Source organism: Vanacampus margaritifer, chromosome 6 (genome assembly GCF_051991255.1).
Source record: "Vanacampus margaritifer isolate UIUO_Vmar chromosome 6, RoL_Vmar_1.0, whole genome shotgun sequence".
Classification (NCBI taxonomy): Eukaryota; Metazoa; Chordata; class Actinopteri; order Syngnathiformes; family Syngnathidae; genus Vanacampus; species Vanacampus margaritifer.
The window spans coordinates 8,733,863-8,798,525 of record NC_135437.1 but is presented as its reverse complement, the minus strand read 5'-3'; the positions used below and the strand labels follow the sequence as shown (position 1 = coordinate 8,798,525).

Here is a 64,663-nt window from a genome sequence, read left to right as displayed (position 1 = left end):
TGTACTGCTCCACACTGCCCCTAAGAGGCCAAAGCATGCACAGCAGGAACAACCAGTATGTATTTTTTGTTATTGTTTTTCAATTGCTATTATTTTAATACATTCTTATTTTACTTTGCTACCGTTTAAATTTCTGGTTGCTCTTTCAAGTTATTTAAAGTTAAACTTTCAAGTATTCGAAGAATTGCAACACATAAAAAAAACATTTCCACATGATATGGCACAAAATACGATTTTCGAGGTCCCAGGTTAGACCATTAAATCCAAAGACTTGACAAAATAAAAGTAGAACAACAAAATAAGATACAAATAAATATAAAGACAAGGGAGATTCTTATTTACGTTTGAATATGTGCAAAGATGCAAGGCAGAAAAAGGTGTGGATGGAGCAGAATGAAAAAGCAAGTGGCTTGAATTTCACATGATAGTCACAAGGTAATTTTGTAATTGCAAACAAATATATCAAATAGCCTTTATTAGCCTATCAGTCAAAATAATCATGATTGTTATGGTTTCCATAATCGCCCAGCCCTAGTCTGCCATTCACATCCGCATACTGTATAGTATTCATTATTTATGCACAGTTGCCAGATAGTATATACTGCTGCTCTATTTCTGCTCGCTCTCATTGCTTCATGTTTTATGTTCGAAGTTATGTATAGCACTTTGTATGTTGTGTGTTTTTTAAAAAAGTGTTGTATAAATAGAGTTGAGCTGAATTGAGATATTGTAAACATGTGCATACATTTTTTTTTTCATCCTATTCTTGTATGGTCCTACTATGCACTTAGCAGCCGCACAAAAGGAATTTCCCCATAGCGAGACTAAAAAGGGTCTATTAAGTATGTAGCTAAAACTGTGAGTCAAACACGTATCTAAATCTCACCAGTTCATCAGGTCGATCATCCAAGATACCGTACAAAATATATATGTATTTTTTTGTACTTACAGTATACTGTAGGTACATGAAACATTAATTATTGCATTGTGTTTTTGTTTCCAAGGTTGATGCAAAAAACACCCTGGAGTATAAACCCAGTCACAAGAAGTTCTGCTTACATCTCTCAGGGACTACCTTAAAAACATTGCGAAATTTTCTGCAATCCATCACCTTTGGCCTTCAAGAAACTCATCTAAGTTGCCGCCCCTGCCAGCAGAGTGTCCTTCGACATAAGAGTGAGCCGAACAACAAAGCTGCTAGACAAGCTGTCCTGAAACCTCTCTCTGTGGCCCCTCATATAACCAAACTACGGTATAACTTCCCAGAAAAGAGTGTTCATCCACCAAGGACAACTAAACAGAAGAGTAGTGGACGGGAGCATAGGGTACATCAACAAAGTACCCGCCCATCAATACATTGGGGTCCCAAGCGCACTAAGCAAACTACCATCACACTACCAATGGCCATCGGCCCTCAAATCACCAAACTGGATGTTAAATCCAAGCAGCAGAATGCCCCCCCACCAATCCACAAAAATGCTAGAAGCTCTCAGCAAGTTCCATTTCAAACCATCACATTAGACTTTGACAAATCCAAACAGAATCAACCCAGCACTTGCCCGCCAAGGACACATACTCAGAAAACCAACCGCCAATGTAGTTCATATGAGCCGACTATCAATCTACCAATCCTCACTCCTGACGCAAGACAAATTGGTGAAGATATCCCACAACCCATTCCCTTGGTCTCTATAACACAAATTCAAACCAGGACCCACCAGAAGAAAACCAACCTCGAATCCAGGCACAATCAACGCCGTGCCCGTCCACCAATACGCAAGGAAAGTAAACACAATCATCAAGAAATCTCAAAGGGCCTTCATATAACCCAACTGGAATGTCCGAATAGGCAGATCATGCACCCAATCCACAGGCATGACAGAGATGTCCAAACAATTGTTGTGCAACCCATCCCCGTGGTCCCTGATATATCCCAATTGCGGTGTAGCTCTAATCAGCCTCTTTTCCGCCGACCATTTGACAAGCCCGCTAAAGTCACTCATCAAGATGTTCCTGAACCCATCTCCATGGGCCTTCAGATAACTGAAGTCAAGCACAGCGCAGACCATTCATTTGTCCACACATCCGTCCCAAAGAATACTTGTGACTCTTGCTCTCACTTCACCCGGGTGGATTTTTGTCCTAATCCGAAGAATGGTAATAAAGTCCACACACGGCCAACTGACCAACAACCCATTTCCACGTGCCTTCAGATAACCCCACTCTAGTGTGGTCTGCAAAGTGTCCACACAGCAATTCACAAGGATGCTCGACTCATTAAACGGTACAATTCGGGGCAGAGCATTGGGAATACCCAGATAAATTGGTGCACCCACCACTGCCAGTAGCAAAGTCATCAATATTCTGTGCAAAGGTTCACGCTGGTTCTCAACATCCTTGGACTTGCAGTTTTTCATGAAGGTTTTGGACCCCTCTTGACTATCAGAGTTCTGCCAGCTGCACTTCAAATGGCATTGTTGTTGTTTGTACAATCAAGGACCATAGAGGTTTTCAAATCTGTCTCAAGATGGGAAGAGGAGTACAAGAGAAAATCTCTAAATAGCACTCTGTCCGAAATTCGTCTACAATAGTGTGTCTTCAAACGACATGCTTGAAGTAGCGAGGTTAAAAGATCCATTAAGCCAAAATCACTTTGCAGAGACGACGCACAGACTACTAACGCAACACTGTTAGCAAAACTTTTTAGTTTTTACATTTTACTCATTTGTGATTGTTTGTTGATAATTATTTTTGGCACGGATAATCTGTTCTGCAGCTGCATGAGCTGTACATGATAAGAGAATAAGTGAAGTGAAATAAAAAAAAAATGGAGTGTCTTCAGAAACGTCCAAAGTGGTTTTATTCTTCTAAATTCTACGTGTCATAAGGTGGAAGTATAGTTTAATTGATGCATGGTTTTGTGTAATGCTTTACTTTTTATTGCTTGTATGTTTTCTTATTTTTGCATAATGTTACTTTTATGTGCGTTTTTTGTTTTGGTTGTAGTGTGTTATATGGTTGTGGTGCATTGGTTGTGTTTTCTTACTGACTTCCAACCTAATTAACTCCTGGCTGACCACTAATTGACTACCTGTGGAGCTCTGGCCCTTCCAACAGGAATCCAAACTGCCCAATTGGGGATAAGGACTACATCGCTTCAGCCAATCGGAGCCAGAGAGAGTTTGGACAATGGACCCACCCAACAGTTTAAAGACACAGGTACAAAACAGGGGGCATGGGAAGAGGACAGAGAAAGGGGATGGACATGGACATTAACATGGACAGGAGAGAGGACCAAACAACAGAACACACGAAGGCAGGTAGGTGATGCCCCTGAAAAGGAGGTCCTCGTCCTTCGCTTTCATAAAGACTGGTCACAACCATGTCCTTTCTAGTGATCTTTTTAAAAAACGTTTTGTTTTGTTTTTTCTTTTAAAGCTATTTATTTTTACTTTAGTCTCTTATTCACAACAATTTGGCACAAATTGTTAATCATAATAACTGATGTAACTTGTGATCCCGCCTCCTGTATCTCATGGGTCAGTCAGTGTTGCTTTCCACCAGCTAAAACGTAACCTACCTTAAGAACATTCCCTAAAATTTAAGAGCATTTTTCCATTCCCATAATTAGCTACTCCCTTCCCATGTGACATATGCATCAGGATTATAAGAATTAAGATTATGAGTTGTTCATATAATCTACCACCATGCAGATCTACTACCCATAAGGGAAAACGTAAGGGGCCATTGTGGGCCTCGTGGCAGACTACCACTGGCAGTTAAGGGCGGTGGGCACCCCTTCCACTACATGATTACTAGGAAAAGTGTTACCTTTGCTAATGGCAAAGCATTATAGCACATTTTGTTCATTTTGCTTTCAACTCAGGCACTTGCAACCCACTGACAACTAAAGTGGCCGAGAGGTGCAAAACACTTTTACAAAGCTGGAGACAAATTGACATTTTAGAAAACATTTTTACAAATCAATCATCAATCATGAACTCCTTATCACTTCCGGTTCTACTGGGCCGCCCTTTCCGGTTGAAAAAGTTACTTGTAAATTTGTTTCAGCCGCTTGTAAAAGTGGTTCGTCATTTGTATATTTGTGTCGGCATTTTTAAAAGTGTTTCACGTCTTGTAAATGTGTTTTCTCCAATGTAAATTTGTTTCTGGACTTGTAAATTTGTTATGTCAATGTAATTTTGTTTGTTTTTTATTTGTAAAAATGTTTTCTAAAATGTCAATTTGTCTCCAGATTTGTAAAGGTGTTTCTCGTATTGTAAAAGTGTTTTGCACCTCCCGGCCACCGTAGAAAAAAGCTCAACCGAGGTCTTACATTACATTATATCACAGTATCAATTATGTTTCTGTGGTAAGATATACTTGACATGACTGACAGGGGGACTAGAAAATAATTTTAATTCACAGCACTGACACTTGACTCTCTTGCAATGCCCTTGCATGAGACACACTGCAGACTTACCAGAACCATGCAGTGAGACTTAAATCACTCCTTTTTCATTGACCACGAATACGTTAGAAATACATTTGTATTGCCATTTACCCTACAAGGTATTCTAGTTACATGCGGCTTTAATAACTTCTGCCCACCTCCTCTCCTACCCTTTCTTCAAGCCTGCTATAATGTATCCTTTGACATAGTGCCCTCAAGTGGTACATAATTCTATCACACCATAATATGTACAGCAGAAACATTCAAACAAAACCTCATTTTTTTGTTGGTTCATATTTTGTGTAATATAGGTAGCATAAAAATAGCAATATTTCAAGTAATATATTTAGCAATTATCCTCTGAGCAAAACATCAAATTTTATCATTGCTATACTGCATTTTTTCCAGTTTTCCAGTTACTCATTCCTATTAAGAGGTCGTGTTAGGACATAGAACAGTCCATGTATAATAGGTCAGGGTAACACACAATGGTGGTTATTATAGTTATATTTATATATTTGTCTTTTTTTTAACACCTATCTAGCAGGGCCTCAGGTGTTGAAAAAACGTGTGTCCCCTGTAACTGTAAGGAAGAGGTTTCAATAAAGCACATAAATATGTCTCCAGTCCAGACCTTCTAATTGTGCTAATTCTGGTGTCAGTCTTAATTTGTGCTCACTCTGAAGGGACTTGAAGTTGTTGCTCTGTCCAGGATCTTTGACAATTCACTTTTGTTGCCAGGCTGTACACATCCATCTCCAAGCTGAAAGAGAAAATATTGCCATTAATGTGAGTTTGCAGGCAGTCGTTTTCACAGGACTGCAATGTGTGAGTATATAGTATACAGTATACTATATACAGTATATATTTCTATGTAGTTATACAGAGAGAGAGAGAGAGAGAGAGATTTGTTTTTAATGGAATTCAAGAATATTTTACCAGGAATCCTTGTGCCGTCCTCCCAGGCTACTGAATTTATATGCACGGGTAGTGCTTAAAGGCAATGGCGGACAAAGCTTATTTATGCTTGTCAACTGCTGCTTGAAAGACAGGTTTGCCTGTGGAGTGCTTGTAGCCTTCACAACTTTGTGCCCGTTGCTGCAGGAATGATGCTTGCGTTCTGAATTGCCCGGGTTGATTCGAATCCTATGTGCACGGATTCCTATGGGCTTCTTCCTACCAGAGGCTGATTTGGAACTTAGAGGAGGACATGGCGAATGTGTGTTGTCACAAACAAGGGAATCCACATCTGGTGACGTGGATTTAAGTTCGTCTGAAAATTATATGTAAGAAAACAGGCAAAATTAGGCACTGAGTAAGTCACCTTTTACAACTTGCCATCACATAATGTTGAGCCTCCCCCTCTGAAATAACGTTTTTACTATAATTATTATTATTTATAAGTTAAAACCAATATGTTCATTCAGAGTGCTTTTACCTGTACACATAGACTTGAAAGATGAATTAGATGAATGTGTGTCTAGGATATCCTCACAATGTTCTTCATCACAATCATCACTGCTCATACCATCAAATCTTTCCCCTTCTTCATCATCATCATCATCAGCCTCTTCATCGTCGTTGCGATGTCGAATAACCAGTACCTGTGGTAGTCTATCTCTTTGTATTTCATCAAGATGCCTGGAAGACATGTGTGAGTCGTGTATATGTGGAAGAAGTCACTTAAAATTGATTGATTCAAAATAATATATGACATTTAAAGTATAAAGTCATTAATTAATAAGCACAAAGTTGGATAACAGCATATTGATGAAAGTGTAGGAACACCTAGAGAAAGTGCAAATAGTTGGATAAAAGGGCCTGGAACAAAGTCTCTGTTCCAGTTCATCTTAAAGGTATTGAATGAGTCAAGTTCTTCCGCACCACCCTCTTCCAATCAGGCCTTCTTGGACCTTGCTCTGTGCACAGTCAAGTCAGAATATAAAACGGCCTTCATTAAATTGTACATTTGGAAGCATACAACTGTCAAAAATGGTAAGAATTAAGATTCTGGCAGTTTCCACGGTGTCTACCCGGAGAAAACTAGTATGGGGACAACATGCAAACTCACACCAGGGCCAAGGGTCAGACCCAGAACTTCTGAACTGTGAGGCAAACGGGCCAACAATTTTCTATAAGGCTTGTCTTCATTAGGGTTATTGTGGATAATTAACTGGGGCCACTTCCAGTTGACAATGGGTGAGAGGCGGGGTACGTGTATGGACAAACAATCATTTAAATTCTCATTTATACTCATAGAGACTTCAGCGTTTTCAATTACAGTTATCTCAAATGCACGTTTTCAGAATGTGGGAAGAAGTCTAAGTATTCAGAGAAAACCTACTCAAGCAGCAGGAAAATATGGAAACACACAGAAGCCTTAATTATTAATTCACTGATTGAAATTGTACCTTACAATTGAATATATTCATTAGGCATGGGACCTTAACACATTAATTCTGATTACTTAATTACAAATAAATTACCACATAAAACCACTAATGCATTTTAATCGCAGTTTGTGTTTCAAACAATGTGGAACATTTGTTCCAAACAATACGGAACGTTTGCCAGCAGTACACCTACTACACGTCAAAACTCATCCAATGGCTGTCCACAGACGTATATAAGAGCCTGGACTGCGAATGTAATGTCATCTACTGTCCGTGACGAGAAGTGAAACCACTAGCTTTTTCACATTATTTTCTGTCTCCTTGGCGAAAATGTCACAGTGTGTGGCGTACGGTTGTGCCAATAAATCATGTTACATGTACATTTCATTGCTAAGAAAAAGACTTACAGTAATTTTCTCTTTCAAGGTATATCTCCGGATGCTACCCAAAAATTGGTCTGCATCATGCTGTCAGAACTATAAACAATGAAATGAAAGCAAAGCCTATGGAGTAAGCCATTATTCACAATAAATTGTAAAACCTAATATACTCTGAATGGTTAATGCAAAAAGTGAAGTTCGTTCTTTGAGAGGCTCTCATTACTCCATACATGGATCTTAGCGTAAAATGTGCACTGATAACAGTGTTTTTAGCTAAAACCGAACAAATGTTTTCACAAACAGCAGCAACGCAAGATGGCTGTACTCTGGCTTCAGCCACAAAAGGCCATTGTGAGTCAAGGGTTCTAATGTCTGTGAATCGACTGCGCTGAGGTCAATTTTATTTACAAAAAAATCTAACTAACAAACTATGTGGCGGAAGTCTTTTTAAATGTGTAGTATTATGCAAATTATGGCGAAAAACTGGCATTTGCATCCCATCAAAGCGCTTCAGCCGTCCGGTTCCATAGATAGGAGAGGCCGATACCACATGCCTGTTTGAGCTGCGGGCACGACCCTCAGTGGGGGCGAAGTGTCAGCACATTTCATGCTTGTGGATGTCATGAAAACCAAAACAACAAGGATGCCTGCACGTTGTGTTGAATACTCTGGCACACAACACTGTAGAGTCACAATGAGAGATCTGGGAAAAGCCTTATTTTCAAATGTTCAGTAATAACCTCATGAAAATCGGTTGACAGTTAAACAAGTTGTGACTTATTTTCAATGTCCATGTATTGCTTTTGATGGGAACATTGCCCCACCAACATAGCCATTATGTAAGAACGTCAAATAGGTGGGCCATTTAAACGCAAAGCATGTCTCAGGAAGCACAGAAACCACCGGAACTTTTAGCACTACTAGTCTAAGTCTAAGTTTGAAGCAAACTAAATTTGATCAAATTATTTGATCTGATTCAATTATTTATTTGTTCAAAAGGGGAGAGTGTATATTAATGAACACTTCAACAATAGTAAAAAACATTTTTTTGCATGCACTACTACTATTACAGTGGCAAGGAGGGAAAAGTTAAAATTTGCAAAATGACTCTGTAGTGTCAACACTAGTACCGCAACATTGGATAAACTCACAAATTCAATCACAGAGTGGATTGCTCTGGACTGTAAACCACTAGTGGTAGAAGATAAAGAATTAGAAGATGTGCTACAGTACCTGTGACCTATCTTTTTGACTGTCATCAATAGACCATTTTAAGGCAATACTGTCCTGAAAAAAAAACCTCTCCTAAAATAGCACTTTAACTTTTTGTTTGTTCAATTCTGGCCAGGGGCATTTCTCTTTGTTTCTCTATTGTTTTGCATTGGCATTTTTTCAAGAGTTAAAAATGTTCATGTCTGTGTCTTTAATTATTTAATTCAGTCAACTAAAATCCATTTAAATTAAAATGTTCTATAATTAAAATAAGATTAATTAATTACAAGGCCTGTAGTTAATTACACACAATCACATTTTCATTCACCTCCACAGTCAGGTGTTAAAATGAGTAATTGTTTCCATCTAATGAAAAATGAGCCATATACCTGCTGTGTTTCTCCCTCCAAGCGCTCAGTTCAGCAAGCACATCACCGTTCACTTTCCCGTCAGTGTCATGAGGGTCATGCATGTGCTCTGGTACAAAGATGGGAAGGTCAAGTGGTGTAAAAGTTGACATGCAGGGTGCTGTCTGTGAAGAAAAACAAATACATATACAGTTGTCATTATTTTAAGATAGCTGGGTAAGCGGAGACAAATATGAAAAATCAGAATAGAGTGTAACAAGCAGTACAAATACAATACCTTAATGAAAATGAATACAAGAAAAGTCTAAAAATGTCTCGCTTTACAAATGGCGCAGAACCAAAATATGTTAGAACAAAATGTATGTTCACAACAACTGGTAAGTGAAATAAACCTTGATTTCTATGATAACATGTCACCTACTCTCAATTTTTCACGTCTTGCTCGTATAGCCTTGACAGGATTTCCACAGAACAGAATCTTGCCAGCTCCTGTATACAGTATATAAACAGAACACAATTATTTCAATATCTAAGTCCTGTTTTTTTTTTTTTTACTATGCTTTTTGTTAAGAGTTTGTCATCATGAGGCAATGCTTAAAAAATGACACATAAGCAAGTACAAAGTAATTCTATAACAGATCGACTATATTAGTAAACATTCGTGTGAACCATCACAATATATAACCATGCGTCAGGACGCTGCTGTCTTCTTCGACTTCAGTTAAGTCTGAATCCACAGAACCAGGTGTGGACACTGGAGAGGAAAGAAACCCAGATGAACTTGCTGATATAGGTCTGGATATAATTGTGCTTGCTGATGAGAGTGGCCGGTAGCTGGTGGCAGGCTGCCTGGCTGAGCTGGGCCAACTATATGAACCATTTACTTCCGCTTCTAGAAAATGACAAAAATGTCAATAAAAAAAAAAACTTTAAACAACAGCAGAGTCCACAACATAACCAGATGCATACGGTCTTCAGTTGATGCCGGCGAGGGATCTCTTAGGCAGTTTCGGAGAATTGCCCAGTCTTCCCACATGGTGCTGCTCGAGATCAACCTGCCATCCTCCACTCGTGCATTGTCAAGGTAACGCAGCTGTGGAACCAACTCCCTCACCGCATCCCAATAATTGTAGTCAATCTGTTGGGGTGAGCAAATCAAAGAAGGAAAAATATATGAATGTGACTACTGTACAACACAGCTTATTTGAATGACAATATCAAACCACATCAAGTTTGAAATAAACATTTCTCATCTTCCCCCAATCTACAGAAATGCCCTGCAGAGAAAGAGAATAACTACTAACTAGTAGGGGGAAATCAAAGTGACGAGAGAGGAGAGTGTGAGGCTTAGGGGAGAGGAAATGAGCAGTTGTTTGTGTTTGTGCATTGGAAAGAGAGTTTGGCAAACTCAAGTTGCCAAGTCAAACCCTCAGCTGCTACAAAGCGCAAGCCTAATATATATTCAGCTCAGCCTTTCCCTTCATTGCCCTACTTTCCTGATTAATTCTCTGCTGGTGAGCATAAATAAAACTCTCATACAGTGGCTCCCATTTGCAAAAGGCAGAAACCATGTTACTGCTGTATGGGAAATGTGCCCATACCCATTGAAGACATCCATGAGCCAACTTAGATAACCCCAATTCCATTGAAGTTGGAACGTTGTGAACCACGTAAATCAAAAACGAATACGTTTTCCAAATTCTTTTCAACCTATATTCAATGGCATATGCTACAAAGAGAAGGGGCAGGGCTACATGGTGGCCTGTGGTGGCGGCGTCCATCATTGGCTGCTCTCTGGCCAACGTAATGGCCATGCAGAGAATCAGGAGAAATCTCTGCATGTAAGCGGCAAGGCTGAAAACCAGCATTGAACGCCCCTGACCTTTGATCCCTCAGGCATCAGTGTGGAAAGGATATACTGTAGCCACGTGGGGTCAGGAGTACTTCAGAAAACCTTTGTCAATAAACACAGTCCATCAATACATCGAACAAATGTAAGTTAAAACTTCACCTTGCAAAGTGAATGCCCTGTTATCAACAACACCAAGTCGGCTTCTCTGGTATTTTGCTAGTATTAATTTTCTGTAATTATTTTGTGAAAGGTGGTATGCATATCACATTTTGAGAATCCCTGAGCTATAGTGTAACAACACATTGACATACTTGTGTGGTAGTGGGGTTTGGCTGCAGGCACACGGGGTTTCCCTCCAAGGTGAGGGTCTGCAGTTTGCTACACAACCCGAGATATTGCACTTGGACAAGGTCATTCACATCATTTCCTTCCAGATCTAACACTTGTAGCTTTTCCAGCATGCCAACCTGACTCAAATCTGACACTTGGTTAAAAGCCAAGTACAGTTCCTGAAAAAGAGAAGATAATTGTCTTAAAACAACCGCTTGTACATTTCGAAATTAATAGTCACGTTTTTAACTGAACAAGTATCTGACAATAAACTGCAACTTATGAAATGTACCCTGAGAGAGGAAAGTGTGGAAATGCCATCCAAGTCTTTTAGGCAGCAACAAGACATCCATAGAACCTGCAGGTGAGATAAGGTGGTTCCCAAGTCCCTGCAACAAACAAAACAGAACAAATAAAACTATTAAACCTACAGGTAAGATAGGGTGTTTCCCAAAACACAAAACAAATAAAGCTATTTTTACATCTTAGTGTATCCATACCGTACAGAGACGGGTTTTTTTCTTGTTGTAAACATTTGCAGTTGTTAGCCACCAGAACAAGGTTCTATGTTTTTAGACTTAACTTTCTACCGCATATGCTTTTCAACATATCACTCATATAAACATCTGTGAAATGCTATGCTTTACCTACCAAGTTAAACACCCTTTGTCTAAATGCCCCTCCTGGAGGGCACCATTCTTTTTGTCAAACATATTTTTAATTTATTTTTTTAAACATGCACCGTGTGCAATGGGGAGTAAAGGATGCCCCATCTTACTTTATCACTGTCCAACTCCAAAAAAAAAAGACACTGACAAGGCTAAGTTTACTTACAAAGAATGCTCTTGGAGTATACAATAACACAAATATACAATAACACCAATCCCAATGAAGAATGGGAAAATTTGTAAAATTAAATTAAAAATAGAATACAATGATTTGCAAATCATTTTCAACTAATAATCAATTGAAAATACACTACAAAATACAATATATTTAATGTTGAACTGATAAAGTTTGTATTTCATTTTTATTTTATTAGTTTATTTTACAAGGATAATGCAATCAGACACTAAGCATTATGAATTTGAGGCCAATAACATTGTCTAAAGAACGTGAACAGGGGTATGTTTACCATTATACTACCAATCCTTTTAACAACACTCAAAACATTTGGGAAGTTGGAACTGACAACACTAATACTTCACTGCATGCGCCTTTTGCATTTGTAATACATTTCCCATTTTTTTATATGCTTTATTACACTTTTCAGTGTCAGAGTATCACATTTATTACTTCAAGTACAGTATATGTATTGAGCACAAGTGTTATGGAATATGGATGGATGGGCTAAACACATGTTATATTGCGGAAGCTGACATCAACAGATATGCATGGGGTTTCCTAACCACGTTGCAAACATAAAGACTTAAGTTAATGTCATTATTGTCATTTTTACTCACCGTACAGACATGAGCACACTGTTGTTCATTTTCAGCAGCACCAGCCTGGGCAAGTAGAAACCTACAGAATGACATCAGCTATTTAAATGACAAATAAGAAGACCTTTTTAATGAGTCGAACCATGACTCTCAGTTAAATTCCATAAGGCTAGGTGTACGGATACACCGATTATCGGCCCGGCCTATTATCAGTGCCGATATTTGGCATCGTGACATATATCGGCGTCTGCCTTTTATTTAAAAAAATCTGCCGGGCGATAAGAGATGATCTTAAAATTGGGTAAACCTGAGGGAATTATTTAGCTATTTAAAAATAATATTAATAATAATACTGTAATCACGTAACATTCTAAGAGATGCTCCTGAGCCTGGGAACTCACTGCACTTTTTGTGTTTGTTTGAACTTAAACCAATTCTGAGTGAAACGTTAATATTTCAGTTATACTGAAATGTACTGAAATTTACTGTAGAAAACTTCAGGGAGCTATTTTTTTGTTGAACTTTTCATTGAACTTTGTAAGACATGCTGCAGAGCCTGGGAGCACTTTGAAAACAAAGATGTCGATTGTCTAAGACAAAAAAAGCCCAAAACACTTAACATATTGAAGTTTGTATTTTTTAAAGCTTTTAAATAAATATATTTCCTTTTTGCCACAAACAAGTATCTGCTCCAAATTTGGCCTATTGCTATCGGCCCTATCTGTAGCCAGGTGCTCCATTTTTTGCTTCTCACAGATTTTATGAAATGTCAATATTGTCCTTCATGTTATTATTCACATACAGTATATGAAAACAGTATGACTTTTACAGTTGAATATTAACTTTACATATACATATTGATCACACAAGAAAGACTATTCCAAACAAAACAACCCGACATATGGCTGCTAGTGTACTTTTTCCTGAGAGAACCCTACAGTATAGTTAAAGACTGCAGATGCCTCAATGTGCTGTGTAGCTCACCAAAGTTACCGAGGCTGTTTCCTTGAGTGTCCACGCAGATTTCCAGAGAGGTCACCTGAGAAAGATCTTTTGTTCCACACAGTAATTCCTGAGAAGGAAAGTCTTAACTCAGCACAGTGGCCCACAATGTACTGTGGATATTAAACAGGATCTATTATACAGCTAGCATATACACTATAATATACAAATGATGGGAATTGCAAAGGTAAAAAAAATATATAATGGAAATTCACACTTTTGATCTAGATATAACATATGTATGGCAGCCAGTGGCGGCTCGCCAAGAAAGCCGAGTCACCTTAAAAGGGACAAAAATTTAATAATGACAATGAAATATTATAATAAAAATACTTCTAAATACTTTGTATATGTGCATCTAGATGAGCAGGAATAATAGCATACTGGTTTTTTTTGACAAATAAAATTGATTTGTTTATCTCTCTGTCTCATACAATAGGACATTGATTCTGATAGCTTCTCTTAAAAAGTTTAACGTGCACATGGTCCTTGAGCAATACAAACATTTTGGGCACTGAATTACATCGCCCACAGACAATAACGTTTAAGCAGAGCTACCATTAAAGCCAACGTCATCTTCCAGTCCTGCATCGGTCAATCACATAGCTCCTACCTTAGATAGGAAACAATGTAGCCGTATGTGGCAGCCATATTGAATGAGGCTCAGCCAGCCTTCCACAGAATACTAGTTTTGTCTTCATATTAATTTCAATGGCAAGGTGATAAGTGTTGTGGTTCTCTCGGGGAAGGGTGATGATTTTTCATGCATGAATCCAATCCCTAGTTGCAGTAACTTTTTGTTTAATTTAGAATTTTCCTCCCAAATTTTTATTGCGTTTCTTAATTCGAATGTCACGCAACAATTTAGTTTAAACAAACTAAATGTGATTCAGTTGGGAGACGTTGGACCTTCCAACAGGACAACAATTCCAAGCATACCTCCAAATCTACCAGGGTTTGTTTGCAGACAAAGTTCTGGAAGATTCTGAAGTGGCTACCGCCATGGCTTGACTTAAATAGAATAGAGAATCTCTGAGGGAACGTGAAGAAGACAGTTGCAGAACACAAGCCCAATATTGTCAAAGAACTGGAGGCCTTTTCCAATAATGAATGGGCAAAGATGTCTGTAGATGGCTGCAAGGACCAAACATGCATGTTTTGGGAATGTGGGAAGAAGCCCAAATACCCAATCAGAACCCACTGAAGAGAAAACTCTACAAAGGCCAGAGGATTCAAACCGAGAACCTCTCCACTGTGACACTGATGTGCTAACCACTATCGAGTAAGCTACCTACTGAATTATTTAATTCAATGTGATAATTTAGATGCTTAAAACCCATTACATAGACATATGTTTGGATCAACTGTTTTTTTTTGTTTTTTACAAAATGCACTGAGTGTGGATACCAGAGTTTGATCTATCCTTGTGTCTTATCTTTTTTGTGACCTTACCAGTCTCTCCTGGGACAGATAGAGCTCCAATGTTGCTTCAGCCTCCTCACCGCCTTTCATGGCAGGAGCTGGGTTGAAGGGGCCTGATTCATCCATCACAGTCACCTGCACCCGGCCAGAAACAGGCCGAACTTCCCGTTTTCTACTCGCGCGATCCATTCTTCTCTGCTAACAATAACTACGTTGTACATATGGTGTTGAAAAAAAAGTGCCTCGCGTTACTTTTCTCTAGGTCTTGTGGGGGGAAAAAATCTGCCATTTTTTCCCTTCAACAAACGCAACTCGATCAGTTGGTGCGGTCAAATGTTTGCTTGACAACTAACTCTCGTCTTCCTGGATACGGTAAGGATGTATTGACTTCATGGGAAATGTAGTTTGCTAACTCCGAAATAGTCATAGATGAAAGTGTGAGGTTAATTTGATCTTAAAAATAGTATTTGCGTGATTTATAGTGTTCAAAGTAGCATTTTCTTTTTATACCAAAAAGTATATATCATAAACAAAGACTCATCGCTGACTAAAAACTACGCGTAGCTTTAATTTGGAAGCAAAGACACCATTTTTTCCCCTAAAGTTTAATTGCCCATTTGCTGCAAACAATCTGTACTGTACTAGCTGTCCTTTGAGGTGTGCGCGCTACCGCGAAGTGCACGCGACCGGCGAGCACTGCTCGTGCACATCGGGGCGGTTCTGCGTGGGTCTGCGCTGGGCGTGGGCTTCACGCACTCCTATGTCCCCACTCCCCATCCTCTCGCCTGCTCACACACTAGAGCCACATTGTTCGACGAGGGCACATTTCGGTCCAACCAATGAGTGCCTCCGAGTCACTCGGTGCTATTTAGCGGAGGAAAAGTGTACAGCTCGTGGTAGATAATAACAAATCGGTTATTTGAAGACGACCGGAAACGGGGCGAAGACTGTTTGGATATACTGTATTCAATTGAAGAGGGAACTTGAGTTGGACAACATCTTTTTATTTTTATTTGTGTTATCCCTCTCCTCTGGCAGACGAAATATCGCTAATTTGATCCCCGCTTGTTGTAAGTATGTGGTAAACCCGTTCCAGTCTTGTGCCAGATGTTAATAATGTGTCCGCCTTTGTACCGCGTGTTGTTGTGTCTTGCTGCCCAGTTACGTGTTCGCTAGCAATGGTGAGGTTTTAATTGACAACCAGCCATCTTTTCCATGTACACGCGTGGATTTAGTTCGAGCTACGTGTGTGTTCCTAATAAATAATACATGTGCAATTCGCGCAATTATCATTCTGGACGACGATCCTTTAGTAGAGCGTTCAACTTGGGTGGAGGTTCCTGGATGTTTCCATTGCCCCTAAAGCAGAACACGAAGTCATTCAAATCCACTTGTAATACAGTACATGCATTGTGAAAATAATACAAATAAATGCGACTGCTGTTGCCGCTAACGGTGACCACGCATACCAAAGGGAGACACCCTGTCGGAAAACTGCAAATGTGTCACTGCGGAAGTCGGATTCTTTTACCAGGCTTGAAGACTGTTATGATGCTGCCTCCCTAAAATGTTGCATGAGGAGGGGCTGACTGGCAGTGTAATTGTCAAGGTAAAGTGCTCGAGGAACTTGTAGGCGCACCTGCACAATTAAACGTTATGCAGTAAGAGCTGCATCATAAACGTCCGTCTTGATATACTGTGCATAATAATATCTATCGATCTATCTATCACTGAATATGACAAGTATAGATGGGCATTGGGCACAACATTCAATTGATTATTTGGTTAAGAGTTCTGTTACCTATGTGGAATTGATTGTGTCTTAAAGCAAGTGACCTTTCGCAAACCATGCCCCCAAACGGCCAAGGTCTGTCAAGCTCGTCTCCGCTCCAACGAAATCCGTTGTAAAATCGATCCACAAACTTTTGTCCGCGTCAATAAAACCATAGCATACAAAGTTCCAACAAGCCGTGGACCTCCAACAAGCAAAATAGTGAAGCGATGTGCCAATAGATTGTGTAAATCGAACATGAGGAATCCACATAGTGGAGCAATGGCTTCAATGAATTCCACAATTTGGATGGCCTCACCCCAGCTAAATGTCTCCAAGATAAACAAGCTACGTCGTTTGCTCCAAGGTAAGAGCCTATAAGTAGCTATGATGGGCTAGGCTAAAGCTATATCGCTAAACTAGCAACCGAATGAGCTAAAAGCTCTGTAGTCAAATTCACTTTAGCTCTAGAGGCAAGATCATCCACAAAACTGGACATCAAAGTTATATAATCACCCATTCATCCCAAAAATTGGCGAGTGCTTCCCAATTTTCAGCCAGTTCTTTATAACGCCTCCCAAAATACATGGTTTATCTTGTTCCTTGTTAATAATGGTAACTGGGTAATTTGACATCCTAGTACGTAGTTTACGCTGGGTCTCATACAGGGAGTTATGTGATGTTTTTTCAATTTACACAAAGTGAACATAGCATCGTAACAGGCACTTTGAACTTTTGTTTTCATCTTTCACGTATCTCAGAGGAAACAACCGTTCTGTTACGTACAACCAAATATTTCCTCCACTCTTCGTGTAGAAAAAACTATCTGTAATATTGCCCATTAGTATTGTGCTAAATTCATTCATAATCCTCCGTATTCTGTTTAGCCACGCTGCTGTCAGCATGTTGTGGGGCGGGGCAGTGGGTAACTGTACGCAATCGACGATGGTGCTCCAAAATTAGAAACAGCGTCGCGGAACCTCCGTTGAATGAGCTGCTCTTGACGCTCGCTTTTGCGAAAGGTAATTTATGGCACAACGAGAGTGCAGTATACTTGATGTAGGGCTGCCACAAACAACACTTTTGCTACTCCACTAGTCACCGATAATAGTCGCGATTAGTCGACTAATTGGATCATAAGAAAATCGCGGCATATCGCACCAGCAAGCTGCTGCTCTTATATAACCATCATTCTCTTACAGCTTTAATTATTTAAGTATCTGCACATTTCAAATAGACATACCTTTACTGTATAAAATATAATAGTACATTCGATTCAACTTTAGTTAAACTTTACAGCTTGTACTAGCATTCCTAAAACGTTTATAAATGACGATGCATCTTACATTGAAGGCAGTTCTGTGGCCTTAACATTTTTAGCTGTTTTTTTTTTTTCAATGGAACCAAAAACTAGACACTACTTAGTGTTTTACAGTAACTGTGTTTTGGTTGTTAATAAACAGGCATATACTGATTAATGCTTCCGTAATGCATAGTAGACACTACAAAAAGTTAGCGTAGCCAAACATGACATTCTTCTTACAATGTTACAGCAAATACACACAGCAACCTGCGTGTGCTAAGCTTCCAGACACGACTGTCCATATGTCAGAAATTGATTCAGGCATCCCCCGCAATTTTCTTTCACCACCGTGCTACCATGACAGGCAGGTTTGCATTGCATAAAGTAAAATGCGCTGTAACTTTTGGACTCTGTTGCTTTACACCGGTTAGCCTTGACACTGCCACAGTGCTTCTGTTTACATCACGAATGACTCGGATTACCACTACTGCGCATGTGTGTCACGGACAGGCAAATGGCCAGCAGAAACACCAAGGCACTTTTTAGAGGAAATTAAGACTGCAAAAAAGAATAATGATGATGTCATCAAGACGTCAACTATTACGTTAGCCGTCAACGGATTTGGTTGACGATGTAGTCGTGATGAGTCGACTAATCTTAGCAGCCTTATACAGCTGAGTCATTCCCAACTGTTTGCAGTCTGAAGAAGGGTACACTTCAAGATTTTCAAATCACAAAATGATCATAAAAAATTGTGTTGTTCTTGTAGTGTATTTCAGGAAGCTCAAAACAGCACCTCACATAATCGGCTGTCAGCCAACAATCACTGTTTTAACACTACCTTCACTGCAAACTGGATTAAGGTTAGCAAGACTTGTCATCTCTCTGGTTTTGTACATGAAACATTCACCACCCCCATCCCACCCCCTTTTTGTTAGTGGAATAGGCAACAAACTGTATCAGCAATATGTGCAAGATCACGTGACCAACCACAGAAAACAGGTTAGCAGCTTTCAGTAACAAGGACATGATTGTTTGAAACTGAAATTGCTAAAAACAGATTTGCTATGGCTAGTGTATTTGGGCAAAAGCTAAAAATATTTGTATATACGCATATATCATCTATTCATACAAATCAGGGTTCCCCCCCCAGAAAACTTCCTTAGCCCAGCGGTCAGGACAAAATTTGGCCTAGTGGGAAGTGGGGGGAGAGTAGGTCAGTGGGCGGGGCGAGTTGTTGTAGGGGGCGGGGCCTCTTTGCGTATCAATGACTTTATTTAAGGAGCAAATTTATAATTTTGTGGAGCAATTTATTTTTTTGTTTTTGTTGCTGTTTAATTAATTAATATTTATTAACTAACGTAAAGCAAGGGTTTTATTAAACAATACACCAAAAAAAAGACAATATAGCGAATGAACAATTGTGTTTTCTTTTTTACATAATCAACAGTTTCGATTACTTTCAAAAAGTCTTGCTCTTCTGCTGGTCATTTCATGCAAACCATTCTGCAAACCATTATTTGAGCTTGTTATGACTAATGTGTTATTAACAAAAAGTTATATATTTTCCTTAATTTGGGATAAATTTTCTAAATGCAAGAAATGTTCAAGATTATTTTTCTTGTTGGGCAAAAAATGAGAAAGAAAATCCCAGAAACCTTTTTTTTTTTTTTTACTTTCTTAAAAATTCAAATTGGTCAAGCAGACAAATTAACCAGACAATATAAAGATTAAATAAACACCTTTTTAAAAGTATAATGTGCCCAGAAAGGCTGGGCATACCACAATGTACAATTTTAATATCAGTTGCAGTCTATTAATAATTACAGTTTTTTTTTTTTTACCTTTGTAAAATAAGAAAAACAAACACATTGATTAAAGAAAAACATAAAACCAATTAAATTGATTAAAATTACATAATAAAAATAAATAAATAAAATCAAATACAACTATTGTAATGTAGTGTACTGTGCATTGTTGTTTACATTCATGCCCCTCCAGCAGTGCACCATAAATGCTTATTTGCGGAAGAAGACACAACCTCACAGCAGTATCACTGTTCCAGTTAAATTAACATTCATTCGTTGTTGTAAGTGTAGCGAACTAATATACTCTTGGAGCACATGCATTACAGAAGATGACCAACAGTCTAAGGACTACTTTATCTTTTTAGCCGGCTCATTATTGTCATAGGAAATGAATTATTTTACTTGCCTGTGAAGTGTGATGCTAAGGGACTGAGATGGATAACACTGAAGCAAACACGACCTTTACTTCTACATCGCATATTCATCCGAAGATGTTTGATCGTGTTTTAGTCTGCATAATGAAATCTTATTGCAAGAGATACACTGAGGCAACTGGTTATTTATTTCCACCTTCATTCAGCGTACGAATGTCACCCGCTCGTGCGTGCATGTCTTCTTGGCTGCCTACAGCACAAAGAATGCCGGGGTCGGGGTTTGCTTCCTGATTTTTTTTCTATTCAACATTTTATTGATTGTATTTTGCATTGATGCTGGTCACGTGTCTATTGTGATACAAATTGATACTGAATAATCGCCCAGCTCTAGACTGTAGCTGTACAGTCCCACCTTGAGAGTACACAAATACCGATAATCAGGCAGTAGTTGAGCATTCTAACCTCATCTGTTCCAGTCAATGTCAGCAAAGGCCTCAAACATTTCTTAACAATAATATGTTATATGTAACCTCACTAGTCTAAACATGACATTCTGATTAATATTACATTTGTAGAATAAGAGTTATGAAGCAAAATCCATCCATTTTTATCCATCTCAGGGGGCGGACATTTTACCACTTCCTGCTGACTTAAGATGACATCAATTTTGCTCAGGGCTCAGACAGCAACCAATCACAGCTCACCTGTTTTCTGAAGCTGAGCTGTGATTGGTTGTTATGTGAGACCTGAGCAACATTGATGTCATCTTTAGTCAACCGCAAGTGGCAAAATGGCCGCCCCTTTAGATGGATAAACACGGCTGGATTTTTCTACTTAACTCGTATTCCACTAATGCAATATTAAACAGAATACCATATTTAGGCCAGTGGGGGCTGCATAGAACATATTATTGTCCAAAAAAACTTGGGGGTTGACTTCCTCTTTAACAGTTTTAACAGTTTTCATCATAAATATTGTATTTTAGAAAAAGGTTATTTTAATTAAAAAAGAAAGAAAGAAAGAAAGAAGAAGATAAGAACTGGGTAGTTGAGTTTTAATGTTTCCACTAGTTGTCAATCAGTGTGACTTAGTCAAATGCCACTCCCTAATGGAAGAAGCATCAAATGAATTGATGAGGTTTTCAATGAGTCATACATGAATTGAGGCTGCAGTGAATGAGCTGGATCGAGTCCAGCTAGTGCTAGACGTGATGTGTATCTGCCATCTTTTTTCTGTGAACAGCTGGTTCTGACAACTAGTAGCCTATGCCAAGTATGAGAGTGACTCTTTACACACTGTATACTGTAAAGATGATGCCCTTCCTAACGCCGATGTGATTTTTTTATTCATTTCTGCTCAGAATTGAGTTTGGCGCTTTTGTTTACATGGTAAGTACAATTTTTGGAGACAGTTTTTGCCCCACCCCTGCTTGCAAGAAAGACCAACCAGTGAGTTTGGCAGCATTCTATGTCTGATAAGGCGCTTGGCTCCTATAACCAATTGTCCTTTGTGGAGGTCAGCTGGCCTTTTCATCTCTGCTACTGCCTCCATAGTCTCACTCTGCTCCAGCTGCCCATTGAATGACCCCATAGGGAAAAGGTCACCTGCACACAAAATCTGCAGGAGAGAAAATGTTGAGAGGGCAACTTCTTTCAAAATGGAAGTGCATAATGGAGGGTTTGCTTTGTGCTTTGCATTTTTTGTCAAGATTCCACTTTGCTGACAAATGGATATTTAAGCATTTTGTCATCTTCTACACGTGCAATTTTTAAAAATGTGCATGACCTCAAAATGGATACTCTTTCTGGAATGTTCAAACTTGTTTCATGGCTTCGGAGAGCAGAACGGGAGAAGTTGACTGGCTCATCTGCCAGTCAACACTTGTTTGGATGCTGTTTAGGAGAATGATGTCATCGTAGTGCAGGAGGAGGGTGTGGCGAGCTGTCGTGGAGCCTAGTATTGGATTGATACCTCCCCAGAGAGGGTCTCCTTACCATCAACGCTCCATTAAATATCTATTATCTAGGCAGTAGACTTGTGACTCTGCCAGTATAGATTATTTAACCAATTACGCACTTAAATTGAGAGCAGAAATCATACTAGGAAATATGACTGTTCTTTTGCAAAAAAATTTATTCGATGACATGTGTAATAGTACTGAAATACTGTCTGTATTAATGGGATCTTGGGAAAAGCTAAGCAGAAAGTTGGTTTGAAAGCTGAATGATTTTTTTTTCTATTATAGTGTCCGTTTTGTTTTGCAATAATATTGACTTCATTTGTAAATAGTATCTCTATTCATCCATTGCCCATCAGCTCCCTTCACTAGCGCCCACCTTAAACTGTCATGTAAGATTATCCTCTTGGTTTAGGCAGGGGGTATAGGGTTTCAAAACCAACTGTTAATTTCCCAGGCTGGATGTGGCAAGTTATAAATATCTCCAAACACCGACGTACTGTTAGTGATCCTTGCTCAAGGCATAGCCATGCATAGATTTTGGAAGCTGCTCACAAACAAACAAACAAACACACTACCTGCACTTTATACATGACATTTCACTGAAGTTACTTGGTCTGCAATTGAGAAGTGAAAACAGGCAGAATATAGAATCCGAAAATAATAATTACAGTATATAATACAATTTTTTTTTTTTAATAATAATAATAAAGTGTGTGTCTGTGTGCACGTGTGTGTATACATACTTACTAGTACTACATATACTATGTATAATTGTTTATTTATATACTAACTTATTTACCTACTATATATACTTATTTACATACTATATATACTTGTTTTTACTTTTTAAATAGTATATTTTGACCAGAGCAAGTATGGTAGGCCCATACATACATACATACATACATACAGACGCTCCCCAACTTACGAACGAGTTACGTTCCGAGCGATCGTTCGTAAGGTGAATTTATTCGTAAGTTGCTTCAGTGCTATATTTTGTATTATAATTTATGTTTAAAGAGAATACGTACAGTACTGTACTACGTATGTTAGAGAGAGAGAGCGAGAGACACACACAGTATGTACATGTACGTAATAAGATAAATAAAATGAAGTTTAACTTACTTTTGGAAGATGTACTCGATGCTTAAGGATTTGATGGAGGAAGAGGAGGATTTTATATCATGAGAGGTTCTTCGTCGTCGCTGGAATGGGCTTCAAAAGTTACTTCCTCCTCCGTAACTTCAATGTAGTAAGAAGTTGAGGGTCGCGGAGAAGAAGATGAGGATTGATGAGTATCTTCCTTGGAGGATTTACTAGAAACTGGCCGAAAGAAGCGATCTAACTACGATTGCACAGTTTTCTTCTTTTTTCATCATAAATGATGCGGTAGCACTGTATGGCATCATTCAATTGATTTGCAACCTTTGTGCAACGTTCAATATTTGGGTCTTGCTGCTCGAAGAGTGCGATGGCTTTATCTATGAGCGACAGGCGTTTCTTCTTCTTCTTCCTCCTCCTCAACACGTTGCTGAGCCTCCAATGCTGGGTGAGCTCTCACAGCGCCAAGCGTCGGTATTAGCGGCGGAAAGAAGCACTACAGTACTCGGAAAAAGGTGCGCAATACAAAATCTAACTTACAGCATCTCTTTCCGAACATTGTTTGACATGCGCGCATGCGCGCAGACATGTTCGTATGTACCGTTGTTCGTAACTCGAATGTTCGTAAGTAGGGGAGCGTCTGTACTTACATACAAAAATCTTCACTTTTCAGGAGACCTCAAAAACAGAACGTTTGTTCAACCATTTACATTGCATCGTCTAAGAGAGCAAGACATTTCAGATTGGTCAATCATTTGTAAAAGTAACACCCACACATGTGGAGTTGTGGACTGAACAATAATATAGATTTGTGAGAAAATAGGCACTTTACCAAATTGTGACAAATTGTAATTGTCAGGTTTCAGCCCGATGGCAGCGATATATGATATAATAAATAAAAGTTAGAATTTCTAGGGCTGATCATTGTTAAGAAACCCATGATTCCATGATTTTCTTTCTAGAAAAAAAGAAAATCCGTTACTGTATTTGCAAATTATTATTTGTTATGGGATAGCTCCTGTTTGCATGCACATACTGTATTGAGCAGCATAATGTGGCCTTGATCATTTTTACTACAAAGTGGCGGGCTTTGAATAGGCCTATGTTGTAGTTTATGTAACCATAGCCAATGTCATGTTGTAGTTTACTTCAGACATCAGACGAGTCGAGACCAAATCAACAGTGCCTCTACAGGTTGCAGCCAAGTAATCCATATCATTTTTTTTAATCACAAAGACTGAAATGTTGTAATCACTGTACTGATTAATAGACAGGGCAATCTTTTATCATTTATCCAATTCCACCTTGATGGGAGTAAACTACTGTCAAAGCAAACGTTGTAAAAGTCAAGACAGCACACTTTCATTCAAAATTCTTCACTGATCATGTGATATTTACTTATTTGTTTAAATCACAAAGTTTCTAACTTTTTGTTACAGTACTCAATTTAAGAGAAAAAAAGAAGGATATCCAGACCTGGAGCAATCAAGGGTACAACCATGATTTTGCCAGAGAGATTATGATACGGAAAAAATCGCAATGTGTTTTATACCCGTGGGATGAAATATCTTTCATAAATGATGTGTTGATCATTATCCTATTGATACATCAGACCAGGAAGCAGCTTAGTGTAAAGACCATACTGACAAGTGTCTCGAAGAAAGCAACAGCATCCCTAAACATGAAGTTTTCTATTCATCTCCTTGTGTGGATTATTTATCATCCGCTGACATGGCCTAGTTTGAGAGGAGATATCAAGGCTGTCTGGTTTCCTGCCTCCAATCTTCCAGCAGCAGGCATGGCTCTTCAGAATTTTCCATTTTAACTGTCAGTTATATCCATTAGGCAGGTGTGCGCTTTCGATCCTGTGTGCTGGGTATGCATCACCATCGGTGTCAATTCTGTTTGTGGTGGTATTACTGTTGCAACCTCTCCACAGTTAGGTAGTTACCTACTCACACTGAATTCTGAGAATATTTTTTTTCTTTTCTAGCTTTGTAGCTCATTTAAAGCGCAAATAAAGCTAAAGTACTGTTTTATTGCTGTATAAGTGAAACATGCTAACATTTATTGGTACATTCATTATAAAGTAGTCTGTTGGTCCTGTTAAAATAAACTACACAAATTAAAGGTAGAGGCCAAAGCACTTCCGTTGCAGTTTGTAAACACAACATTCCAAGATGATCCTCCCCCCCATTGGGCTCAACAGTTCACACCCCCAGCCTCTCGCAGCAAGTCAGCCCAGTACCGGTAGCTTGCTGTAGAAGGTCGCTAAATTTACAGGCTAACATTCTGATGGCACTTAACTGTCCAACAGCAAGCAGACCAACTCCACGTCCCTTATCAGCTCAAGGATCTCCTTCAGGGCTCGGAAGCTCTCGACAGGCTGTTGCATCGAGTTAGGCTGTGTTTCTTAAAGGTCTCATATTATTCAACTTTTCAACATACTAAAATAGTTCTCAAATGTGTAAGAGACATCTCTGTGACATGCATTCGTCAAAATTGACTTTGGATCTAATATTTTTGCTGTCCCTAAATCAGCCAAAAAAAAAACCCTGTGTTCAAAACAGCTTGTTTTAGGGGTGTGTCACTTTTATGTAAATAGCTGCACCAAGCCACACCTAGGCCATATCCTTTTCTCTCGAAGGGGCAGTGATTTCGGTCATGGTAGCCATGTGCTAATGTTGTGAATGGAAACGATTGGTCATGGGAGCAGATGAAAAGAAAAATACAGACATGTCTTTTACACATTTGAGAACTATTGTAATATGTGGAAAAGTGGCATAACGTTACTACAGAGACTATGTTGTAGAGTTAGTTTGGCAATGGTTATTTTGCCGTCACCGGCAAATCTCCCGCGAACGTTATTTTGTCGTGAATTAGCATATCTGCATTTTAACACATCTTCATGTACATACCTGAGCCTAAAGGTGTTCCAGGATATACATTTCTGTACACAATCGCCATGACACAACTCCTGCTTCTATCAGTAGACAATCATCAATAAACATTGACGACCCAGTTCCATTGGCAAGCAGACATTTCTATGCCATAACGGTGCCTCCAGCACATTTGGCACGTGATCGCCTTGGTTGCTGGCATTTTTCTTTCTCACCCTTCTGGTCCATGTTTGCTCTCATCTCATTTGCACATGACTGTACACTTTCAAAATGACAGGTTGTCTTCCTTTGGCAATATTGTAGTAGATGATGGTGTTTTAATAACCATTGAAAAAATATTTACTGGTATGTTGTTTTATGTGGTCTTTCCATTAGAAGGCCTCCGTGGACATTGGTTACGGTGTTCAGAGCCACCTGTTCCTGCAAGCAGTTTAGTGATGTGAGAATCTACTGCTGCAGCTTAATGGCTATGTCCTTAGTTATGGAGTCCACCTTTCAGTCAATCATTAACATCAGTGAGCAAGGCAAGGCTAATCTTAGCACCTTTGACGCAGAGTTTATGAAAGACGAACCACTTAAAGTAATATATACGGCACACAATGCATGTGTGTGTTTATCTACATGCCCTCTTACTGTAAATTCTTGGAAATCAAGGTGATGCTTGAACATAGCATTATCAAGATTATGAATGAATTTTCATGTACAGTTTAATGCACACATAAAATCATGTAATCATTTATTTGTAGTGAAGTCAAGAAATACACACAGTCCAACCTGAGCCCCTTTGGTCACAGCCGCAATCTTAGCCTACCATAGCTGCCCCCATGTAATAGATATACAGTAGTCATATTATACTTTGGGATTCACAGGGATTTTCCTCTTTTAAATTCTAGTGAGACATTATTCCCATGACGATATTGCCTTGTCACTCATTATCATCCTTTCATACAGAGTACGTATGTCAAATTGTACTGTAACCACAGAGTTGCTAGGGGCCTCTGGCAGAATGAGCATGCGGTTGGCTATGGATTACTAGCCCTAACTTGCATCTGATATAATCTTGCTAAACCTCCATGGAAGTTTCTCCTCTTCGTTACACTGACTCATCATGTACCATCATGACTGCCATTGGTCTGTTTTCAGGTCATTTTCAGGTCATAGACTTGGTACATTTTGGGGTAAATTTACAGTAGACTGACTCCCTGTATATCAGCTACACCCTTATGACTGCTTTGTCTTCCAACTGATTTCATAACAACAGCAAGAAATGTTAAGAAATGCCTTGCTTGTCCGCATTGGTAAATTAGGAAAAAGCCAGCCAAATGGCAGCGTATTTCTCCACTACAGAAATACAGTATAACCACTAAAGTCACAATCTCACACAATTTATTCATTGATACTGCACTTCAACAACCAATTTTGTATCTTCTTTAATATATTAATAGTTAAAACAGTCATGTATTTTTTTTTTACATTTGCATAAAAGGAGATACTAAACCCCACCAGTTTCCTATGCACATTCACTGAACCCTTCTTTAGTGAAAAATTAAATGTGATTTGTTTTTTTTCCAAATTCAAAACAGGGATAGGCAAGTTCGGTCCTAGAGAGACGCAGTCCTGCATGTTTTTGATGTCTCCCTCCTCCAACACAGCTGAAAGGCTCCTGCAGAACGTAATGATGAGCTGATGATTTGAAACACCTGGGTTTGGAGGCAAGAGACACCGAAAACATGCACACATCAGTGAGCAAGACACAAGATGCTGCAGCCAAAGTCCTATATTAGCGTTGGAAATAACGGTATCGGCATGTTACTTGAGAGTAAATGCCGATGCCAATACCACTGTTTTAATATCGGGGCATCTCTCGATACGGTATCTCTTTAGCACATACATACCAAGCAATGTAGCGTGATCACCTGCAGCAAATGATGGCCAAGTGGGGCGTGTCATCACGAATCATTTGAGCCTGGTGTGTGTCTTGACCTTCACCGAACCCGAGACTGACTCTGGTTAAAGACTACCGTGTAAATATTTTCTGATTTATATTTCATTTGATATGCTTTTGTCATATATTAATCTGTTATTAGGAGAGAAGTTTGCATTTTTGCTTCTACAGAGACAAATGTGTTTTTCTTTAATGATAATGACTTCATTGTCACCATTTAAAATTACTCCGGTCTTCAAGAAGTCAACTTGAAACTAAATCACCAAAACAGCACAGATGTGATCCTGTGTAGGAAAAGTTGCCCCTCAGGAATATGAATCCTTGGGATCCTCCCAATGTCATGTTCCTTTTTACGTCATCTCAAACTGAGCGGCAGAGTACCTTTCGCACATTTTTAAGATTCCCCTGTGAGGATCCTAACCCAGCCCCTTCCTATTCTTTCTCTCATCATTGACTTCTAATAGTAAAAATATCTGCCTTCGTTGTGTCACTGATCACAAAAAAATAACTAAAAGTGCATTTAAACATTTTGAATGTCCCCCCTTGATAATGGTTATTGAGTTTGTCAGTGTACTAAATTGCAGCCTGACTGTTTGCTTTTCTTCTCTACAGCTGCAGCAGCAGTGTCTGTGTATGTGTGTGTGAGCCACAGCGGCAAAGATGACAGAGTACAAGTTGGTGGTGGTGGGTGCTGGAGGCGTGGGCAAGAGTGCACTCACCATCCAACTCATCCAGAACCACTTTGTGGATGAATATGACCCCACCATAGAGGTACAGCACTCTTTCTTTTCTTTCCTACACATTCTACATATTCTCACTTCAGTCCCGCTAGAATTCCAGGTAGGAAGTTAGTGAGAGAGATACGTGGTGCACATTGCTGCTGTTTTATAGCTTTTACTTTCCTTATGAATGGTGCACAGAAAAAAAAAAGTTTAATCATGCAGCATAGCGGATTATTCCTGAAATTATTGACTGGCTGATATTTAGGTGAGAGCAACTCTCATACAGAGTTATCAGACATGTTTTAAAAGTAATACATGTTTGCTTGCGAGATTTTGTCCCCCCTCCATTTTCTTTCTCTTTTTCTCACCACGCCTGCCTCTGGGCAGACAATGTCCTTTTTGTGTATTTGCATTCCTGGCTCCTATGCTCTAATAAACAAAGGGAAGGCACTCCCATCCCATGTTTTTGTGGCTGCACACTGGAGGGCTTAATACAGACTTGGTTCCTCGATTGTGGTGTTAGTATGACCTGAAAGTGGAAAGGGAATTCATCAGTAGTTGTTAAGTCCAATGAGAAACTATGGAGCTGTTTACATGGCTACATACATTTAAAAAGTTCTATACTTTGTCTAACACGGAAATAGCCTTACAATACTATACTTTTTTTGTGCGCTCTTTGTGAGGAAGTTCAGTTTGTCAAAATAACTTCTTTTACCACCAAGTAGGGGAAAGTGATTATGGAAAAATATATTTTTTTTATTTCATTGATATTGAAATCATGATGAATAAAAACATTGCTTTCAAAACTATATGTATAAAACTACAATGGGGGGACACAAAAAAAAACAACTGCCAACATGTAAACTCAGAGGTGCCAAACCACGAGTATGGAGGTGGGGGCAGTTGTACTGTACCAAAACTCAGCTACATAGCCTCATGCTTATTCATCACTGCACGCTGAACACTTTATTATTAAACACTCTCGTATTTTTTTCAAGTACAGAATAACTTCATAATTTTCATGTGAAATTCAAGCCTTTTGCGTTTTCATTCTGCTGCCGCCACACATTTGCTGAATTGCATCTTTGCACACATTCAAACCACAAATAAGCATCTACCATAACTCATTGTCGTATTTATTTGATCATATTTGATTGTTCCATTTTTATTTTCACAAATCTTTGGACTTTACAGGGTAACCTGGGACCTCGGATATCGTATTAGGTGCCATATCATGCGGAAATGTGTGTTGGATTACGACAAAAACAATTCCTTGAATCTTCAAAAAGTCAACTTTAAATGTAACTTCAGAGGACAATGAGAAAATAAATTAGTAACAAAGTACAATAAGAATATATTTTAAAAAATATTGCTGCGCGCGCTTGTTGGCCTCGTGCATGCATGGAGTGTACACTTAAAATGAGACAAGACGAAAGTTGCCATGGAGCTCTATTATTGAAGCTCGTGTTTCACAGATAGGGAATAATATGTTCTTTTGAGTATTGTTACTTTGTATATTACTTGTGTGTATCTATTTCTAAGGCCTTTTTGTGTGAATATAAGTGAATTTTATAATAATAATAATTTTATAATTTCTCGTCATCATGGGATTTTACATGGACCTTAGCATTAGTACTAGTGATGTTTTTCAAATGAAGTTTCTTTCATTTAAATATAGCCTACAATGTGTGTATTATTGTGTAATTATTTTTGTTGTGTGTTATTTTTATAATTAACTACAACTGCGGTGTCATCAAACAGGTTAAAGAACGCTCAGTGAGTACATGTTCACATAACGTCACAAGCCCGCTGCGCAAATAACTTGGTGCATTCAGGGTACTTTCATAATGTTGGGAACTTGCATGCACACACAATTGTTTTTCTTCAATCGTAATGTGGCTCAATAGTTGAACATTATCTAGGTTAATTACAATTAATTAAATAAGAATACATTGAGCTTGCTTATTTTGTCACATGAAAAGTAATTATTTCATTAGAATAGAGATAAAAATAGGATATTAAAAATTGTATTTCTTTAGGTACATGATAAATATCGTAATAATATTGATTTTCAATCATATATATTCAACAACTGTATCCCATATCGCATGTTTTCCCAATATCGTGCAGCCCTATTGAAAGAAGCCTATATGTTGTATGGGCTCTTTGCACAAATCCACTACTTCCTGAACTCAATACCACTCCTTCATTTCTTGTCTTTCATGATTGGACAAGATGATTAATCCAGGTGTGTCTGGCCATTGTCGTCGTGGTTACTTAGGTCAGGCACACCTGGATTAATCAGTTTGTCTAATCATGAAAAACAGGAAATGAAGGAGTGGATTTGTGCAAATAGCCCATTGGGATCCTCAAAACACAGTACAGGGTTGCAGTTTTTTCATTGCAACGTGTTGGTCCATGTTTGGATCATCAATCACTTTCTATGCTTTGAAGAGCCACAGAACTTTTTTTGTGGTGGTGTTGGTATGCATCAGGTCTTTGAATAATTAGACGTGTGGCAATGTCGTCAGAGCAGCGACAGTGGTTTTCGACAGAAAGTGCCAAGGATATTGAGTCTTGGGCGGTAAACTTCACACCCTGGTCGGCCCGGCCGGTGGCATTGTGACTTTTATGTCTCTGATTTTAAATGGCGGCCAATAAATTCTTGGGTCGACTTCAAAGCCCCATCCTGCATCAGTGCCTTATATAGCGAGCCGGGGAAAATCTAGGAAAATGTCATTTTAGGTGGCCACTGTGAAGAGGCTTATGATAAGTGATGACCTATTATCACATTCTTCTTCTATAAACACTTAAGAGACTGGCCCATATTTTGGAATACCTGTTGCAAAAAAACACAATTTACACAGGTGTTCCATGTGACCTTTTGTGCAACTTCAGAGATCAGGTCTGTTAATTAAAAGGGGCCAGAGAAAGCCTTGCTGTATTTTATGAAATTGTGTCTATTCCGTTTGCTTTGCAGGACTCATACAGGAAACAGGTTGTGATTGACGGAGAGACCTGCCTGCTGGACATCCTAGATACTGCAGGTCAGGAAGAATACAGCGCAATGAGGGACCAGTACATGAGGACAGGGGAGGGGTTCCTCTGCGTGTTCGCAATCAACAACACCAAATCCTTTGAGGACATTCATCAATACAGGTGTGGCAAAATGACAAGAGTGGGCTAATTATGACTTAGATTTTGTCACAATGCACATTTCTATGCGGGCTTTGTTAGAGAGTCCAAAGGAAGAGGCATGTGTCGTGTTTCCACTAAGTGTGTGCCAGCTCTCTGCAGTGGTCGGGTGGTGTCAGGCTGTAGCATTTAACAACACAGCTAAAGAAAGCTTAGCCCCAACTGGAGGATTACAGCGCCATGCCAATGACATCGATCCTGACTCAATTAGGGGAGATGGAGATGGGACTCCCAAGGACAGAGAAGGAGAAAGGGAGGAGTTCCCCTATACCTTCTTTAAATTTGCGACAAATTAACAAGACAATTTATCTTCTATAGCTCTCCCTTCATTCAACTCGTCAAAGTACAATAAAATATTGAACAGTAAATGGCTAATATTTTTCACGGGTTTGAATAATTCCCTGATTGTTGCAGCACAATACTGGTCAGAATTGCAGATTTTACTGTTTAATGTTGTATATGAAATAGTTTCTTGTATGAAACATCTAGCACATTTGAATTATAACAAGGCCATAAACTGAGGCGGGTAAACACCATTAGTGGTGTTGATGACAGATGGTTTCGCTTTGACTAATGTGGATGTGTCCTGCTGCACTGTAACTGAGGGGGAAGGAGCTAATAGATTGATCGGACCCCCTCCTCTCCCTCTCGATTTGCTGGCTGCCGTAGCGATGAGGTAATGCTCTTTGCCGCCTGCCTGTCGTCCATCTCCATCCCTCCCTCCCTACCTCCCTCCCTCGCTTCCCTCCCTCCCTAGCACCATCCTTCCTTCAGTAGTTCAGTAGTCCCCTGCACCACCAGGGACTGGATCCTCCTCAGGGTCCTAGTGCTCCCTGGGTACTTCGGTTTCCAGTGATGAATCAGCTGCTGTTTACAGTAAAAGTCAGGGAACTCTCTGACAAGATTTAAAGGGGAAGTCAACCTTAAACATTTCTTGACAATACTATGTTGTATGTGACTTTGAGTTATGAAGCAAAATCCAGCCGTGGGGGCCATTTTGCCACTTGCTGTCGACAGAAGATGACGTCACAATTTTGCTTGATTAAAATGGTATGGTCAACCTTGAACATTTCTTGACAATAATATGTTATATGTGACCTCACTAGTCTAAACATGACATTCTGATTACATTTTTGGAATATGAGTTAAGCAGCAAAATCCAGCTGTTTTTATCCATCTCAGGGGGCGGCCATTTTGCTACTTGCTGTTGACTGAAGATGACAACACAGTTGCTCAGGGCTCAGGCAACGACCAATCACAGCTCAACTGTTTTCTGAAGCTGAGCTGTGATTGGTTGTTACCTGAGACCTTTTCACAAGACAGCAAGTGGCAAAATGGCCGCCTTATGCTATTGATCAAAACTGCTGGATTTCTCTGCGTAACTCATATTCCACCAACGCAATATTAACCAGAATACCGTATTCAGACTAGTGGGACTGCATAGAACATATCATTGTCAAGAATTTTGTTGACTTGCCCTTTAATTTAACATTGTGTTGCTGGGGCAAGTTGAAAGACAATTTAGGACTGCTAATGTTTTTTTTTTTGTTGTTTGTTTTTTTTTTCTCTCAGGAGAGCTCAGTATTGTTCATTCGATTTGACATCATCATTGCTGTCCTTTAAAAAAATTAATGAATGTTTTTTTTTTTAAATATATATACATATATATATACATATACACACATATATATATATATATATTTTTTTTTGTATGTGTGTGTGTGTGTGTGTGTGTGTGTGTGTGTGTGCGTGCGTGCGTGCGTGCGTGCGTGCGTGCGAGCGTGTGTGTATTCATCAGTTCACCTAAAGCCCATTAAAAAAAATCCCATACTAATAATATAATATAATAATAAATTGCCAAATGCAGAAACATCAATGTAAGTTATCACGATGTAGTGGCTCTCGCTAACAGACAGAATTAAGTAACCAGAATTAGGTTAAAAAATTCTATATAGGTAGACCATGTTTCTATAAATTTTGATATTTGGTTTTTATTTGAGGCAGATATTTTTTCCATTAAAATGTGATTTATGAGGAGGTTAGACCATTGGTCGATATTCAGAGTTTGTTTATTTTTCCAGTTAACAAGAATTGTTTTTTTAGCGATAGTAAGGGCTACAAGTGTAGATTGAAATTGTTTATGTGGTAAGTCAGTTGTTGTTAGGTCACCTAGCAAACACAAGTTTGGAGATAAAGGTATCCTACAGTCCAAAATAGCGGAAAGTTTTTCTAAGACTTTAGTCCAGAAATACATAACCGGAGTACATAACCATAAAGCATGAACATAAGTGTCTGTAGTGTTTTGTAAACATTGGAGACAAATGTCGGAGTCTGAGAGTCCCATTTTCTTCATCATATATTGAGTAATGTATGTTCTGTGAATAATTTTATATTGGATAAGTTGTAAATTTGTGTGTTTTGTCATTTTAAATGCGTTTTCACAAACTTGAATCCAAAAGTCAGGTTCCGGTGCTATAGACAAGTCTGTCTCCCATTTCGAGATGGGTAAAGACATTTTATCAGTATATGAAAGTAACTTATATATTTTTGAAAGTTTTTTTGTTGTTGTCGGAGAAAGCTTGTTAATATCTTTAGCTAAAACAGGCGGTTGGAGCGTACCCCGAAGTGTTGGAATTTTTTTCTTTATCATATTTTTAACTTGTAGATAATGTAAAAAAAATTCCGTTTTTTATATTGTATTTTTGGAGCAAGGATGTATATGATATAAACATATTATCTGAGAAGAGATGGTGGAGATGTGTAATTCCTTTCTGCTCCCACACAGCTAAATGAAACGGTTGGTTGTTAAGTTGAAAGTCGGGGTTATGCCATAGGGGAGAAAGTCCACATGGCTCCACTTGGGCTTTTGTCAATTCTAGTGCCTTCCACCAGGCAGTCACGGTGGCGGAAATCATTGGGTTTTTAAAACAATTATGACGCTTAATCGATGTTGTAATAAAGAGTAGATCTCGAAGTCTGAGGTTATTACAATCCTTCTGTTCTAGTTCCAACCAACAGTTAGTGTCTCTGTTGGGTTGTGCCCATAGAACGATATATTGTAGCTGGTTAGCTATATAGTAGTACATAAAATTTGGTGCCTCTAGACCACCTTTGGATTTACTTTTCTGAAAAGTAGATACAGTGTAGACTAATCTTTGCTTTTTTTTTATTCCAGTAAAATTTTGTTACGGACTGCTAATGTTTATAGTATTCCATTTTATTTCATGTTCAACCTACAGAGAGCAGATTAAACGTGTGAAGGACTCAGATGATGTTCCCATGGTGCTTGTGGGCAACAAATGTGACCTCCCGGCACGCACGGTGGACACAAGGCAAGCCCAGGAACTCGCCCGTTCCTACGGCATCCCTTACATCGAAACCTCTGCAAAGACACGACAGGTACATAATGTGAAGCTTCACCACATTGTTCATTTTTATTGTACACCTGGCCCATACCAACAAACTGGTTTGATCCACAGGTTTTCCGGCCTAGAAATCAAAGATGGAAATTTACGTTTTGTTCATGTTGTCATGTATTGAAAGCTGTTGAATATGTTATTGTGTTGTACAAGGTGCAATGAATCATATCCAGGTTGACTGGAGAGAAGACAATTATTTGAAAGGACTCAAAAGTAGCGCTAACTAGGGATGTGAGGCTATCCAAACATCACGATACAATAATTAGAACTATATTGTGGGTAGGTTGTTGATATTAAGAAAAGGTCACATTGTAAAAAAATGAGCTCATACTAAAAAAAGCACAATATTTTGCTTTTGTATATAACAGCAATGCATATTAATCACGTACAATCTCTAATAACACTTAATTAATATTGAGACACTTACTTGCTAATGTGCGCACTTTGAGTTCCTCCACATATTGACTCGGTTCACAAGCATATTACACGTTCCCCTTCATCTAACGATTAGCGTGGATTTTAAACATAGAAGGGCTAAAACATCCCTTATGAAAATGAAATTGCCCTTAAAAAAAACTAGCGACGATGACAATATTGTGGCAGTTTTAATATCACGATATTGCCGTTTTTTGTTACATCCCTTACAACTGTGTAGCCCACTCCTTATGAGTCACATCTACATACAGTATCTGACCTGTTTTTAACTGAACTGGCAGTAGGTCTGTCATGCAAATGAAAAGACATACAAATAATTAAATAAGGACCTTTTCTTCACTGTATGATATCTTGACAAAGAATAGTGGAGATGATTGCCATGGTAACATTGACACAATTCTCCACAGTGTGCTCTCCTGAAGGCTTTGCTTCCCCTGAGGGGAGGTGTTTGTTGTGCAACAATTGATCATAGTTAAAGTGCACAAAAAGTTTGAATCAGTTTTCTGAATAAGAACTCAACAGTTCTAGATTTTAGAACATGGAAAATTCTTGTAAATTGGAACAGGTTGCCAAAGACATAAATCAAGACGAAGTAATTGTCGTGTCATTTCTGTCTGCATTTTTGTACAGGGAGTAGAAGATGCCTTTTACACACTGGTCAGGGAAATTAGGCAACACAAGCTGAGGAAGCTGAACCCACCAGATGAGAGTGGTCAAGACTGTATGAGCTGTCGCTGTGTGGTATCGTGATAAAGGTGAGGCTACTTGTGCTTTTTTTTTTTATATCTAGTTTTTATCTTCATGTATCTGTAGCTAAACTAAATTAAGGTTTAAAATGTTCATCAATTTAACACATGATAAAAGGAGCCATCGAATTGTCAAAGAGTAATGTTGCCCCCACTCCAGTACAGAGGACTAAATTAAATAAACAATTAAATATCTAAATGTCTTTATACATTAAAATATCAAAAGTGTAATTATTTCACTATTTAATGCATTGATGGTTCATTTTGCATTGCTTCATGAATTTACTGATTCTGTCAAACTAGCCCATCAAAGTCAGCCAGAGGGGCTAATGTGAATCCCTCAAACTCTTTTCTCATGTAGATTTGCACAGGTTGAGTCCAGGCAACCTTAGAAAATATGTGTGACGTGAAAGCACATCGTCAGACGTTTCCGACACATTGACAAATCATTGCTTATGCAACATATAAGTGGGCACCATGTCTTTGACAATGTTCAGCACGAGTGACCCCATGATTGCCTTTACATGTCATACAGAAAAGGACCCTGCTCAGGTTGTGCGTTTTGCTACAGGGGTCAGAAAATTGGCGAACTTTGCAACATTTGACCAGGGTTCCGTGTCGGGCCACCTGAAATTCACTGACACTGGCCTAGTGACCAGTCCAGTACAAATTTCATAACTACGATGAAATCAACATACAAATTTATATTTAATATTCAATATTTTTATTTATATCCACTTAACTTGATCAATCTTTTTACTGTTCTAGACACGTTATTTTGGCTTGAACAAGTCCAGAAAATGTCAAATGTTGAATATTCAATTGGATTTTATAAAACAACCCACATTATGCAAAATAAGTAACTACACACGTTGTAAACAATACAATATAAACATGATATTAATATAAATGTGAATTAATCATCAACCGTATCTCTGTGAAGTATGGACGGTCATCAGTTATCAACGGTCCTGATGTACAATGTTTGAGTTTTTTGTGAAGTGGTATAAGAAAGTGTGTTTTCACAGCACAAGAAGGAATGCACAGTTGCCACTTTACGTTTTTTCCATAGTTTTTGTTCATGGCCTGGAAGTATTTTTCATACAAATACTTAATCATTTACTATAATTGGAACTTTGCTGATTCCATTTTGAGTATAATATATTCATACTTGTGTATCCTGCCATCTTTTCCCCCCAGCTCACCTTCACTGCTTGGAAAGAAATGCTACAGCACAAGAAGTCACAGCATGGACTTGAAAATAGGAAGAAAAAACTGAATGATGAAAATGAAATGAAAGATTGCAATTTTGGTCTCGTGAGAAGAAGCTGAACCGGAGCCCTTTTTTATGGAAAGAAAGAATTGGACTGACTGTTGCCCGTGTGGCTACCTGAACAAGCTTGGCCAGCCCTTTTCTCTGTGTGTGTGTGTGTTTTTTTTTTTTTTTACATGTTTTTTTCCCTCCGTGTTGACAGGTGAGCAAAACCACTAATGACTATAATCAACCCCAATGTGGTCTTGCTGGGTAATTAACTTATTGCTTTCAGTCTCGACACTGGTCATACAGGGGGCGCCCCAAACCCCTTTCACCTCACTCTGAAACACTCATTCCGGTTTTGCTCTGGGCCTGGGTTTGATTTGTTTGCTCTATAACCACTTGCGTAACCCAGTTCGGAAAAAAAATCTAACTACCTCCCTTTAAATGTGGAGGCTGACCTGGTTATTTGTAGAAGGTATTGTTGTTTAACAGTTTGCCTCGCTGTAAAAGATGTGCATTTTGGTTTTGAACTGGAACTTTTTGTGGGTGAAATCGCTGAGCTCCATTGATTGCCTATACTACAGTATATATATATGTATATATTAGGGATGTAACGTGAAAAAAAATCGGTGTTCATTTTAAAAGATACAAGTATATCAAATCAAATTGAATCATTCCACTTTGAATATATTGAGATACATTTCGAGTTGTCTTTTAATTGAGAGATTTATCTTTGGCCTATCTTTGGCCTCATTTACAGTAACTACTGACAAGTTCATTCATATTGTCAAACAACAACAAGAAACTCATCGCATCTCAGCCGTACCAAATCGAATCGTTCCACTGTAAAACAAACAACTCTTGAATCATATCGTTCTCCATGTATCAAGATATGTATCGAGTCGCCTTTTATTGGAGATGACCCCTAATTTATGCAGCTGCCTTACATTCTTTGCTAAGAGTTGTCTTTGTGGAATAATAATAATAATAATGATGATGATGATAATAATAGTAGTTTAATAACAGCAGTGGTTACTGTACAGTATATTGGTGCTGGTACGGTAGGATTCATACCTGTCCAATTTACATTGCACTGTTAGTGAGTGAGGGTACAGTGCTTTTGCACAGTTGCTACAACTGGAGGCATTTGCCTATAAGAGAGGAGCAACATGCTATGCTTGCACAGTTACACAACAGGTTTTAGCTCGAGATACAGTTTATTTCAAAAACAACTTGCTATAATTGTTCCATGTGCTTCTAAAAATCATTACAGAGTTTTTAAAGAAGTGTCATCTTTTGCAGAGTGTAACACACATAGTCACTTACGCCTCGGAATGCTTAAACTTCGCAGACACTTCACTACCCTCAAGAACCACGTGTGTACTGTACATGTACTGTATGTGAGCGATTGATTTGTAAAAATGGATGCTGGATCGGGGGGTGTCGCTGTGTTTCAGTGCCGACTCGCTTGTGTTCTCTACTACTGCATTCATTTGCTACCTTATTCAAAAAACTGCTCTTACTTGTTTGTACTTTGTAGCTTCTTTTATACTGTATGCACATGAGAAATTCTATCTGTTGTTTACTTTGTGCAACTACAGAAAAAAAACCATGTTGGGTTTAGACATGCACTGTACAGAAATTGAAGCTCAAATTGCATCATACTGAAGTGTCTAAAAGAATGGCCTTTTCTGTAGTACATAGCCAATAAAATGCCAAATTGCCTCACTCTTGCTCAATTAGTTATATCCAATGACTATATGACTTTATGAATCCCACTCACATCCCATGTAAACAGAACTGTTTCTGATTGACCATGGAGGTGAGGTCACTGTTTTCCCACTACACATTACAAGTCATAAATAGAACGAACAACCATGCTACAGTGTACTTGCTACGTGATTCAAACTGTTCATTCTTTGCACGAATGAAGTTATGAACTATGAATGTGTCTTTTGAACGTATTCAACTAAAACTCTTTTGGTTCCAACTGGTGGACTGAAACATTTTGATGGAAAGTTTGTGACGTCCTAAATGCTTGTTGTCTCCCTGTCAAACTCTATACTGTATACAGTATCAAATCCATAATAATGCCACAACTCCACAAATCTATGCATAAATTCTCAGCGTCTTAGAATGTCTCAAATTGTTGCCGCATGGATACTTAGCCAGTAAACACAGAGTATACATTTCACAAAAAGACTGTACAGACCTGTGCCGGTTTGGACTCTACTTACAGTTGTCTCAAGGGCTTCGCTTTCCCTTGAACAGTATTGAATGAAAGTGTGGTTGGAATTTGTAAAAATGTTGGCTGTTTAGCTATTTAAGATGTATGTACTCTTTAAAAATGTGTCAAATGTATTGCAGGGCAGGAATAAAAATGTTAAGATAAACGTTCTGTAGTCTGGTCACTTTCACATGTACAATTGCATCTGCTATTTGCTGCTACCTACAGGCAAAAGCTGGAACATCGACTCGGATCAAAATGATGATTTACTGTGACTGTTTTTTGCAGTATTGTGGATTGAGAATCCATCTCCACAGGGCCAAACCAAAGTGTTGCCATCATCTTATTACTGTTGCTGAATTAGTAGGTTGCCTACAGTTGTTAGTAAGTCGCTAAAAACACGAGTTAGTTTTAGTCATGATTTAAAATTGATGTAAGCAGACAATGATATAACGTACTGTTTATTTCTTGAAAAATTACCTACGTAACGTTAATTTATTGGTTCACAGAACCAAGATGTTTGTTTGAGCCATGTGGCCTAATTAGTATTTATGATTTGTAAGTCACATGATTGCACTATTATGACGCTGCTCTCTCATTGGCTTTTAGGGGGTCATAAAGTTGTGTGCTTGTCGATAAACACACGGAAAGAAAAAGAAAATCAAAGGTTAGAAAGGGTTGGTAATCGTAAGACGAGACACATTTTTGGTTTTAGATACACAACAATCATGACGTCCTTCAAAAACGCCATCAAGAAAATGCTGCCGAAGGTATGAGAGTATAATATATATTGATTCGTCTATATATGTAGATAATAAAAGAGATGATTTATCAGATCATCCTTTAATGATCCCCATTTTGACTGTCACTTGTAATTGTATTATTAATTTTGTGTGTGCGTGTGTGCTCCTTTCTGTTGCATAGACATATCTTTGTAACCATGTGGCCCATGAAATACATGTTGCATTGATCCATTTCAAGGACCTTGTTCCAATGGTGGATAAATACAGTAAGAAACTTTAAAATAAAATAAAAAACATGTACTTTTTCATTTTGATATTTGTGCAGTTTTTTTAGTTTTTTTTTTACAAAACAGTCATGTTGGTTTGTACAGTTTACAATGACGGAACTACCAAGGTCTTGATGAGTCTAACAGGAACTATCCCCATCCTTTTTAAGGGTAATGATTTAACATTTTATATCAAGGGCAACAATTGTTATGTCCACACAACAAAGAATTCCACGAGTGTTGATCAATACTCTTACTGTCCCTAACACTATGCTAGATATGACTTACAACATCCCCATATCTGTGTGGCTTGAGGAGAGCTACCCACAGTCTGCCCCGATTTGCTACGTCAAGCCCACGCGGGAGATGATGATCCTTCAAGGAAAATATGTCTCTAGCAATGGGGACATCCGGCTGCCATACCTGAAGGAGTGGAAGCAGGTGAGCAACACATGTGAGAGGTTTACAGTGACGCATCGGGTACACTGACCCTTTTATGGCTCTCTTAGGGAGAGTGTGACCTGGTGAGCCTCCTGCAGGTGATGGTTGCCACTTTTGGAGACCACCCTCCCATCTGTATGCAGCCTTGTCCTCAACCTGCACAAGCATCCTGTAAGTAAAATGACATCATGTCTTAGCAGGAAAACAAGCTCTTGCCTGCTTTGAATGAAATACTATTGTTTGCATACATACAGCTGTGATAGGAAGAAAGTCATCTAAACAAAGAATATGTCCATGTACAGTAAGGTTGGCTTATTATAAGCTTGTGGTGAATAAGAAAAAAATAATGAAGTTAAGAAAAGCAACAAAACATTCTTCTGTGTCCTAGATATCCACTAAGTAATAACTGGGTCATGTCTGATCAAGTGTGAGATTGTGAATACTGTACATAAACTTTGGACTTAACTTGTCCCGAATTCTTGTTTTAGGTTCGCTGCAGTTCCGCAGGGAATCACAGGTGTTTTCCCGGCCAGACGGCAGTTTATATTTGTCTTTATCAGCAGAAGATGGCCAACCTGTCCTTCAAGGAAATGAAACCAGCTGTTAATAGATTTCAATATTGATTTGCTTCTTGTGAAACATATCTTGTGCGCAATATCAGATAGACACTGTTCTATTGGTGTTTGATTTATTTTTACACTCAAGTAACATTTTATAATTTTGTCAATTATTTGCTATGTAAATGTCAATAATATTTGAGATGTATTGCCTCATATATCTTTAAAATATATATAGTACATATTAGTACATATATAGATTATAACACAATTTGATATATACTGTATATATATATAATTTAGCACCAGTCGATGTAGACATTGCTTGACATTGTTTTTTCATTCATGTCCTTTCTCCTTCCCCAGGATGATGTAAATAAATTCATTATTCACTGGTTATATTCTTTCTCTGAACTACTGTATGTTCATGCGGAATGTTTTCACATCAAAACAGGATATTCGTGTGATCATGAAAAATAAGACATCCATTGGGGGGGGGGGGGTGGATGTTGACAGTATTCAAAATCGCCGTCGTCGTTGTTGTTTTGCAATATGCTCTACTAAAATATCACCCTAACATTAAAACAACTGAGTTAAACAGAATTTATCATTCCTGTTGTCTTATATCTGACAGCTAGTGGTATATTTTTAAGTTTGTATTTTGTGTTGTTCTTTGAGAAGATTTCTAGGCTTTCTGTCACCTTTTCTACATAACAATCTTCAGCAATGTACCATAATATTAGTAATAATAAAGGAGCAGTATAGTTTAAAAAAATAAATAGTGCTATAAAACTTTATGTTGTTAATAAAGTTTTGACTAAATAATGACGTGTTCGATTCCCCCGGAAAATGTCAGGCGTAGTACCGGAAATTCGTCTTGTTGTTAGTCTGATATTTGAGTGTAGAAGCATATGTTGTTTGTACCCAGAAGTCAGTTTGACATTAGTCGTCCCTGTACTGCTTCGATCTGAGATAACAAGATAAACATTAACTCTATTCAATTGGACGGGTTATTACAAATAACCCGACTGTTTGTGTTTAGTCCGGCCCAGGGCTTTGCTAACATTAGCCTAGCACTCGCGGAATTCTTGCTAGCGAGCTTTAGGTTGGGTTAGCGTTCTGCCAGTTAGTCTCATATTTACTCAATTCTCCTGAAAGACACATTAACCTGGAAACAATGGCAGTGGTCAACGAAGGCGCCCTGAAGAAAATGTTAAAGGTAAACCCGACTCTTGATGAATGTCGTAACTTGTTGTTTTTAGCATGATAGCTAACATTCGAAACGTAACATGACAGTACAGTAGTTATACCATTTCCTGCCATGTTAAATGGCGTGTTGGTGAAACGTCGTGTGTTATAAGCTGCTTGTACTCCCTACCGTGATCAATAAATATATATACTGTTGACATAACTGGAAGTGGAACATGTATTTTACGATGTACTAACATGATATAAACTGCTGTTCGACAAAATATTTCGTCTAAACGAAGTTGTAAGGAACTAGTGTGCCGTTAACAATTTGTTATGTGCTAAACGTAATAAAATGTATTGCAATATAGTGCATGTACTCCCCTCAAATGTTCTTACATGAATAATCATTTAGATAGCAGTTGGCGAAAGTTACTTTGTATGTCCACTCTAAATTCCCAGCATCTTTGATTTACATACAAAACAAACATGCTTAGCTTTTGTTAAGCATAGACTGTCACTGAACATTGTAGTAAGTACAGATATCCTATGACAATAATAATAATAAAAAAACTAGCGTGTTTAACCTTTCTTCTTTGCTTGAGGCGTTTTTTTTTTGTTGTTATCAAAATGGCTGTTGATATTTTGCCATGACCGTCAATTCTCCTTTTGCTATTTTGCAGTGGACTGTTTTGATTGATCAATCAGTCATGCATTGGGCGTGCATCCTGTCAAGCTTCACCCCCTTCTGTGTATTTTCATTAAGTTATCTTTCTTTTTCTATTTTTTGCTACCGAAAATAGGCTATTAGCTGCATTACCAACCTATCCCTATCCATAACCCTGGCTCAGGGTTATCACTTATCAGTCAGTAGGAAACATGTTGCGTCTTTTTAAATGCAGCTATCGCATCTTCTATTTCTTTGAATGTGAGAATTTGAATAACTGTTAAATTCTTCAATCAACACGTGAAACAAAATGGCTCAATTACAACTCCTGGCTGGCTGTAAAAAAATGTAGTTAAGAAAAAAAAGAGCACAAAACGGGATTCAATGCACTGACCCCGCACTTTCGGGGCAACTGCTCTCACCACTATGCCACGAGCTGGTACATATTCATTGGCATAAAATTTGTACTTTTAGCGCTCGTGCGATTTACGACAAAGTGCTAGGTGAAAAGTTGCCGGACACGGCAAAATATCTACTTTGTATCAAAATAAGAGAATACAATACATTCATTGTCATCACTCCTCTCCTGTTTTGTCATATTCCAGCAATACAAATACAGGGACCTGACTGTTCGTGAAATCACCAATGTCATCTCTCATTACAAAGACTTGAAGCCCGTAATGGATGGCTATGGTAAACCAATATTCTTATCAATTCTTATTTTCATAGGAACCATTAAGGTCAAGTCACACACACCGACTGTGAGTCCAAAGTCCGTATTGTACGACCTTATTGGTTCCACGCTATTTCATTCTTGGGTGACTCAATATACAGTAGAATGTGAGATTAGTTTGTTTCTCCTCACTGACTCAACTTGCTTTTCAGTGTTCAACGATGGCTCTACAAGGGACCTGATGAGTTTAACAGGAACAGTCCCTGTAAGCTATAGAGGTACATAATACAGTGTTCTTATTTTTGTTTTGCACATCAGTGTTCAATTTTGTTATTTGAAGAGCATCACAAGCTCCCAGTCACTTAAACGTTTGTCAGCTTCATGCTGTGCACTGCATGTTAACAAATAAGAAAAATTGCTTCATCATGTATGTCATTTGAGGGAGATGGTAGATAAATAGATACTATATGTCTGCACTTGTTCTTGTCTGTGTTTCCTCACAGGCAACGTCTACAACATCCCAGTGTGTCTTTGGTTGCTGGACACGTATCCCTTCAACCCACCCATTTGTTTTGTTAAACCCACCAGCAACATGATGATCAAAACTGGTAAACATATTGATGCCAATGGAAAAATATACCTACCCTATCTACACGAGTGGAAGCATGTAAGTTGGTTAGCAATACAGGTGACAGTGCACAAATCGTTTGTCTAATAGGGCTGGAATTCTGGCCTTATTGAACAACTAGCTTACACTTATTTACTCATAAAACAAACTCTTCGATGCAAAAAAAAAAGATCATGACATATCTGAGGTTTGACTGAATTGAATGTAACAGTTGCTTGAAACACAATTTACACCTGTTACTCTATATCTATGGTATATAAGAATGAAAAGTAATAAAAAGATTGTAACCTTCACCCTGCAAGAAAGTTTGTAATTTTACTCAATTTGAAAATGAAGGTAAATTATAAGAAAATTGCACAAAACTATTCTAAATAGCCTAATCCGTTTTCTGGTAGACTAGTTTTGCCCCAGACATTTAAACCATCATAATACCACTACATATTTCCACAAATCTCTTGAGTCATCAAAGCATTGCGTCCATATTATAATACGCGTAAATCTGCATTCATATGAAAATGCATTTTCTGTAACTTTGACTTAACGGTTACTGTATTTGTCTTATTCCATTAAGCACAATTACTGCACTCTCATGTTGCCAGTAACAACTTTATTTATTTATTTATTTTAAATCGAGTCAAAAGTAACAACCTTGTTTTGGAAATGTCTCAAGTAAAAAGTACAGATACTCATGATAAACAGTAACGGATAAAAGTAAAAAGTAGTGTAAAAAAATAAATACGGAAAAAACTACTCAAGTACAGTATTGAAGTATGTGTACTTTGGTACTTCCTATCTCTGCAGTCTATCCTTGTGCAAAATTACAACTCACAATAACATTTGGATATTTGACGTTGCACAAAATTGACATAGATGGAGAATAATTGGTTTTGTGGACACATTGTCAACGGAGAGATAGAACATCTTTTTAATGATGATGACTCTTCACTTTTTCCTCTCTTCTTTTCCAGCCACACTCAGACCTGTATGGTCTCATTCAGGTGATGATCGTGGTGTTTGGAGAGGAGCCTCCAGTGTTTTCTCGCCCTACCACACAAGCGCCTTACCAAGCTTTCCAAGCTGCTGGACCTCCTAATCGTATGTGGTGTTACTGTATATTTTTTCCCCCTCTGTGAGTAAATGACCAGTTCACCACCAGGTGGTGCTCATTCGCTATAACAGTGCACTATGAAGAAGTACTAAAGAGCAGTCACCCAGGTGATGTGATTGTGTTTACTTTTCCTCTTACATCAGCTTCTTATGTACCTGGTATGGCTGCAGTTTCACCTTATGGCCCAAGTCCTAATGCAGGGTAAGATGTTTCTCAATCATGTGCATACACTAGTTTTGTGTGGCAAGCGTGCTGTGCTGCAGGAGGAGCCGTTTTATTACTTCACACCTTCAGTCTTATATGTCGCGTCCAATGCTTTAAAATTACTAAATGATGTTTATCTTTTCTTTGCAGCGGATACCCAGGTTACCAGTACCCAGGGGGCAACTCTTACCCAGCTACTTCTGGTCCCACTCACTACCCAACGCCAACACCTGTGTCCACAGTGGGTATGTATTACAGCTAACATCTCCCATCATGACACACGGCACACTGTGAAAGGAGAATAAAGATTCTAATTCAATAGCTATGTCAAATACACCAACGTACAAATAGTTTCTCATTGTACTGCACTTGAATGCATAGTGGGTACTCTGTTTATGACTTTTACCACATTTGTTGCAAAGTTATGAACAGCGTTGAATGTTGTAACATGCTACAAGAAGACACACTCATTTACTAATCATTATTTGTTTTTCATTTGATTGTTTTATATATTTGGCCTGTGTTTTCTGTAAATCTGACTTTTAGCTTAGTACTAGGTTCCTAAACCAAGGACAGTCTCTTCACAATGCAATCCTGACCCACAACTCTGCTATCATCCATTTACCTTATACAATCGTTGAAGTTGACTTTTTGGCATAGCTGTAGATTTAGTAAATATCATCTAACTGACTGTACAGTAAAACACCCACAATTTTTCAAGTGATGAGACGGATACAAATAGTAAAAAACCCACAAAAAACATGAGTTAGTTGATATACCTCCATAAAAATGTGTAGCTCTACCTATATTAATTGTCTTTAAATTGTAAGAATACCATAAACTATTATAATAAAACACTAATAATATTTCAACTGTATCTTACATTACCCTTAAATGGTTTAAAGATGATTGGATATTAATTTAATTTGTAATGTTTTTTTAAGGCACGGCTACTGTGTATGTACATGCACATGCAGCATAGACGCTCCGTAACACTTGTCTTCACCCCAAAACACAAATATGTTAGTCAGCCTAGATGTGTCACTTCATTATACGTCCTTGACACCAATTGCTGCTTTCCTTTTATCCAGGTTCTTGGCGTATATTATTGTGGTATCTTAGCGCTAGAGTGTGCAATCCCCATTCACCACATCGCTAATGGCGAGTTGAAACGGAGTGTGGTGAGGTAAATATTTAGGTAAATGTTGGCGATGAGCCACTTTTGTGTGCCGTAATCGGGGGGGGGGGGGGGGTATTCTGGTGACTGAGAAAACCAGTCAGTACTAACTTAGAAAACCAGTCCCCAGCAGCTTGTACACAGAATTGACCTGCTCATCATGATTTTACACACGGTTTGTTGAAAAAACAAACAAACAAAAAACATAGTCCTACATAAACGTGCTGAATAAGTCACACACGCTACTGCTAACACAAACACATGGCCTGGATGAATGTCCTATAACTTAACTTAAGCCTATAACACAATGCATTCTGGGAACAATATATATGCAAAACAGGTAGCTGTAACACACGCGGAACACATATGGGTAAAGTGTTGCCGCGTTCCATTTGCATTTGTTATTTTTTTGAACAATATATTTATAGTTTAGCCCGCTATTCAGGGCTGGCCTGCAAATAGCGAAAATCTGTGTATAACTGACAGAAATTGTTTTTAAGTTATAAACTATGATTTTACAGGTACGGTCATCATATATTTTCCTCCTTGTGGCCACTGGGCTAATAGGAGTTTGACAGCCCCGGTCTAGCCACATTGGCTAAGTGGTTTTGTGAGAATTTATGTTAGTGTCAACCCTGTAGAGCATTATGAAAAGAGTACAAAAACGCGACTAGGTGAGTTTTTCAGTGAATCGCTGGTTTCACATGGGAAAAAACAACATGTTTGTGAATTGTAAACTGTGAGTAGGCGATGGATCACTGTACGATAAAGGAAAAAGAAGCTCAATCACACTCTTATTTATATGTTACAGTATATCATAGAAATGATTTATAATGAAGCCAAAGCGGATAAAAGGAAGCTTCTGCATCTTCCTGTAGCATGAACTGCAATGTAGCCAATGTGACCTTCTTATTGAAACCCTCTCACCCTGAGTCTGACTTTGGTGGCATGCTGAACCGACAGCGAAAGGTCATCTGATGTAACTAGAGTTGGGAGCATTAAAGGCCAACAAGACGTACAGTATGGACCTGGAGGTTCCTCTCTGGTTATATGTGCTATATTTGGGGATGTAACACTAACTCCATACAAAGTCTGACTGACCTGTGATCAGCTGTTTGGAAGCAGTAGTGAAACCACACTGGACTGTCTGCCATCTGGATGACTTTTGGCGCTCTCCTATATTTAGTAGTGACATGGGAGAGAAGAGACAAAAAATCTGTGCTGATTCAAGACTGACCTGTACACATTGCAGTGTGGACTCCAGTACATAACATTAAGGGTGTCAGGCGATTACATTTTTTCCTCGTAATAAATTGCATGATTTCAATAGTTAACTAAGGATAAATTGCAAATTTTATATCTGTTCTAAATGTACAGTAAAATATTTTTTGTAAGTTTTCATACTTTTAATTAAAGAGGGGATAATGTTAAACTAATAGATAAATGGCTTTTCATAATTCATAAAATTGAGTTAAAATAAAAAAAAGATGTCATGTTTCTTGAAAACGGAACGGCACATTCACAATGGGATGCTAAAGGCTGAAGTTCAATTTGTGTCACCTGGTCTAGGCGCCAACAGAGATGGCACCATTGGCGAAGACACCATCCGTGCGTCGTTGATCTCAGCTGTGAGTGACAAGCTTCGCTGGAGGATGAAGGAGGAAATGGACCGGGCTCAGGCCGAGTTGGATGCCCTCAAGCGAACAGAAGAAGACCTCAAGAAAGGACATCAGAAACTGGAGGACATGATCTCCAGATTGGACCAGGAAGTGGTAATGTTTTCTTTTTTTATTATCATTATTATTATCATTTTCATTGTAATGTCTGTGGTTCATATGTCCTATCTTGGCCCATGTTTTTTTACCTGTCACCCAAATATTGCTGGACCAGGCCGACGTCGATAGGAACATCGAGTTGCTGAAGCGCAAGGACGAGGAGCTGACGGAGGCCCTGGAGAAGATGGAGAACCAGTCGGAGAACAACGACATCGATGACATCATTGTGCCAACGGCCCCCCTGTACAAACAGATCTTGAACCTGTACGCAGAGGAAAACGCCATCGAGGACACTATCTTCTACCTGGGAGAGGCCCTCCGAAGGGGGGTCATAGACCTGGAGGTTTTTCTCAAGGTGGCCATTTCCACACAACTTTTGAGATACCGACACATGCTCCGTCCGGTATTGTGTGCGCGCGTGTTGATGAATGTCCTCTTTTGTTGCAGCACGTCCGCCTTCTCTCCAGAAAGCAGTTCCAGCTCCGCGCCCTCATGCAGAAAGCACGCAAGACCGCCGGCCTCAGTGACCTCTACTGAGCAACACTAGCAGGAAACAAAAACAGACATGTCTTCTGGCTCTCTGGTTCTTTTGTCTTCTCCCGATGTGTTGTCTCCCATCTTTAATGGACCACCAGGCTGTTTATACACTCCTAAGATTTGTCCTTGTGACCCGAATCAAACCAAATGCGTGAGAGATTTTCCCAACACACACACACATATGACAGCATGATGTGTATTGTGGCTATCGACTAGCCTGGCCGCCTTGTTTGTTGAGTAAGCACAAAATGTGAGGGGCTCATGGTTAAGAGACACCCCTGGTCATGAAAAGGTTAAGCTCTGATATAAATACCCAAAGTGGTTAACCTCTAGAAGACCCTTGATTTAGTGCTGCATGCAGCCTGAGCCACATCAGAAGGCTTTTTTTTCTTTTTCTATTATGGATATGCTTTAATCCATGAACCTGTATTGTTTTTCCTCTCCTCTTTCCACTTTCATTGTACGTGTCAGCTGCTCAGGTTAGCTCTCCAATTGGACTGTTTGGCTACATCAACCAATCATGTACAGTAACTCTTCTACCCTGTACAGTGTGTCTCGAGGACATTTTTACAAAGAATATCCACTATTTTTTATTTCTGCTGTCCATTGTTGGTCCAATTAGTTAACTGCGTAAACCTTCTTTTGTGAACATTTTTGAGTGTTATAGGGTATAAAAGAGCCTGTTATACTAATCAAATGTTAAATTATGACAACACCTCTCATTTAACTTAGCCTTCTACTAAATGCACTTTGAAATGTATCATAGAGTATCTGCTGTTATTTTTTGTTTCCAATTAAACCATAGATCATCTTTTGTATCTGTAGATTTATGTGAATCTGTTCAAATTAAAGACATCTGATTTGATGGCAAAACAAAGATTTTTAGTCCCAAAGTTATTTTCTGCCTCTCAATATTTGACTGACAGATTACATTTCCCGTAGCATTAGTTTTGTCACCACCCTTGTTTGGCAATCGCTATTCAAAAGTACTTAACTTCATCAGTGTTGTGGGGCGGCACATACATGAGCTTTCACACTCTCATTCTCACTAATTTAGAGTCTTTAATTAACCCTAACGTGCACACTTTTGCAAAGTGGGATTTTGGCGCGCCCAGACAATCCCACGCAAGCACAGGGAGGCCTGAGCCAAGATTCATACTTAGAAGTGTGAGATAATATGGTATATTTGTTTATATGAATAAAAAAAATACTGAGCCGATGTTTAAGATTAGGGTTGTGCCTGTAACATTGGAGTTTTGCGCGTGGGAAAACCCTAAAATGACCATTTATAAGAATGAAGAATAACCATTAAAAAAAGCAATATCAAGACTGCGGATGCCCTTAAAAAAAATACTGACAGTATTTTAAATACAAAGTAGTGATGAAACATAGACTTAACTGTTCATTCTCTTGTACTTCCCGAGCGTCGTCGAGATGAGAGCACCTTTTCAGCTTTATTATCAAGAAGTACATTAAAATGCTCTTTCAACCTTGCAACCTGTGAGGACTTGAATAGGATTTATTGCCTGTACTGCAAAAGCAAGTTGTATATCTGAACGAGACTTGTTTATAAAGTATCCTGGCATGCAAAATTCCTATTTTAAATATAATTGAAATGAACACACAGACAAGTGAGGGTCTTGTTTCTGTACCCTGGCTTTATTTGATGCTATTGTACATAAAAATATGTCCAGATACAGTGATAAATAAGACTGGTAACAATAAATGTGTATCATCTGCAATTACGGCTGTGGAGAAAATAACACCATTGCACTTTGTTAATGTCCTTCAGAGTTTATATGGAGAAAAATAAATATAATTCTCTTAGAGGACATTGGGGAGTGCAAACAACACGTTCAAGTTTGTTGTCTATATCGATGATTTCCATTCAATAGCATCCCCAACCATACAAGGAGCGTAATGAATTGCCATTGACTCTTGACTTATCTCACTTATCAGTGCACTTGTGGTCATGTGTGGAGAAGGCCTTCGATTACTCTCAGCTGGACAGGAAACCTGCCCCCACTTAGAATGGAATGTCTCCATCAGACAAAAAACACAATCACACTGTAGACAGAATACACACAAAGCATACAAGGAGTGCACGAAGAAGCCACAACAGTGCATAGTAACAGTATACTTGCGTAGTATTTTAGACACCATTTTCCAGATCTCAACACAAGCTGACTTTCAAGGCTAAGTAGTTGTGTTTCTACTTTTACATACAGTAATAGGAGCAGGCAGCAACAATAAAATGACACCAATTTGTTAATATCTGAAAGTAACTTCCACTTCATCCATCTTAACGGAGGTTGTTTGCCACAGAAAATACAAGGGAGTCGCTTGGACGAATGCACAGTGTTTTGTGACGTTTGGTTTGGGGCGGACGTGTGGTACCGTGCGGCGCTACGCCGATCACAGAGTGAGCTCCTTCTGGACGGCCCACAGCGTCTCGGCGCTCTTCACCAGCTGCTGCTGCTCCTCAGGCTTCAGGGTCATGTTGATGATGTCCGACAGGCCGGTGTTGCCCAGGACGCAGGGGACGCTCAGGAAAACGTCCTCTTTCACGCCGTACATACCCTGCCGAACACAACGCGTTTTTTATTTTATTTTAAACACTCGGGAGCTTGTTCGATGGCGTATCAAATGAGGCGTTCTTACCTTGACGAGTGTGGACACGGGGTGGACTCTGTGCATGTTCTTGGTGATGCTCGCCACCAGGTCAGCCACAGACATCCCGATGGCCCATGAAGTATAACCCTTCAGCCGGATCACCTCATACGCTCTGCAAACACACGCACACCACACACATTGTCAGGGTGTGATGCAAATATGCACATTTCAAAATTCCAACATCTAATCGCAGGAAGCCTATTGTCCTGCCATAAAAACACTTGGTGAGTCAGAAAAGTCATGTTTACTCTTGATATTGCGTTATAAATGTGTCGTAAGCCTCCTGAAGATACTAAAGTCTAAGCGGAAGGTCAGGGGGGGGAAAGACCTTTTTCTGTTGCCAGTCCCTACTATGGAATATATGGCGAGCCGATGTTCATTAGGAAAAGCATCTTTTTTTTAATGCCTATTGATGTTAAAGTTACAACGCCTCTTTTAACGTCTATTAGCGAAATTAGATTTTTATGAAAAGCTAATGATCTCTGCCCCTGCAGTTTGGTCAGCCAATGAAATGAAGGTTTTCCCTCCATTCCATTTCATTTTCAGTTAATGGTTTAGTTGACCATACGTCCTCTCTTTTGCCTGGACATGTCCACTTTTTTACATCTTGTCCGGGTGACCAATGTGTGTGTTTTTTTTAATAAATTTATGAAAATTTCAGTTTTACATTGTGCAGAAATTGATTGGGAGGCAGAGTGGACAAGTTAATGAGGGCTGTAGGGGGGGGGGAAAGTTTTGTACAGTGGAACCTCGGAGTTTGAACGTCTCGGAACTCATACAAATCGGACTTCAACCAAAAAATTGGAGTAAAAAAAAACCCTTAGCTGTTCAACAACGTGCCTGATGTTAAAAAACGCACGCATGGACCGCTTAGTAGTCTAACAATATGCCCGATGTAAAATACACAAACTCATCACTCAACTAAAGCTAGCATTAACATAACATTTATCATCCACGAATGCCATCACACCACAACAAAAAAGGTAAGGTATTTTTTATTGTTTAAATATGGTACTGTACTGTAAATGTAAAAAAACATAAATAGAAATTAAAATGGGAATTTTCTGTTTTTGGAGCTTGGGAACGGATTGATTGCATTTACATTATTTCCTATGTTTTCTCCTCTTGGAAATAAGCAAACAGTAGGAGGAGCATAGCTCAGGTGGTAGTGTGGCACTCTTCCAAGCTGTAGGTCGTGAGTTTGTTCCTCAACCCTTGGGTGACTTTTATCTATTTTTTTCAATTCTTTATTTTACTCCCTTCCAAGTATAAGTATGACTCTAACACTGAGTCTATTTGGTCCAACTCTAAGTAGACTCAAATTGACTGTGTAAAAGTACAGTTGTGTGGATATTCAGTAGTAAAAGTACGAGTAAAGGGTGGGGCAAACGCAGCCGCTCTGTTCTTTTATCCAGCCCATCAATCATTTACAAACATTAACATTTTTTTATTACCTTATCTCTGAATGACCTGGCCAATCTGTGAGTTTTCAAAACAAAATGGTGCCCCTTGTGCTCTGCTGTACAATCACCTGCCTGTTGGCTTAGCGCCATGTTGAAATTCCTCACTTGGGATGCTCAGCTATCCCGCATTCAATTGTGGACTTTGCAACTTTTTTGCTATCGCACGGGGAGAGCAGAGGGCATGCAAGTACATGAGCGGCTGCATTGCAGAGTTGCACCAAACGTACTCACCCATCAACCACCATTTTGTGCACCGCCTTCCAGTCTTCGCTATCGCCTTCAGCCCCCATCTTAGGGTTGAGGCCCTGAAGATTGACGCCGGCCACGTTCACGCCACTCCACACGGGCACTAAGAGAAGCCAAATAGCGCCGATAAATCCAAATTCAATTACTGGCCTCTAATGTAATGCTAAATTTAAGATGCGCTGGTATCCCAGCTCCTGTTTTTATTTATAGCGAGGCGCCACATACCGCTGGAGTCCCCGTGCTCGCCGATGATCCAGCCGTGGCAGCTGGAAGGGTGGAGGGACAGTTTCTCTCCCATCAGGTGGCGAAAGCGGGCCGTGTCCAGGTTGGTGCCGGAGCCGATGACGCGATGACGCGGGAAACCGCTCAGCTTCCAAGCAACATAAGTCAAGATGTCCACTGACAGGGGAAAGGATGATAACCCAAAAATGACACCAAAATTTATAAATCTACTACTTATGAATGACCCTCAGTGATTTGTATGAAATGAACCTGGTAGCACTGTTTGTTTGTTTTTAATACTGTGTAAATACCCTATAACGCCAAACGTATAATATTAAATACAAGACATTTTGAGCCCTCTATTTCATGAGTATCTTGATCTTGATTTCATGATCTTTTTCCCCATTAAAACCGTGACATTTATGATCTGACACATGCATTGCATGGATCATCCGTTAGAGGGCAGTATCACCCAGCTGATGGCTTTTTCAGCGACCTTGCAATATCGTCCCAATTGAGAAAAGGGAGACACGTATATTTATTAATAGTGGGAAATGTTCTTTCTGATTTTCGGAAATACAGTACTCATGTGTTTGCTACGTTTGTTTATTATTACATTTTAGACAGTTCTAAATGTACGAATTTAAAGCATTGTGACCGGATGTATTAAATGTGACACAAATTAAAAGTCATATGTGGAAGTTGATTTCCCCCCCCAAAAAAAATGTTGTTTTTTTTGTTTGTTTAAAAGACACCAATAAATAATCTCTTTACGAAGAATCAAAATTTTCGGAGTAGTCCTTCCTTACCTGGGTTTGAGACAACCATCAGGATGCAGTTGGGGCTGTACTTGACAATGTTGGGGATGATGAACTTGAAGATGTTGACGTTGCGCTGCACCAGATTCAGGCGACTCTCTCCTTCTTGCTGACGTGCGCCGGCAGTCACCACAACCACCCTGGAGCCGGCTGTCACGCTGTAATCTGTACAATTCAAACACATGTGTGTCTAATTAAAGATGGCCACAGAGTTGTCGTTGTTGTCATCGGTTTGCTTTGTTGGACTCTTCTCACCTTTGTCTCCCACAATCTTGTGCGTCTTCAGGAAGAAGGAGCCGTGTTGCAGGTCCAATGCTTCGCCTTTCAGTTTGTCCTCCATCACGTCCACCAGCGCCAGCTCGTCACACAGATCCTGATCAGCAAGTAGAGTACGTACACGTTTAAGTCACACTGTAAAATAGTTATTCGCAACCACTGTGCTGCCACACACGAGTGTAAAATCATCAATTGCATTGTGGGAAATTATCCAATTTTATTGAATTGGTCTAAAAAATAATTAGGAATGGGTGAGCACCGTGTTGGGTCGATACCCGGCTTTATTTCAAGGTATCGGTACTTGTGTTTTATGATCAGGAACTAGAAATTAAAAGAATAGAAATTTGCCATTACTTTCATGCAATTTTAAGAAAAATTATATTGGGATTAGCCCATGTTTGGTCTTCTACGAAATATATGCCAGCAATGCAAAGTGTCAGCCGGAAGATTTAACTACTCTTACACTAGCTGTCGGGAGGTTGACCTAACCTGCGTAGTGCTGTCACTATCAAATATTTTTTAGAAGCGATTAATCTATCAATCAATTAATCGACTAATCTGATTCATTTTAATTCTGCATTAAAGTGTACAGTATTACAATAGCATTTTTACCATGATTATCTTTATTTATTTATTTTAATTAACCAGTGATTGGTGTGTATTTGTACTTTGTATACGTATAGTGATTTAAAAAAAAGGGGGGGGGGGGGGGTGTTGTACTATGTTATCGGTTCGGTCATTGTTTTCCAAAGTAAAAACATATGTTTGAAAATATCTTATTTTGATTAAACACCGATATTTGGACCATTTTAAATAAAATAAAAAGGCTCCAAACGATTATTAAAATAGTGGTTGATTAATTTGGTAATCAATTATGTGTTGATTAATCGATTAATTTTGACAGCTCTAAACCTGTGCATTCATCTGTTGCCATTCATGCAACAAAATAATACGTAGCTTTCTATTTAACTAAACAAGCCAATATTTGTGAGTGTATACTTTTTTGTAACACTTTTGTATGGTGATGTGCCACGGCACTTTTCACATGAAAAATATGCACCCCGGATCAAAAAAAGGCTTCACTGCTGTCGAGTGTATTCTATCCATTATCTAAATTGCTGAGAGGCCCACTTAAAATTCCAAAAGAGGGCTCGGAAAGCCAAAGAGCTGCATCTCGTATTTTATGCTAGCCATCTTTTGTTTTGTTTTTTTCAAGCAAGGGCCCTCTTTTTATAGTGCCTCCATTATTCTACCACTGGCACGGATTCAGCTAACAGAGAGTGGGAAGCCAATCAATACTGTGTAGTCTTTCGTACATCACATGGATGGCTAAATGCCAGACAATTGGTCATTTTATAGACACCTACAAGCAAAACGTGTTCTTAAACAAAGCAAAGGTAGCGATCACGAAATACATAGAATATAAACTTGTACCATTATTATCCATTATTATCATACAGCGTTTATTTATTGCTGTAGTTTAGTTTGCCCTGGTGTACAGTTAGTTGCATTGCGGTTTTGGTAATGTTACATTCATCTGACTTAATGCATTGCAAGTCAACAGGACTCCAAACCACAACAGCAACTGCATTATCTTCACAATCAGATGCTCACCGCACACATTCCATCCTACCCCACTGTTTTATTTTTGTCTCTTACCTTCAGTAGGACACTCATGGCGGTGGCCATGCCCACCATGCCGACGCCCACCACCGTCACCTTGTTCCTGCTGCTCCCAGGCTCCTCCTTCAGCACTTGGCTGATCAGTTTGTCTTTGGTGGCCATCTGTGGAAGGAAAAGTGAGAACGTATCAGCAACATGGCAGCCAAATGGACAGGGTGGACAGCATGCTCATTGATTCCCAGTCTCACTTCACTAGATCGCCATGGCAACTACAGTCTGGACAATTGCTTCCCAGCGACCGCTGTAGTTTCTCAGGAGTGGGGGGAAGCAGCGGAGGATCATGTGTACGTGCAGCACAGCCCATCCCCCAGCTGACGTCACACACACACACACACTACTATTTATGGTTGCTGGAGAGTTCACTACTTACAAGCCTTCGCATGTCCGTTTGATCTGGACGTTACAACGTTCTAATGTGCAGGAGTTCACACACAGGATGTACTACGGTAGGTGGGGGGGCTGGGTTTCAACAAAAGACCTTTGGTCCACTTTCAGCAATAGTGCACACTGACACTGGTAGAGGGCTTCATACTTTTATAGTAACTAACTATTATAGCATAATTTGTAGTTGAAATATGCTGTGCAATTAAGTCATCCTTTCCTCTCTTTGAGATATGTCTGAATGGGGACTGCAACTATTAGTCATTTCGCCAAATGAGGGAAACAAGAAGGAAACCATTACACAAACCAGAGCTAGCTGCATGTTATCGCATACCCCTGATGTGTTTTTGCCATTTTCCTATCACTGGTCAACAGGAGGTCAAAGACACTCAAGAGGCACAAATAGACTCAGAGCTGTGGAATGTCAACAGGACGGACACACTTTTCACTCTGAAGTCATTAAGTGTGACTGGAAAAACTGCTTGATTTCATGGGTGTGTTTGCATAGAAGATTATCAAATATGTTTGATTGGTACGTATGCAAGAGGTGACAATAGTCATTTTTACATTTGTGTTTAATTCACACTATATTTAAAATTATTGCTGTTTTCTTGGGTGTAGAAATGTGTATTGCTAAAGCAAGCCATCTCTCAGTTTGATACTATACAACATTGGAATAACAATAATAAGCATTTAAATTCAGCACATCTTCTTTTTAGTGTCACAATTAACTATACGGGTCTCTATATTCTTCGTTAGGTGTAGTTGGTCAAACAGGAATGTCAGGATGGAGACCACTGCCAGGAGAGAGGAGGAGGAGGGGCGCCTCCATTTTACGCTTGTGTTACACTGCGACAGTCAAGAAGACCCTCGGAAACTCGTTTAACCGTGTGTTAAGAGAACCTTCTCGGTTGGCAGGACAAATGTAAACCTCCAAAGTAGTCGTGATATACACGACACGTCGGCAACAAGTGGGATTCGTACAGTAACTCTTGCATATCGATGGTTACGTACACCTGAATTCACTTTATGATCCGGAGGAGACTGCATCCAGCACATGTTAACGCATCATGTTGTAATATAGTAAAAACACACACACAAACACAACAAAACGTTTTAAAGAAAAAAAATAATACGTAAATGACATAGAATGTTTTCCGACACGATGTAATAAAGTCCATTGTCATTTCGGATACAAACCGACATACAAGCAAGCTTGTCACGCCCCTTCCCAGTCTAATAAATGTTAAATACCCGGATATTATCTTCACTTTACCCCCCGTTAAAAACACGAGCTGTTTTATACAGTAGGGTTTGTGAATTCATTTTACCGTTTAAGCTTCGGTGCAAAGGCTGGAATGCTTGTCGTTGCGTTGGTTGCTGTCGCAGTTTTCCCGCAGAAGAGGTGCCGCCAGGAGAGAGGCTTCGGTTGGTATTTAAACACGTCCTCCTCCTTGCTCCCTCCTCCCCTCGTCTTATTACGTGGTGAGGGGCGTGGCCACCGAAGAAGACCGTGCGTGCCGGGTGTCACGTCCAAGATAAAACAGGATGCGGAAGCCAGTACTATTTATGATACCTAATTACTGTTTATGCAGCCTCTATAATCGCGCTGTTACCAGAACTGGAATAATGACAGAAGGACGTGGAAAATATTCATATACTAATCAATTTAACGATACTTTAACTTGTGTACAGTAATGCGCAATTTCTATACGCCATTTAGCAACGCTTTCTTTCGTCATCTTATGAGACGTAAATATGAGGTTTGCCTCATTGAGTCATTGGTGAAAGTTTGATCGGTATGCGTAAAGAAATTCATTCATTTACCTTCAGGTTTTGCAGGCAGGACCGCAATTGAATAGTTCATGTGTTTAATAACGACTTACATAAATTATGTTGATTATACATTATTTTTAATATTAGTAATTCATGCCTGCTTTGATTTGTGTGTTTTTGTTGTTCTTTAATAGTGGGGACAGTAGCCTCTGTAACATACCCTTCCCATGATCAATTGTCTGTCAATACATCCATCTTGATTGTCAAAATTTTGTGTCTTATTGTGTGGCTCAAGTCCATCACCTTGAGTCTCTTTGTGGTTCGATGACATTACAACTGAGGGGCATAGTACTGTATTGTTTACGATATATAACTCACGTTGTAAAACACAATTTCAACTCCATTATCATATTTCTCATTGCAATACCTACAATAAAAGAAAACTTTAAATAAATATACACACATTTTATGTAACCATTTGAGATTAATATAAGGTATTCTCGGTGGCCACAGCAACGTAAGTTGAAAATTAAATGTGTGTGTGTGTGGGGGGGGGGGGGTGTTACATATGTTTTAATTGTACTGTGGAATTGTTGTACATGAACTTCTTGTCTATTACCCCCCAAAAAAATAAAACCACTCCCCTGCTAAGTGGCAGCTACAATTGCACAGGAGTAATGTAAATAAAAACCATTTAATAAATTCATCAAAATTCAATTACATTACGGATTTTATATTATTGGTCGGCGAATGTGTACCTAATGAAGTGTCTTACTTTTTTATGGTTTATTTCCATCATTTGCTTGTTCAGTGCGGCTTTTGCGCCCCCAACTGTTTGCTTTTAGTAACGACAACAAAAATGATATCTGGCATAACACGCTCTTGTACAACCAGTTGCTTCATCACCCAACGGTTCTTTATACAACTAGTAACTGACGTAATGTTAGTTACAACACCCCACCCGCGTTCAGACCTTTCATTCATTTGCTCTTTATGACGTAAACTGGTGTATAGTTAAGTCATGGCTTGGTTAAAAACATAAGTGCTCGGACTAGTCACTTCGTTTCATTAGGCCTACTTCATGGCTGTCAATCATGGGATAGCGACCTTTCTTTCATAATGTAAACCAGAATTAGAACTATGACGTCAGATTTGTGGCATGTGGAAAGCATGTGAGCAATTCTTTGATGTACTTTGAGCTTATATGAAGGACATCAACCCTCTCACCACCGCTCATGTAGGCTGGGATAGACACAACCGCCGCTCTAGTGAAAAGCGCTATAGAAAATGAATGTTTTGTTGGGTGTACTGTACTATATGAAGCATGACACTTATGACACTTAACTTTATTGAGAGAGAGAGAGAGAGAGAGAGAGAGAGAGAGAGAGAGATGTGAGCTCAGTACAAGCAGTTCGCCGGCAGGTGGTGCTGTCATAAAGCTAACAGAGACTATAGCTCTCAAAATGCACAGTACGACACAGTTAATTCAATGGAGAGCATCAAATAAGCAATAGAAAGAAAAATCTATCTATCACTTTCTCAACGCTATGATTATTAAAAAACAAAGTCGTCCTAGATCAGGGGTGTGAAACTCATTAGTTCCGGGGCCACATGGAGAAAATCTATTCTCAAGTGGGCTGGACCAGTAAAATCTTGCTATGTCTTAAAAATAATTGGTGTCATTTATATGAAAATGTTTATTACATGTGGTCTGGCCTGGTCCCTATCAACTGTAAATATATTATTGAAAAAAATAAAATAAAATACCGGTAATGATAAAATAAAATAACTTCCTTTTGGTTCCCTATATCCCAGTATGGCATTTTTCCTTAAATTGCATCAAACGAATGGGAATTTTCTATGATCTTTTTCATTTGTTCATAAAATAAATATTTTGCATGGAACACACAATAAAATGAATTAAACATAATTAACTGACTAAATAACTTAATAAAACACAAATATCCAGTGGCAAGAAAAAAAGCCCAATCAAAACATGTGGTTGCACAACTTCATTGGGTTGATCCTGATGCATTTGCTTCATTAAGTGTACAAGAAAAGGTGAGAGCTGTGGCAGGACAACTCGTCTCTATTTCACCATGACATGGCGACTGCTGACAATGCCATGAGCATCTGACAGTTCCCGGCAAAGAAGAACATCACCGTGCTGGAGAAACCTCCCTGCACCAGGTGTGGCTCTGTGGGATTTGTTCCTGTTTCCCAAGATCAAGCGGGTCATCAAGGATACCCGTTTAACATTTGGATGCCATGCAATGAACAAAATAATTTCATTAAACATTAACCATATAATATTTATCCTGATCATCTAAAAATAAGCATTCACATCTTTCAAAAACATTCTCATTATTTGTTATTAATTATTTTTTTCATGTACTTTCTGATTCAAAGTGCTGTGGTGAGTGGTACACAGCAAAAATTGTAGAGTGTTAAAATTGTAGAGTTAAATTTGTGGGAGTTCATTTTAACTCGCATAGTGTAATTTTAATGTTTTCAGAATTAAATTGTGTGTAGAGAAGGTGTTATTTCACAGAGTTGATCGCCAAGTTTCACTGGGAAATACTGACAGTCTTGAAAGACAAAAGGAGTTCGGGGCCATGAATTCATTTTCAGTGTGACTGTAGTCAACATTAACCTAGCCTACTTCAAATGATCTGAGTGCGCTTCCTTATTTTCGACGAGGCAAACGAAGCTTCGAAGAAAAAAAATCTGTCTGTGTACTTTTTCCGAGGCTTCGCAAATAAATAAATAAAATAAAAAGTTCGCATTTCGCTAAATACAGAAGCTTTCACCCGTGACGGGCCAATTTAATATGTGGCTGGATAGCAGTCGTGCCTTCCTCCTCTCTACTGGTCCGGCCACCAATTTATTGTATACCCAATCACAGAGCACATATTACTGTGTCGAGCGGAACCCTTACATCTCCAAATAATTATTTTTCAGGAAAAAAATGTTTATTGAACCATTAACTTTTAGGTTTTTATTTAAATATTGTATTTATTTATTCATTTATTTGTATTATTTTGCTTAATTTATTTAATCAAGACAGTGCCTTTGTGCGTGTGGTCGTCACTGTAGCCTCCTGTCTGTAATATTATTTGCAAAAGCGATGTTTATGTCCATAAATCCACCAAAACGGTTCTTACATATGTGGCTCAGGCTCCACGTTTTATTCTCGAAATACTATGTTGAAGGGACTTCATTGGGTTGAGTATGAAGCAAAAACTGATACGGCCAATATGGCCGCCACGTAGACTTCACAGCCATATTGGATGGGGCAAGTTCTCATCAAAAGCAGCAGCCACTTGGATTGACCAGAAATGGCGTCTGCTTTAACGGTAACTCTGTTTAAATGCTAACATTTGTGGGCGGAAGAATTCAGCACCAACAACGATCGACTGTGCATGACATATTTTAATGAGAGTCTCTCGATGTTGTTCTGTGCACCCAAACCAGAAGTGACATCATCGTTTGAGACGCCATATAGAGAGATATGCGAACCAATTTTACTCATCAATGACTGTATACTACTATTTATCCTGCTCATGGAAAAACAGATATACAGCATTTTTATCACAACGTTTCATTTTCTTGATTTGATTTTTGACCTGTTAACTCACCTGGGTAGGAGGGCGACCCTAGTGCCTTTTATTGACGAATCACTGCTTTTTAGAACTGTTCAAAATTTCCTGGATTCTCTTCTTGCTACTTGTCGTAATTTTTATCCGCCTCCATCTGGAATGTAGGACAATTTATTTCCCCTACTAGCCTTGCGGGACAACAACCACTCGTTTGTCATGTTAGCTCGTCCACAGGGTTAACACTTTGCTATTGCACAGATCATTTGGGACCACAGTGTGTCTGCTTAGGGGGGATAGTATACGCCCCTCGCAGCTTGCTGTGTAGCACACAGCAATCTAATCACCTCCACACACCTGCCTCCTCTGTTTAGAAATGGGGCCAATGGACACAGAGCCATCAATCATATGACGTCCTACTCACGATGCACACTATTTGCGGTTTCTTGATGAATTTGTCTCACTCCTTTTTATCTCACCTTCCTTCCCATCTCCTCCACCTTCCTCACTCCCTCTGGCTTCCTTTCCCGGCTCCAACTCTGCTTGCAATTGATAACATCCCTGCTGGAGCTGCTTTTATTAGCCGCCCACAGCCAGATTAAGCGGGGTAATAATATAGCAATCAACAGCAATTACACACTGATAAGCCCAGGGAGAGCTCTGCCGTGTACAGCAACAAAAGCGACACTTTTACACAAATTGGATGTGTTTTAATGTAGGATGAAAGGGTGTGTGACTGTACATATATTTGCATGTGTTAGGCAAGTAGGGCAAATTCTTTGTACCTTGTTTTGCCTGCAGTCCAGCTCCCTATGATTATCACTACTCAGATAAAGCTCAAACTCCCTGCAGGTCATAATTAGGTGCTAATTAAAGCCCCGATTGGACAGATTGTAGCCACATCTGTGAAGTTATTATTGAAAAATATGAGCAGCAGTGAAGTACAGCAGAGCAACTGAATGATGAAATATATTCAGTCTCCTGTGATATTGTCATTACACCCTCAGTGTGGAAGAAAATTAAAAACGGCATGTTTGCAGTGACGTCTCTGCATTTAGGGCCGGACCCCACCAGATGGCGCTATTGAGCACTATGCAGGCTCATAATTGGTGTTCTTTATAGCTAATAATTAAAAAAAAAAAAATCATCAAGAATAATTATATTCAAATAAATACCAATTATGTGTGTAAGGTAATTTCGTTATAAACATGTATGTATAATACAAAGCGAAGTTCAATGGTCGAACTTTCTAAACAGGACTGATAGGGCCGGCCCATGAGCGTCTGTTTAAGTGGATGAGCCACTCAAAATACAGGACTGATGTCAGGTGATGTCAAGACCCAATCAACACGCTCAGTTTTGTCAGACGGAAGCCATACTAGCAGTAAACTAGATTGGTTTTCATCGGGAGCAAAAAAGACTAGTAATAGCAAACCAACAGTTTTTTGTTGTTGTTAAACCAACAGTATGAATGAATTAGATTTGTTGATGACGTCATCGCTCGAGAGAGAGAGACAGTGAGAGAGAGGCACCGCTGAAGAAACGGA

The 64,663-nt window shown here is 39.0% G+C and overlaps 5 protein-coding genes across 5 annotated transcripts; 3 read left to right on the top strand and 2 right to left on the bottom strand.

Annotated features, from left to right (window-relative positions):
• Positions 1 to 4,393: 4,393 nt before the first annotated feature.
• Positions 4,394 to 15,679, bottom strand: lrrc56 (leucine rich repeat containing 56). Its single transcript, XM_077568026.1, has 12 exons — positions 14,885 to 15,679; positions 13,415 to 13,502; positions 12,452 to 12,512; positions 11,281 to 11,377; positions 10,970 to 11,167; positions 9,776 to 9,944; positions 9,492 to 9,698; positions 9,228 to 9,295; positions 8,828 to 8,970; positions 5,892 to 6,094; positions 5,393 to 5,726; positions 4,394 to 5,216 (listed from the first exon to the last, which is right to left on the bottom strand). The coding sequence occupies exons 1-12, from the start codon at positions 15,041 to 15,043 to the stop codon at positions 5,129 to 5,131; spliced, it is 1,815 nt and encodes a 604-aa protein (XP_077424152.1). The 5' UTR covers positions 15,044 to 15,679; the 3' UTR covers positions 4,394 to 5,128.
• On the top strand, positions 15,568 to 37,946 carry LOC144053512 (GTPase HRas). Its single transcript, XM_077568027.1, has 6 exons — positions 15,568 to 15,924; positions 28,629 to 28,787; positions 31,719 to 31,897; positions 35,173 to 35,332; positions 36,418 to 36,542; positions 37,734 to 37,946. Exons 2-5 carry the CDS (start codon positions 28,677 to 28,679, stop codon positions 36,535 to 36,537), a joined length of 570 nt encoding a protein of 189 aa, XP_077424153.1. The 5' UTR covers positions 15,568 to 15,924; positions 28,629 to 28,676; the 3' UTR covers positions 36,538 to 36,542; positions 37,734 to 37,946.
• Positions 37,947 to 41,124: 3,178 nt separating this feature from the next.
• LOC144053272 (tumor susceptibility gene 101 protein) lies at positions 41,125 to 42,375 on the top strand. The gene is made up of 4 exons (XM_077567560.1): positions 41,125 to 41,198; positions 41,305 to 41,468; positions 41,537 to 41,639; positions 41,957 to 42,375. The coding sequence occupies exons 1-4, from the start codon at positions 41,162 to 41,164 to the stop codon at positions 42,073 to 42,075; spliced, it is 423 nt and encodes a 140-aa protein (XP_077423686.1). The 5' UTR covers positions 41,125 to 41,161; the 3' UTR covers positions 42,076 to 42,375.
• Positions 42,376 to 42,869: 494 nt separating this feature from the next.
• tsg101a (tumor susceptibility 101a) lies at positions 42,870 to 50,859 on the top strand. The gene is made up of 10 exons (XM_077567558.1): positions 42,870 to 43,244; positions 44,486 to 44,573; positions 44,766 to 44,831; positions 45,057 to 45,220; positions 46,150 to 46,276; positions 46,433 to 46,490; positions 46,644 to 46,738; positions 49,240 to 49,442; positions 49,561 to 49,800; positions 49,893 to 50,859. Exons 1-10 carry the CDS (start codon positions 43,203 to 43,205, stop codon positions 49,980 to 49,982), a joined length of 1,173 nt encoding a protein of 390 aa, XP_077423684.1. The 5' UTR covers positions 42,870 to 43,202; the 3' UTR covers positions 49,983 to 50,859.
• Positions 50,860 to 51,620: 761 nt separating this feature from the next.
• ldha (lactate dehydrogenase A4) lies at positions 51,621 to 59,213 on the bottom strand. Its single transcript, XM_077567559.1, has 8 exons — positions 59,076 to 59,213; positions 57,340 to 57,465; positions 55,660 to 55,777; positions 55,396 to 55,569; positions 54,590 to 54,763; positions 54,350 to 54,467; positions 52,644 to 52,767; positions 51,621 to 52,562 (listed from the first exon to the last, which is right to left on the bottom strand). The coding sequence occupies exons 2-8, from the start codon at positions 57,463 to 57,465 to the stop codon at positions 52,398 to 52,400; spliced, it is 999 nt and encodes a 332-aa protein (XP_077423685.1). The 5' UTR covers positions 59,076 to 59,213; the 3' UTR covers positions 51,621 to 52,397.
• Between the last annotated feature and the right edge of the window lie 5,450 nt (positions 59,214 to 64,663).

What these genes read in the sequence shown, in the direction of transcription:
- ldha (XM_077567559.1), bottom strand. Translation starts at nt 57,465, where the DNA reads ATGGCCACCAAAGACAAACTGATCAGCCAAGTGCTGAAGGAGGAGCCT. An exon ending in CCATGAGTGTCCTACTGAAG is followed by an intron (nt 55,778 to 57,339) that starts GTAAGAGACAAA and finishes CTTGCTGATCAG; the next exon opens with GATCTGTGTGACGAGCTGGC. An exon ending in CAAGATTGTGGGAGACAAAG is followed by an intron (nt 55,570 to 55,659) that starts GTGAGAAGAGTC and finishes TGAATTGTACAG; the next exon opens with ATTACAGCGTGACAGCCGGC.
- LOC144053512 (XM_077568027.1), top strand. Translation starts at nt 28,677, where the DNA reads ATGACAGAGTACAAGTTGGTGGTGGTGGGTGCTGGAGGCGTGGGCAAG. An exon ending in AATATGACCCCACCATAGAG is followed by an intron (nt 28,788 to 31,718) that starts GTACAGCACTCT and finishes TTTGCTTTGCAG; the next exon opens with GACTCATACAGGAAACAGGT. An exon ending in CCTCTGCAAAGACACGACAG is followed by an intron (nt 35,333 to 36,417) that starts GTACATAATGTG and finishes ATTTTTGTACAG; the next exon opens with GGAGTAGAAGATGCCTTTTA.
- LOC144053272 (XM_077567560.1), top strand. Translation starts at nt 41,162, where the DNA reads ATGAGTCTAACAGGAACTATCCCCATCCTTTTTAAGG. An exon ending in TATCCCCATCCTTTTTAAGG is followed by an intron (nt 41,199 to 41,304) that starts GTAATGATTTAA and finishes ACACTATGCTAG; the next exon opens with ATATGACTTACAACATCCCC. An exon ending in TCAACCTGCACAAGCATCCT is followed by an intron (nt 41,640 to 41,956) that starts GTAAGTAAAATG and finishes TTCTTGTTTTAG; the next exon opens with GTTCGCTGCAGTTCCGCAGG.
- lrrc56 (XM_077568026.1), bottom strand. Translation starts at nt 15,043, where the DNA reads ATGGATCGCGCGAGTAGAAAACGGGAAGTTCGGCCTGTTTCTGGCCGG. An exon ending in TGGAGGGAGAAACACAGCAG is followed by an intron (nt 6,095 to 8,827) that starts GTATATGGCTCA and finishes CATGTCTTCCAG; the next exon opens with GCATCTTGATGAAATACAAA. An exon ending in TTTCAAGTCTATGTGTACAG is followed by an intron (nt 5,727 to 5,891) that starts GTAAAAGCACTC and finishes TATAATTTTCAG; the next exon opens with ACGAACTTAAATCCACGTCA.
- tsg101a (XM_077567558.1), top strand. Translation starts at nt 43,203, where the DNA reads ATGGCAGTGGTCAACGAAGGCGCCCTGAAGAAAATGTTAAAG. An exon ending in AGTCCCTGTAAGCTATAGAG is followed by an intron (nt 44,832 to 45,056) that starts GTACATAATACA and finishes GTTTCCTCACAG; the next exon opens with GCAACGTCTACAACATCCCA. An exon ending in AGCTGCTGGACCTCCTAATC is followed by an intron (nt 46,277 to 46,432) that starts GTATGTGGTGTT and finishes CTCTTACATCAG; the next exon opens with CTTCTTATGTACCTGGTATG.